The sequence below is a fragment of the Sceloporus occidentalis genome, unplaced genomic scaffold, assembly GCF_023333645.1.
Source record: "Sceloporus occidentalis isolate IW3139 unplaced genomic scaffold, rSceOcc1.0.p SCAF_362, whole genome shotgun sequence".
Taxonomy (NCBI): domain Eukaryota; kingdom Metazoa; phylum Chordata; class Lepidosauria; order Squamata; family Phrynosomatidae; genus Sceloporus; species Sceloporus occidentalis.
This window is the reverse complement of record NW_028317342.1, coordinates 428,628-499,036: the sequence shown is the minus strand read 5'-3', so window position 1 is coordinate 499,036 and position 70,409 is coordinate 428,628. Positions and strand designations below refer to the sequence as shown.

Below are 70,409 nucleotides of genomic sequence, written 5' to 3'. Positions count from 1 at the left end.
CTTCTAATGTGACATTTTAAAGGTGCTGTTCCACTGAAATATATATTTATTACACCACACGCTCTAGAATGTTAAGGCAGGGGTCAAAAATATAGGAGCCCGTTTTTCGTGTCCCCCTCCAAACCTGATGAAATATTTATATATGAAAACATATGTACCCTCTCCCTTCTGTTTTCTAAGACCCCACTATTGTATGTCCCCCTTTAATATAAAATACACACACTGGTCGTCTCCCCCATAAAGAAGAAAATGGTCCAAGGCTAAATTCTTGGTCCTCTCTGTAAATTTGAAGTATCTGGACCAACTTTCCCCATTCCCAGTTCTAACCATTCATGTATCTTTTTTTTATGGCTTTTCTTCCCCTTTTGCCCCCTGACAGACTCTCACAAACATAAGAAAGACAAAGAACATCGTCACAAAGAACACAAGAAAGACAAAGACCGGGAAAAATCCAAGCACAGCAACAGGTGAGGAGACCTTTCTCCACGAGTGGGGTCACTGGATCCATGGCTTCCCAGGCCATAGTTAATAACCTCCTCGGTGCTTCTGGTAACTTCACCTGATCAGGTCCCCATACCTTTATTTTAGGTGGATCTTGCATCTTCTGTTTACCCAGCTATCGGTGACAGACTGATCTCCCTACACTTGTGAAGGACTACCCCAACCCCCCCCCCCCCCCCCCGCTCTGGCCTATAACCTGATTATTAAGAGTAGTTGAAAACTGAAAATGAACAAAGTTTTTAAACTTTCTAGCATGTTTGCCTCATGCTGGTGTCCAGATCTGGCCCTCACACATTGTGTGTCCTCTTTAACTTGGCCTTTGGCTTCTTCTCCCATCAGCGAGCACAAGGACCCCTCTGAAAAGAAGCATAAAGATAAACACAGAGATGGGGAGAAACACCGAGAGCGAGACGGCGAGAAGCACCGCGAAAAAGAAGAGAAGCATCGGGAAAAGGATGGGGAAAAACATAAAGACAAGCACAAAGATAAGGACCGAGAGAAGAAAAAGGAAGAAAAGGTATTGAACTTTGCTTAGTCTTCTCTGGTGGCCCAAATGGAGAAGATAGTTTGGCTCCTATAAAAGCCAGTTATCACGGCTGATACTGTTGCAGGTGGGCTAAGTGTTATTTCTTGTTGCAGAACAAATCCTCTGGTGCCAGCGTAAAAATTAAGAAAGAAAATGGCTTTTCTGGGTAAGCTGCATGATATTGGTTACTAGGGGTGGTCTGCATAGCAGGCTGGGATTGGGTGGGTAACTGTAGCTTCTACTGGTTTGGCCAACCAGTCTAAGGCTCTCTTTCTCTTCAAGCCCACCGCATATTAAGGACGAGCCTGAAGATGATGGGTTCATCATCCCTCCCAAAGAACATACCAAGAAGATGAAAAGACCAAAAGATGAGGAGGAGGAGTAAGTAAAAGGACCTGGAGATGGCGGGAGAACTGTAAGGAAGTGGTTTATCCTTACTGGACAATAAACTCTTCTCACTGTGTTTTTTGTCCTGGTACAAGGTATACACTGACCCTTGAAACAAGTTATTAAAAAATCTGTAGCTACTTCTCAGCTTTAATCTGCAAGAACCCCTCTTTGTAGTCAGGGTCCAGGCGGTCAGCGTGGTGAAAGTTCATGTAGATCAGCTAGTATCTCTTGTAGCCAAATAACTGTTCTTGTTTTTTTGTGATTTCTCCCAGATTTGATTACAAGCCCAAGAAAATCAAAGCAGAAGCTGATGTCAAAAAAGGAAAAAAGCGGAAGCAAGAAGACGAGGTAAGATATGATTAAGGATTCATATTTATATATGGACATATATTTATGTAAGTTATTAAGAGGATTCTGTGATCGGTTGGGAGACGTTTTTCAGGGCTTTTGTAATCGTATCTTCTGTTTTTAAGGTCAAGCCCAAGGCCAAAGGTAAAGGACACGAGGGAGATGGGAAGAAAAGGAAAGTGAAGAAAGAAGAGGAGGAAAAGTGGAAATGGTAATTCTAGAGTAAGATTGCCCTTGTTTCTTCTCATTGAAGATGCTTATTGGCTGACAGCTGTCTTGTGCTTCCTGCAATAGGTGGGAGGAGGAACGGCATGCTGACGGCATCAAATGGAAGTTCCTAGAACACAAAGGCCCGGTGTTTGCCCCACCGTACGAACCTCTCCCAGATAATGTGAAATTTTACTATGATGGTAAGAATGGGCAGCTGCTTGCGCTTTATGGCAAGAACCTCCTCTGATCGTTGTCGCTGCGTGCTCTGCAGGGCAGATTCATCTCTGCTACTTCATTAAATGCTCGTTTGAGTCCATCTCGCGCTTTTCAGCAAGACACCAATTGTTCCAGTCTAAACCAATTAATGGGAATGCCTTACGTTTGATTTCGTTCATTTGATAAATGGTTAGTGAGTATTTTGGATTCTCAAATGATCATGCGTTAGCGTTTAACTATGGTTTGTCAACTTTCAACTCAGGTGAAAAGGTAAAGCTTAGCCCCAAGGCAGAAGAGGTTGCCACATTCTTCGCTAAAATGCTGGATCATGAGTACACTACAAAGGAAATCTTCAGGAAAAACTTCTTTAAGGACTGGAAAAAGGTTTGCATTATTGCGCTATTACACTTATTTTATTTATGCAACTCTGCACATTTTGACTTGCATCTCACTCTAACTTGCTGCTTCTTGTCACCTGCCATTTTCTTAGGAAATGACTGCAGATGAGCGAAATCTGATTGTCAGCTTGAACAAATGTGATTTCAATGACATGAGCCAGCACTTCAAAGCACAGTCTGAAGCCAGGAAACAAATGTCTAAGGAGGAGAAACAGGTACCCTTTAAACCTCCAGAGTGATGTCCTGGACCACAGGTAGCCAACAATCTGTCAGAACAATAAACCCAAAGATTCTTGAAGATACCTTACTAGATGGATGTTGCCTGGAGCAACTTGTCCATTTTAACTTTTCCTAAATTTACATAGATTTTAAAGTCTACAGGATTATGTAGAGTCAGGAGAATTAAAGTAGCTCATTTAAAACCCTTTCACTGCTATCTAGAAAATATATTACCTTCTGGCTTTCTTTAATCCATCAGAAAATTAAGGAGGAGAATGAGCGGCTGCTACACGAGTATGGCTTTTGTGTGATGGACAACCACAAGGAACGCATTGGTAACTTCCGCATTGAGCCTCCGGGTCTGTTCAGGGGTCGAGGAGATCACCCCAAAATGGGCAAACTGAAGAGGAGAATTATGCCTGAGGACATCATCATCAACTGTAGCAAGTATGTCCAACAAGACTAATTGCCCTAGACTTGAAATCTTAGTGTATTGGATTCACTTTTTTTTCTAAATGCCGTAACTTGGGTCAACCAGTAACCACAATCAAAGTGTTGCTGTCTTAAACTTTTAATGTTCCGTAGAGGATAAGTATTCCAGTAGCATGCGGGTGTTCCTGCCAGATGTTTTTTTGCTTAACCTCCATATTTGCTTCCTCTAGAGACTCAAAGATTCCTACTCCTCCTCCTGGTCACAAGTGGAAGGAGGTCCGCCATGACAACAAGGTCACCTGGCTGGTGTCTTGGACCGAAAACATCCAAGGGTCCATAAAATACATAATGCTGAACCCAAGTTCTCGTATCAAGGTAAAGGGAGTCCAGTATCAACTTTCCTTAACAGAAAAGAAACGCAAGCTTTTGCAGATATTAAACATCCATCGTTTATCTTTTACTCTGGCAGGGTGAGAAGGACTGGCAGAAATACGAAACTGCCCGCAGGCTGAAGATGTGTGTCGACAAAATCCGGAATACCTACCGGGAAGACTGGAAGTCCAAAGAGATGAAAGCCAGACAGAGATCAGTGGCCCTCTACTTCATTGATAAGGTGAGGTTGTGGTTTCATGTGTTCAGCGATGAGCTGTGAAAGAGGTTTTGTCACCGTTGACCCTGACCGCTTGCTCTTCCAGCTTGCCCTGAGAGCCGGCAATGAGAAGGAGGAAGGGGAGACTGCGGATACCGTGGGTTGTTGCTCATTGCGCGTCGAACACATAAAGCTTCATCCCGAAATAGACGGCCAGGAGTACGTGGTAGAATTTGATTTCCCCGGTAAAGATTCCATCCGCTATTACAACAAGGTGCCTGTGGAGAAGAGGGTAAGTAAATAGGACTGTAACTGAAGCTTGGGTCTGGGTGAGTTATGTTAATCTGGTTGTCTTAAATTCAAATTAAATAAATGAATTGCAGACCCCAGCACTGGCAGTTAAAGTACATTTGAAAACTAGAATCCATGATATGTATTCTTAAACTGCTTCTTAATGTAATAAACTTCTTTTTGTCCTCTGTCTATGTCCAGGTCTTCAAAAATCTGCAACTCTTTATGGAAAACAAGCAGCCTGAAGATGACTTATTTGACAGACTCAATGTAGGTTTCTCTCCTTTCTATTTATGCCTTGGCTTTGTATAGTGAATCTTATGGGTTGACTACATCTTGCAGCTCTTATGGTATAAGCACAATAGTCGATAGCCTGATATATGTAAATTTATACTACATTATACACTATCTTATTTCTAGACAACCATCTTGAACAAGCATCTCCAGGACCTGATGGAAGGACTCACAGCCAAAGTATTCAGGACATACAACGCCTCAATTACCCTACAGCAGCAACTTAAGGAACTAACCAACGGTAAGGATATTTATCCAGTGGCGGAGGGGGCTCATTTATTTGTGTAATGGAGGTATAACTGCTACCAGTGAACAGGCTTGTGATATATCATACCTTCTAAATAAGATAACTGCCCAGTAGTTGGAGAGGCCTTTAGTAGTTACATGAGTCTGTAGTGAATAGAAAATTCCAAATAGAAACATGGGTTACCCCAACCAACCCACCCATTTGTTGTCCTGTACAATTCCATCTCGCTTCTCTCCATATGCCTTTTAAATAAGGTGGAACTCTGCTCGGTCTACTTGATTTTATTGAATGAACAATCATAGTATCTTTGTAATTATCATAGAAAACAGAGGATATAGGTGTTACGTTCTGCTTTGACTTTTTCTTCGCAGCGGATGACAATGTTGCTGCCAAAATCTTGTCTTACAACCGTGCCAACAGAGCAGTAGCCATTCTGTGTAACCATCAGCGCGCCCCTCCCAAAACCTTTGAGAAGTCTATGATGAACCTCCAAGCAAAGGTGGGTGCAATGGCAGGCGTAGTTTAGCTTTGCCAGTTTTCTCCAACTTGGTCTATGGGGAACGGTGTTGGTGGAAAGGTCATTCTCTTATGCCTTGTTCACCCATCCAGATTGATGCTAAGAAAGATCAGTTAGCAGATGCCAGGAGAGAGTTGAAGAGTGCGAAAGCAGACGCCAAGGTGAAACGGGACGAAAAGTCTAAAAAGTAAGGTCGCTTACGAATACCTTTTCGTTTTTTTTGTTTGTTTTTTGTTTGTTTTTTTTGAATTTTATTGTCCGCTTTGTCACTCCTAAGCAATTATCTGCCTGTTAGGGGCAATCAGATACGTGAATCCCAAGTCAATTGCTTTTGTGCCAGTTTTCTGTTGGAGAGCATAGTTTTTAGTTCTTGGTGCTCTTTTAAATTTTTGCTAAAAATACGGTAATACAGTTAAAACTTTGACCAATACAGAATGGTGGAGAGCAAGAAGAAAGCCATACAAAGGATAGAGGAGCAGCTGATGAAGTTGGAGGTTCAAGCCACAGACAGAGAGGAGAACAAACAGATTGCTCTCGGAACCTCCAAGTTAAACTACCTGGACCCGCGGATTTCTGTAGCTTGGTAAGACTTCCTTGCGTTGCACGTTAAAATCTTTCCTTACCACTTCCATTAACCATGTGCATATGTCTGGGAAATATTATAAATGGTGTATGAGATGGACTTTCCTGTAGCTTTCAAGGCGTTGGCTTGCTTCTTCTATTGGGTTACAGATGGTACAAAGCAAGCAAATAAAACCATTCTTTAGATCTAGTGGGACTCAAGTGATGGTTAAGCCAAGGGTTTATCCTAGGGGCCAGGCAGCAGTGGCTCCTAGATTTACATGAAGCTTCTAACTTTGCCATTTTCATATTGATTACTATGGGTCTACGTTATTTCTTGCTCCTCTTTTTCTAACCAAATTAGTCCAGACCTGGGGTAAACAAATCAAACGTTCGGTAAGTTGGAGGCGGCAACACTTAGCTCCTGGGCCGTGGTGGAATTAAGCCTTGTAGAATAGTCCACCCAGAGGAAAGGAATCAGAGATGGAGAGCACTAATTGTAGGATTTTTGACTTCGTTCCACTTGAAGTCCATGTGACTTGTCTCAAATGTGACATGAAGGTCATAAATCTGTCATGGTTTCTTCCCAACACTGATCTTCTGGGGTTTCTTCTTTTATCCGCAGGTGCAAAAAGTTCGGTATTCCCATTGAGAAGATTTACAACAAAACCCAGCGAGAGAAGTTTGCCTGGGCTATTGACATGACAGAGGAAGACTATGAATTTTAATGCATGCGTGGAAGAATGTGACTTAAGTTTTTAGGATTAATTTTAACTTTATTTTATGCCTGGATGTAGCCTCGGAAAAGACTCAAGAGTGCTGCGAGCCTTACGTTTTACCTAATTTATTATTTTATTTTTTTTAATGGGAAGGGGATATGCAGCAATTAAGGGGAAGAAGATCACTTGTGAAAAATAAGGTTACGTTTAACATGATAGAATGACTTTGGGTGAATCTTTCGAAAAAAAAAAAAAAAAAAGTCCCCTTGCTGCCTTTAGTATTGTCCCATGGACAAGAATATATACATATGTACAAAATGGAAATACCTGAAATAGTGATTGCATTATTTTTTTTTGTTTTGTTTTAAGAGGGGAGGCTTGCACCAGGCACATGAGAAAAAAATGTAAAAAAAAAACTGTATAGGAAGAAAAATAATGAGAAAAAAAAAGGAAAAAGCAAAAAAAAAAAAATAGAAACATTTTTAACATTAAATTTTGCAATAACTTCTATTTTAATAAATAAAATACCTGTCCCCTTTTTATCTGGACATATCCCCTTTCCCAGGTTACTCCTTCTGCTTATCTTTAGACAGTCCTTTATTTCTGGCAGCTTCGGGGAGTTATTTTTAACTCCTTTTAACCCACTGAACGTGAAGTAAACAGACCAATAGCCAAGGTTTGGTTTTAATACTTAAATGTTGTGGCAAGATTAAATGTGAGCTTGCTTTTTGGGTTTCCAGAGGGTGGGAGGGAGCTGAACATTTTTTCTTTGGAAATGTGAAATTTTTTTGTTCTTATATTTAATCCCCTTGATCTATCGGTAGCCTGAAACGGATACTATTTTAAGGTTTTTTGGAATATTGCATTTTTTACTGATTGGGTTTTTTTTCTTGGTTTTGGATGTGGATATGAAGTGCAATGGAGACCAAAATAGGAGCAATATTTATCATTTGTGGACTCCTGTTCTATGTATTTGTTTAATCCCACTTCCCATTCTAGAACATCCATGAAAAAACAAATCTAGAAATACTATGTTCAGGGAAATCTTGAATTTTAGCCCATTTTAAGGTAAATTCTTAATGTTTGCTATGGTCTTGCAGTAGTGGCTGCAAAAAAAATGGTGTTTTTGTAAACACTTGGAACAAACTGCATTGGTCCTGTTATTTTGTACGAAACGATTCCTAACTGGCCTGGAAAAAAAAAAATAGAAGGCTTTTGTGTTTTCAGTATTGAGGAGAAAAAGGACTTTAAAAGAGAATTTTAATGTGAATTTTGTTTGCTTAGAATCCTCATCAGACTGGATTCCCGAATTCTCTATAAAATGGACGCTGATTTGTCTCTTATGTGGACTTATTTTTCTTCTGTTTTATCTTATATTTTTACCATGGATTTGCCATCAATCAAATGTAGGTTATTTAAAAATAAAATCCTACATCTTGCATTGTGTGTCATGTCATTTATTTTGTGTATTTGGATATAACTGACGAAGTAGAAACTCTAATGGCCATAAACCCAGTCTCATTAACAGCCTTATATGATGTGTATCTAAGTCTCTTGTAATCTATACACTGCTGAAGGTGCTGTGTAGATCTATACCTGAGTATTAAGGTATTTATTTCCAAGTTCTAACTATCTGTAGCCAACAGTTTGGCTCTTCTTTCAATGCTTGGAGAGACTTTGCAGCGATTTAAAAAAAAAAAAAAAAAAATACAACTGCTGTGTAGGAACAAAAAGATGCTTTTAAAACCATTGCGTGATGGTTCTGACAGATGAATAAATCTCACACACCTTATTTCATATCTTCCTCTTTAGTAGAGACCTCTTGATGAGCATCTACTATGGTACCTCATCATGTTGTCACAAAATAGCCAAGCTTTCTCTCCCATAGTGATGTTACCTTGTTCGATACACAAATCTCCCACCTCTCTCTTTGGTAAGTAGACCCAGCCCTTGTGTACAGAGTGATAGACCTGCACCGGCCCTACGATATAATTGTCCCTGATGTTTTCAATGTGTACCTTTATTGCCACTTAGGCATCAGCTCTCTTATTTTAAGTTTACAGATTGCATAATAACATTAGTATGTGGCCATGTTGATCCAGCAGGTACCCAAGTGCCAGGGCTGTTATATATAATATATATATATTATATCTCTCCCCGGTCCAGGCTTGGGTAGTGATGTACTTTTGGTAGGGCCTTGAAAGTCGTGTACAAAGGTTGACAAAAATTGTTTTCTTGCAAAGTGATATGTTTGAGATTATATTCAAGAAACCTTTCCCTGTTTATACATTATCAGGGGTTGGTAAAGTGGCTTAAGCCGTGGTCTGCACAGAATAAATGATAAAAGGGAGAGAGAAAGAGTAGTGATAATGAAGAAGAAGCAAGATGAGAAACGGGGGCGATATCAAGGACTCAGAGAAGAGGGGAAGGAGGAGACCTAATCAAAGTTTGTGGTAGTGTTTTTTGTGTTTCACCCACATACGCACATTGTACAACAGGTATGATCTTACAGATCCTGGTATATCTCGCTGCCAAATAACATTTCTTCAGCAACATCTCCCAAATAAAGTGATACCAGCCTTACATAGGTTGTTTGGGGGATAAAAGGCCACATTTGAGAGGTGCATGTTTTTCCATTTTTACATCTGGTCATCCTGCATCCATGTCCTGTGTGGGACAGTTTTAAAGCTGGCCACTTCAATTTGCCAGTACACAAACGTCTCATCAAGATCCTTAAAGGGGACCTCAGTAACTCTGCAAACCACAGGAATCACATTCCTGTCTGTGCCAGGGAAGCAGTGCTTGGAGTGGAAACCCTCATTGTACCTCAGCTTTGATTATGAGAGGGTGTTTGACAGCATGGATCGAGAGGCCTTCCGCAAGTCCCTTTGACACTATGGTGTCCCATCCCAAGTGTCACCTTGATCAAGATTTTGTATTATGGGGAATGCTGCACGGTGATCTATAGGGGCCGGTTTACAGATAGCTTTCAGGTGTGAACCAGAGCTTGTCACCCTTTCTCTTCCTCCTCACGATTGTTTGGGTTTTGAAGACATCCACCACAAAATGCAGAAATGAAATCCAGAAGAAGTTGTGGAGGCAGCTCAATGACCTTGCCCTCCTTTTGCACAGCACAGAGAATCCGCGAGGGCAAGATCCTTAATTTAAACTCCATCTGGAAGCCACACTGCATGGAAGCCCCCTGGAGGAAGTGCAGTCCTTGACTTTCCTGGGCAGCATTATTCACCTGCAGAGAAGGAATGCCAAAGCAAGAGCGGCCTTTTTACAGCTCAAGAACATAGGTCGCACTCTACGCAAGCACCCAACCAACAACACCAAACAGGCATTGAGAAGGAACCCTCAAGGCAAGAGGAAAAGAGGCCTTCTAAGAAACATGACCTCAAGGCTGACACCAAAAAGATGAGCTACACCTGGAACCAGCTAGAAAGAGATGGCCCAGGAAAGAGAACTCTGGAGATCTGTAGTTGGCAACCCATACCCTGGCAGGTATAAGTAATAACTAATAAGTAGAGATGGAGGTATAATGTTCTTATGCATTCTCCATTCCTCTCAATAGTTTTTATGTGCTTTCCTACCACTTCCTCTAATGGGATGCAGATGGGTTTTTTCCCACTTCCACATGAGCCATGTGACCTGAAATTAGGAGACGGCCAATCAGCACAAGAGGCAGCCAATAAATACTGCTAGTCCCAACTAGTTCTGCATACCCGTTTCCTTCCCCGTGTCTCCAAGGAAGACTTAGACTGTAATTCACACATCTGGTTACGACGTATTTGTGAAAATATGTGTAATTATAAATGTATGTAACATGTCTGGAGTAGACTTAAGTATTTGATTAACATCCTCAATCCCTTTATACACAAATTACTTACTTTCTGCTAAAGAAGTTCTCATACTTACTGAGAATATGCCTGGCCAGGCATAACCAGTCCTTACGCTCTCCAACAGTGGGAAGACAAGGAAAATGGCTGGTGGACTGGTGGCCAAGAGCGTTTCACACTTATCTTTAGTGTCACTTGAGTTCATCCACAGGCATCCAGATGGCGTCATTTAGTGGCCTCTGGTTTTAAGGTCCTAGGGCTGCTTTCCACTGGTTGAACATTGAACAGGCTCCTTTAACTAGGCGCGCATGGTAAATCACACACTATACATCTCCCTGGTTAAAAGATGAAAATGGATGTTGATGTATTGCTCCGCGATGAGATTTAGATTAGGGGTTGTAGAGTCACACCAGCTTTTGGGACCTCTTCTTCAGTTGTTATAATTTGGGTTAAAAGAACCACGTGTGATGCCACCATGATAAGAATAGTCTATGACGCAGTCCAGCTACCAAGTGTGCTGGGGGTTTAGGGTACCAGGATCTATAATATTCTCATTAGCAACATGTGCTCCTCCGTGTCCATTTCTCTCTGTGCTATGTCAGTGTGTATTTAAGCTCCGTCTCTCCTTTGTTCTATACTTAACATTGATTTATCTGTAATGTAATAAAAAAATCAATCTAGGACTATCTTTACCTTAACGGATATTACCGTGTAACTATTCTAATGTGTGTATAGCGTCGTCCCACTCTGATCCACCCATAACTTACAGTACATTACATTGATTTATATAGCACCGGCAGATTCAGTAGCGCTGTTACAACGGAGTCAGTAAACTAACTTAAAATCACGCACAATAAAAAATTGGTACCAAAGGAGAAGAGGATCGAAGCATGCAGGCAGAATGAAGAGGGCGATGAGGAGAATATTTGGAGATAAGAGCAGAGATATTAGGGGGTTCGGTGTTCTGCACCCCCTGATCTAAATCTAAATGTTATTCTGGCGCAGTGGGCAGCCGATCAGGAGCGAGGGGGTGAGAACATTTCTCCAGCAGAATTAGAGATGAGAAAGGCAAGAGAGGGAAAGATCAATTAGTGGGGATATCACAAGTGAGGGCATCATTAAAGTATTTCTGATTTTTGGCAATCTTTTGACTTATTCCACCCCACTGCACCTTTGAGCAGACCAAGTCATCTTATCCTATGACCCAGTAACGAGAATTAACCACTAGAGGGCATTACAAGGTAATAACTGAGCTCCCATATGTGGACATCCGGAGGAGTGCGGAAAAACAGGAGAGTGTTTGTTGGTCAGGAACTGAGACAATCCCGGCCATGGCAAAAGCCGACATGATGTCTAAATGGTTTAAGAGCGGCAGCAACAACTCATTTAACTAAACTATGATAGTAGAGGCATTGAGGGGTTTCCTACTGAGAAGGTACTTGATAGACTGAACTCAGACACAGCCCTCGTGGCCTTCAGTCTTCAGAAGTCCGAGATACCTTTTGTAGGCCGACACATTCATTGGGCAAGATGTGGAGCCGCATTTGGCAGGAAACCTTTCCGGTTGCCACAAATTATAGGATACGCATGCCTGGCTTGGCTTATCAACAAAGCAGGGAATCAGCGCCCACCCAGCAAACAATATTTAAAAGTGTGGAGGGGATCTCATCACACTATACATATTGCCTGGACCCAAGGGGTCATTACCATACACCTGCCCCACTTCCTACCACCCCTCTACCGACACAGTGAGCAGACCTTATAGATATAGATATATATCCCTCTAGATCAGCGGTTCTCAACCTGATCGGAAAACACATATTTCACAATATATAATTACATAATTTCATGGTTGGGGGTCACCACAACATGAGGAACTGTATTAAAGGGTCGCAGAATTAGGAAGGTTGAGAACCACTGCTCTAGATTGTAAGCTCTATGGGCGGGGCCCTTCTAACCTGCTGTTTCTGTAAGTGTAATTGTTATGTTATATATTACTTGTTGTGTCCGGTTTACCCATTGTACAGCGCTACTGAATATGATGGTCTATATAAAACAATACATAATTATATATATATATATATACACATAAATAACTCATTACTGATATCTTTGACATATATTTTACTTTGAGTCAGATTTTCATTTCAGGTGTACTTAGGTACAAACATCCTAAATCATGGTGGGCAGGGCATAGACTCGAGGGGGAGGAGCTACTTGTGAAAATCAGTTATGGGTCAAAATATTTCCAAACATTTTGGTATTTTATAGGAAACAGAAAAAGAGATACGTTTGTTGTTGTTGAACATGGGATTAAATGCCATCCGGACGGTTTTAATAACCTTTTCTCTCTTCTCTCTCACCAAAAGGGATCAAGTTAAAATCGACTAAATAAGCCGTAATCATTTGGTGGTTATCTGGTGTGAAGCACGAGGGTCAAATCCCTATGCTTGAGGTTCCAAATTAATTTGCCCCGGGGTGGTTACAAGTGCCACAATAATTGTTAATTGCCACTAATTGCTTGTTTTCCCTCCTGGTGTCTACGGCGGAGGCAGTGATGTCACATTCCCCGCAGACCGTTCCTCGCAGCATCTGATCTGCAGATGTTAGAAATTCTCACTCCGCAGTCACCCAAATCCAAGCTGGGCCAACTCATCGACAGGACGGACTCTTCCGTCATAACTCGGGGGGCTGGATGTGACTTAATGCCACGGAGAGAGGGGTTTAGGGACATACGGGTCCTTGTGTGTCTCTCTCTAGACCGTGGTCTCTAAAACTGAGCTTAAACCTGGATAAGCCAGCATTTTATTCCTAAACTGATTCGAAATATATAGCGAACCCCTGTGTTACCCCATTACCCCAATAATATCACCAAAAAATACAATATATTACTTAAATAAATATATATCTATATCTTATGTCGCATGCTATATGCGGTCTATATAGATTTCAGGGTAAAAGTCACTTTTTTTTTTAGACCCCCTTATTGATGGTTCTACAAATGAAAGATAATTCTGGGAAAACCTGTGATGTCAGAACACCCCATCGCCCAGGACTCTGTATAAAGGAATATTTCCGTACGTCAGAGGTGTGGCTGGAGTTTTCCTATGACTTTTATTTAACGCTGTGACCTCATGATGTTTGTTTATGTAACTAAAGCATTACGAAGAACGGATTTTGTTTGCATACATTTCCGGGTTCATATAAACATTATTGTGCCTCTAAGGGCTGTAGTGTCTGGGTCCCAAACAGGGACTGTCGTTAGTTATCAAGGACAGTCGGCAGGTATATATACACAAACGTCATCACTATGACCCCTGTTATCGCGGAGTACAGAGTCCTTGTGTAGATTGGAAGGCAGCATCTTTACATTTACGCTAACCGCCATGTTTGTGTTGTACAGCGCTGCGGAACACGTTGGTGCCTAATACCTTTAATAATAATAATAAGGGACAGTTCAGGATAGCGCTGACTTGGGCTGCATCCGAACCCCAGACATGTCTTTCTTGGACAGGGTGGGTAGGAAGACTTTGATCATGCCTTTACCCCCCCGCCCCCTAAAAATAAAGATTTACCCCAGCCACAACCGGTTGCTATGGAACATACCTACCAACTCTCCTGAGTTTATTAAGCATTCTCTCTATATGACATCTAATAGCCCTTGTTTATTTGTTTACATGATGTCAGTAACATTGTATCCTTATATCAGCTACAAATATATTAATATTCAGATCTGTAAATAATCCTCATATTCCTGCCTCTTCTTACAGTGGAAGTGATCTCACTGACTAACCCACAGGTGGGTGCTGCACCCACTCTGTGTCTCCAGTGGGGCTCCTTCCACTCCCCCCCTCAGCCCAGCACAGAGAAGGCTGCCAGAGGACAGCCTGTGCCTTTAAGAGGCAGTCCCAGTATAGAGGGGGTGGGGAGCACTGGCTCCAGTTCCTTTCTGCTTTTAATCCCACTGGAATCTCTATGGATTCATGTTAAGCAGGACACTGCAAGGAGCCACTGGGTGGGTATGTATCCGGGGTCTGATGGCCTATTTACCAGCATATACCCCCTCACCCCCCCCCCCTGCCCCCTATCTCCTGCCCTTACAGACCCACTGGTTGTGTTGGGAAGGTAACATGTTACTGGGTTGGCTGGAGGCAGGCAAAGGGTCCACTTCCTCAGTGCAGATTATCTCACTGTGATCTGTGCATGGAGAGGAGGAGGAGGAGGGGAGAGGAGGGGTAGGTGGGGGTGGAGGGAGAAACCTCAGCTCATATCCTCAGTTTGCAACAATAAAGAGGACTGGGAGGGTTTTTTTTAAGAGCCCCCTCCCCTGATCACATCAGCCCCTGCTTTATTCTGTTCCCCCCCCTCTCTCATGCAGGCAGGTCCACTTGCAGGTTTGCATTGTCCTCTCATGGCCTGGAGAAAGGTCACTCCTGAAGAGTGTGGGGTCTGAAAGCTTCACTCCCTGTCTGCTCCAGTGCTGGATCCTTGGAAGGATGATGGAGACAGGGGCTCTTTTGAATGGATTTGCCCCCTGCGGGCAAAGTGAGGCAGAGCTGACCCATCTGTGCAGGAGCCTGGAGGTGGGCACAGTGATGACCCTCTATTACTCCAAGAAGTCCCAGAAACCGGAGAGGAGGACCTTCCAGGTGAAGCTGGAGACCAGACAAGTGACATGGAGCAGAGGGGCAGACAAAGTTGAGGGGGCAGGTAAGTGTTCATGTCTATGCCTTTACCTGGGCCTGTCTTTATGTGTATGTGTGTCGTAGAGATTAGTGCAGGAGCATGAGTATGAGTGTGCATATATGTGCAAATCCCCCAAATTACATACACCGGGTAAAAAAAAAAAAAACCAACTTGTTGGGGCCATACTTGATATTGTTGGTGTTTCCTGGAAGGAGATGGTTGGCGTTACATGTATGTGGAACCTGTACATTGTAACGTTGTTACTTTTTTAAATGGTAACTGTTTACATAAATCTTTACGTTATGTGTTAAACTGTTACTATAGTAATTACCACAACACACACATTTGTGTGTATATACACAATCTCCATCGTACAGTGCTGCAAAGTATCATGCTATATAATTTATATTATATGTATTGTACAGCACTGCAGAATATGATGGCCCTATATAAATAAATATATATACCGGTATATAATACGCACACGGTGCTGTGCATCTTGGGAAGTGCTGGCCTCCTTGGAACAGAGCGTACGACAGGAAAAAATATTGTTCCGGTGATGGTATTGTTTCCCAATAAGAATGTTTCTAGGCACGTAAGTGAAACGTTTGAGGATCCTGGGATAAGCCGCTGTACAGCGCCGCGGAGTATGATGGTGCTATATGAAATTATGAATTAATAATGAATTCAAGCTTGTGTCAGGTTTTCAGGATGCCTGTGAGGCTCAATTGTGTTCCGATTTCTTTTCAGGCACTGATAAAGAGGGGCAATTTTAATTTTTAACACTTTTTATAAAAAAAAAAAAAAATTGTAGACTTTTTTTTTTATTAAACCAGGAGAGGTGTTTAAGTGTACAGCGAGGGGTTGTAAAGTAAAGAGTATATTACGGCTTGCCTGAGTGCATGTGAATATACTCTTGGCCTAAGAGCATAACCCTTAAAACACGCTACACGTATGTGCTGCCTGTTTGTGTGATCGTATGCTGGCCATGGACAACATCCATGTGATAATCCCTGTGATCGTACACCTAAGGTAATATGTCAGATATTCCACGCGCCATTATATGTATCTTATGTGTCTTAAAATTTTAAAAAATAAAATATAAAAAAAATATATTTTTTTTTTTGGGGGGGGGGGGCTCATTGGTTTGCCTGTAGGTCCACAGCCTACTTATAGCAGGTGTGTTATATGTCTTTGGTATTAATCAGACTTGTTTACCCGCTGGAGGCATCTTCCGGTACCCGGCTGTCGGGGTTAGGCAACGGGCGACTGCCAATGGAGTGCTGGATGTTTGATTGAACAAGGCATCAGCGACTCCCAAACACCTTTTATATATAGCGCCAGCAGATTCCGTAGCGCTGTTACACTAGGGGACAGCAGAAATATTTAACAGGCAATATAAAATTACATCAACACGAGGAGGAGGAGAGGGCCTTGTTCTTGTGATCTTACAATCTATTGGGTGGTTGAGGGGGAGATAGGGCAGTAAGAGAGGACTGCTTGGGTGAGTGGATTGTAGCCAATTGGAGGACTCTGTTGATCTTGTAGGTAGGCATTGCGGATGCGGGTGAAAACAAGGGGTTAAAGCAGGAGATGAGGGTTTCAGGGATGGATCAGATGCAATGATATATCTCTGTGTGTAAGAGAGGGCAGCCAAAGCCGAGACGCTTTTTGGGGGGGGTTTACGGGAATTTTTGGGGGCTATTTGTGGAAATGTCCGCTGACACCGCAAAATGTGAAAACATACTGTAACGGTAACACTAACGCCACACATGGAAAAACCTTGAACGTCAAGGGGGAAAAAATGTGCTGAATGGAACCAAGACGTCGACTTTATTTTACTTCCACGGCCTGTAAAGGGTTCTCTTTCGTTGTGTAAATGGGATTAAACTTCTGAAATTAGTAACCATAGCAATTATAAAAAAAAAAAACCTCCCTCAAGAGTTCCGGTTTGGATTTTTCCATGATTTTCGACTGTCTGGGTATTCATTCTCCCTTTCGATAATTGCATGGAATGTTTTACGTCTCTGTGTTTTGTTTAGGTGTCCGTATATATTATATTTATATATATATATGTTATATATTGCTGTGTGTGTATATATATATAATATTATATACTACCATGTGTATATTATAAGATCTATTTTATTTTATTATATATAGATATATATGTGTGTGTGTGTGTATATATATAATGTATGTATGTATGAACTGAATCTATAGACCCCCTGTGTGTCGACGTGTACGCATAGCGGTTCTGGGAATAGCCGTACATTTCCCGCGGTCTATTTCCAGCTTCCAGGTGTATCCTGGATTTTATTGTGCTATTTCCACCGCTCTGTTAACCCTTCAGCTCCCCGGCTGTCTCATTTCCATGCGCGCTGCCTTTCGATGGTGGTGGGTTGGCTTCCAGAGACCCCTGGGCTGGGGGTTACCTCGATGCCCACAGTTGAAGGGCACCCGCTGCCATTGAAGAGAAAAAAAATAGCATTTTTATTTTTTGTAGTTCTAAATAATCTTGGCTTATAGAAAATAAAAGGCGAGGAGGGACCTGCTTACAGTATCTAGTGTAGAATATATATATACGCAGCGTGTGTATATATAATAAAATATATATTATACCCCCTCTGTTCTCATAAGGCTTGCTCTACTTTACCCCTCATGAAAGAATTGCCCTTAGGCTGTTTTTAACATCTGTAGCTCAGCTGAGACAACTGGTTATTATAATTTTTTATTTATTTTTAATACATATTTAATTTATTTATATAAAGTGCACAGTCTGTTCTTTGCGAGAGTATATCTGCACAAAGAGCTATTAATGGGATCTTGTGGTCTGGCTCAACACAGCTCTACAAAATTTTTAATAGACTATCAGTTAAATTATCAAAATCAGTTTTTGTTTTTTTTGGGGGGGAGAGGGGTCTCTTTTTACTTTTTATTTCCCGAGGAGAAAAAAAAAAGCAGACTTGAATTGTCTTCCTTCCAGTTCTACGTGTTGTCATATAGTACAGGTGGGAGTGCGTTTCTACATGGCAGAATGGCTCAGTCTTAATCACCCGCTGGACACTCTTTGACTTCATTGGCATCGCATACCTCCTAACGTTAACCCCTCAGGGAATCGGGACTCAGGAGCAGAGCTAAATCCTGCTGTCCAGCTGAGCCCGAAAAGCGGGGCAGAGGTAGAGCTCGGTGGGGACAGCACGATAGAGTGGCAAAATCGGGACTATCCTGTGCAAAGCGAGGCAGTTGGGAGGCATGGCCTTACCTTCAGTGTGATGTTTTAGTTGGGAAAGTCATCCCAAATCACTGATAACAATGGCGGCCTCCAGGTCTGCAGATAAAGGGAGTTTATTGGAACAAAATGAGATGAAACTAGGATTTTGTCACTGACCGACACTACTGTATACAGATCAGGGGGGGAGCATGTGTATTACTGTATACAGTGCTTGGTGGGGTGTATTCGCGCATGCTTACGGGGGTCTCCTCGGACCCCGGCCCGCAGTGTTCTCCGAGCCGACAGGTGACTGTTACATCAAGTGCAAAGAGATTTGTTTGGCCGGAAATAGCAGAGGGGCAGGTAACGGGGGCAAATGCATAAGTGACCCCCCCACTATAGTATGCGTTAAAGTACATAATGATGGCAGGAGGGCCCCGTTGACTTCATTGTGTATCAGGGGCCACATGCAGAGGTCGTTAGCGGTAGCTGCAGCTTTAAAGCTGAACAAACGCGCATGAAGCATGAGGTCACACACGTGGGGCCGTGATGTCGTTTCCTATCATTGAACACAAAGTGCATTAACCCTCTCTACGCCAGAGTCTCTGCACCACTACATCCACAATATCATTCACATGCGTTAACCCCGTGTACGTGGCAGACTAGGCCATCACATTGAATAGCTTCCAGTGTGTGTGGGTCTGAAAGGGTTACACGTGTTCTTTAAATCACGCAGGGAGGAGCTGAATTAATATGGCGGCTGGGTGGGCCGGGTCTGACGATAAAAGTTATTGCTAAAATTGCCCATCGAGCTTACAATCTATATAATGTACTATTTAACTCTTTCAAGAGCTTACAGGACTTTTCCGCCTGAAAATGAGATCTGAAAAGTTGTTAAAGAGTTAAATAACTCCTAGTACCCCGTCTTCTCATGACGGTGGCCCAGAGAAGAAGACGTGGCTTCTTAATCGTAGTATTTGGGACAACCTCCGGACTTTCTATTGCATTCTTCTTATTATTTATTTATTTTATATTCTTGATGTAGCATCGAGTCCAGGTTTTATTATTTTGCAACGTTGTTCTGTTTAGTAAACACATATATAACCCGTCAGTGTTTATAGGAAATACAGATGTTGTGTAATTGATACAATTATTGTCGAGCTAAATTGGTAGGTTTTATGAAATCTCAGACAATGTCCCCATTGTTATGTTAAAAAAAATAAATGGCAATAACCATGAGTTATCCTTTTAATTCCACCGCGAAGAACTAAAGTCATCTGGTTCATGCCGGGTTGACACGGCGCACAGCGACGGTTTGGCAACGGGGTCAGGGGGGGGCGAAATCTCTGGAGTAAATAAACGATTCAAGACATGGGGGTCCTCGGCCCAGGGTAATCCGGTACCTAGAAATTATTATTCATAGGATTATAGGGCAAATTCTTTATCTGATTCTCCAGATTCCGGACTGCTTGTCTTTATTGGTCACTTTTGTGGGGTCTATGGTGTGTGTATATAATATATAAATTGTTTTGGGGGGGATTATATATGAACCAGACCCCCATTCACTTTGTTATATTTAAAGCACGGATCTGAATATTTACAGTAATATTGCTGGCCAGCAAACCCAGACTCCGTAGCAATTAAATTTCTACAGGGAAAGATTAATTTAATTCACGAGCAGAAACATCTCAGAAATGAAACATTCCAGGAGCTGGTTATGAAACACAATGTGCATTATTAACTAAAATCCAAAAAAAAACCCAGAGGCACTGGATCCTAGACACGCTATCTGTCTCATCGCACATTGTATGCAGAGTTTTGAGTTCTGTTTATACAGATATCAGCTATTGTGTGTGTGTGTATGTGTATATATATATATATATATATATATATATATATATATATATATATATATATATATATCCATTAAGCCTATTTCCTACTAATAAAATGGGAATACAGAATTCTGGATAAGACGGTCTCTCCTCCGCCCCAACCCATCAACGAAGACAATTGTCCAGTTTGCGTTCCAATGCCTGTCATTGTTAAACTGCAAATGTGATTCAAGATGGGGCCTCTATTTATTATATAGCGCCATCATATTCCGTAGCGCTGTACAAAGGGTAGACAGGACATAACAAGCAGTATGTAACATAACGATTTGACTTACAGAAACAACAGGTGACGAGGGCCTTGCCCATAGAGCTTACAATCTAGTGTGAGCATTATAGATGGCTTGCGGGGAAACGTGTGCGATCTCTCGTTTGGAACGGGGTCTCCGGATTGTCCATTGTCTTGTTAAACGGCCAAAGCGAGCAAGTAAACAAAATCTGAAGGGGATCTGGAATCTCTTGCGATGATGGCGTCTGCCATGTATTTCTGTGTGTGTGTGTGTTTGTGTATGTATGTATGTATGTATGTGTATATATAATGAATGGAAGATTTCTCTAACTGTTTTACACTGTAGGTTTCTTATTCTCTGAGCTATTAATTTTAATTCTTGTTTAGATGTAAATACGGCCGTTCCCCTACCTAAAAGTTGTTGGAAATTTCCGGCTGTATGCGGTGTGTATGGTGTTCTGTGTTCTTGCTAGCGAGTTGTACACAAGGCAAAGTGTGTCCCCTTCAGTAACAGGGGCTCTCTTGTGCTTCTCACTACCCCTCCCTTGTCCTTTTTTATGTGTTTTTCCAGCATACGTTCACCTTCCTGCAACAGAGTAACGTCACGCGAGGAGCCGTGTGCTGCCGGCTTCTACCGGATGAGCGTCTATACGATTACATATGTACATACGAGATATTATATATGTGTGTACAAGACAGCATTAAAAAATAAATAAATAAATAATAAATAAGACCCCCCTCCACCTAGAATTAAGAAATAGCATCATTTCCGATAACTAAGGTGAGACACTTATTTAGGTGGCAGGGCCTCACCGAGTCATTTTACGTGAATTACTTTCCTATTGATAACAATGGAAGAGAGTAAGGCATATAAAAGTCAGATTATATTCACTCTGTTTAATTTATAAACACTTATTTTGTTTCTATAAACATTATTGTTACTTTTTATGGCTGCAGAACCCTGTGATCCCCTCATACCCAGCAAACACTCCGAGCTCCTAGAAAACCGCCCTCAGAAAGGGGCAATGAAAATTTTTTTTTTACATTTTTTTCTTTTAACCATGCTATTTTAGCCCCCGATCATGTATTCTGCCGTATTGCGCCGGAGAGCTCGATGCCCTTGGCGGAGCCCCCATGGGAAGCTTGTCTGCTGGTTATCGATCTGTCCAAGTAGATCCTGTTACTTGCAGATGGATCGGTAACTGATACAGGCCCAGATTAAACGCATGATGAGTCCGAGCTTTTCCGTCATCTCTCCTCCTGCCCCCAAAACTTGCGCAAGTTCCTTTCTTCTTGTGCATTATCCCGCATTCTCCGTTCTCTACATTGTATACGTATTATGTTGTTGAGTAGCCAACGCTGTCCCCTACAAGTGGCTTTCGTTTATCTCTAAGCGTTTATTGTGTATGTTATGGGCGAGTGGAATGGTTTCTCTTTTATCAGCCCCTCGTCGTATACAGCGAGCATCCCCTATGTGGTCGGAAGTCCATCTATGGCTCGCTCCCCTGGGTCCGTCTGGCTGGAAATTGATCAGACTGATTGCCCTCTGCGTTGGGTAAGGCTGGGGCAGGATATGAGCGGATAATGGAGCGGCCTCCTGGGTCCCCAAATGACATTTCGAGGATATCGGGAGCCGTTGTCCGTACTCCCCTCTACTCCCCTCTGATACAAATGGTTCTCTTTTTACTCCCTTTATTTAATTTGCTTTTCGCGGAATCCTTTATTGAATAGGCTCGCAAATAGATAATATACTAAACCAGAGTTGATTTGGAGTGTGAATTCTCATGGCTTTAAATTCACTTAGGTTGTAATTTTAATGGCCACTCAGACCCGTTTTTTTCTTTCCAGGGATCAGCGAGGTAAATTAGGTTTGTGCCATTGCCCCTTTCCTGCAATCTGCTAAATGTTGCTTGCAGCTGCCTGCTTACATCTGTCAGTCGGCAAGCACTGCATAACGGTTCCTATAGAACTAGACTGAACGTTGACTCCTTATTTAAACTGAATACAGCACTAGAAAGAATTCCTAGTATCGTTGAAAGATTCTTTTTCCAGAAATCTTTAATTATGTAGTGTTTTGTCTCGTATGTGGGTTTTTTGTTTTTGTTTTTTTGTTGTTTTTTTTTTGCTGGTATCACTTAATTGCCATGTGACACAAAAGCAGGCACTGGTTTGACTTACAGAAACAGATGAGGAGGGCCCTTCATAAATCATCTGCAGTTGCGGGGGGGGGATGTCTCTGTACCTCATTAGCTACAAGCCCAAACCTGCCTGTCCCTGTATATTAGATACAAACCCAGTGCTGTCTGAGCCGGTCCTGATAATCTGCAGTCAGGGGGTCTCTGTACATTACATACAAACCCAGTGCTGTCTGAGCCGGTCCTGATAATCTGAGGTCAGGAACTCGATGTACATTGGATGTCTCTTATATGTTATCCCAAAAGCCTGGAGCGAGGACTTGAGAGCTTTCCAGATCAGAAGACAATTAAAGATCATTCCATTAGGGCAGCTTCGCTGAATTGATTCCCATAAAGAAGACCACACCGCTGCACCTACACAGTGATCATCAAATACTACTAATTAACGGGAAAAAATCTCCCAAAAAGAACGATCAGGTTATTCCTACAGAGGGATTCTTTTTATGGCATAGTTACCATAGCAATCGATGAACTATTCCTGCCGTTTGCTCTAAGGTGCTCTGATATCGGGAGTGAATCGTTAATGAATAGAAACAGGATTCTGTGTTATATTTCAGTAATTCCGGTTTCGTTTCACAGCAGGCATTGCAGAGATTCTATGAAGCCAACTTCATAGAAAAAAAGGTTCCCTGTAGATTTCGGTCTGAAATACTTAAATTTTAGGTGCCGCCAGGAATGTGTAGAAGCCTGCGTTGTGAGGTTTGTCACCCGTTTCCCTCGGCAGTGGGGAATAGTGTCTAAAGAGCGGTTCTGGTGAAAAGAATGGAAACTCCATAGCAAAAAGTGCAACTTCTACCTCGTGGCGCCTAAAGCACTCTGTTATATACAGCCCCGGTGGTTCTGCGCGTAGATCTGATCTCCTAGCGATGACGCACTTATGGTGGCTGTAGAATCTCGTGGAACGTATTGGTTTATGTTAGACGTAGGTCTTGTTTTGTTTGTTTCTGCTGCTAAGATGTTACTCTTGGCACTTCTTTGTCTGTCAACTTGGCCTTCCCTAGATATGGCTTTGGTTTTCAGGGACCAGAGCAGGATGTGGTTGATCTGCAGAGTAAGAACCGCATGCGAGCACCTGCGCCGATACCAACGTTCTGATTTCCTCCTTAGCTGCTTCCTGTGTCAGGCTCATCTTGCCTCATCCCCTACCTGCCGCCTGCTCTTCACCCCCTCTATTCCTATATGTCATCCTGTATGCGTCACTTGTTGGTATCTATATGATACCACCGACAAAAACCCCCCCAAAAGCTCAAATATAGTCAACGGATATATGTACATGGGCTTTTGTAACTCTTGTTTCCTTGTACGTGTTCACCGTAAGTCTCCCGTAATAAGTTGATGCAACTGATAGATGGTCTTGGGAAGATCTCAATACATTACTGAGGACTAAAGTTTGAAGACCGCTAAAAGTCTGCCATGGAAGACTAAAACCTGTGGGACGGCAAGGTGCTCATGTACGCTTTTAGGGACCATATGATTTAACGTGTCTCAGCTCCCCTTTTGGAGACGTGGAGGTTTTGGAGGAACCTTGATAGACAATACTTCCACCTTTATAAAATGATGTTGACTGTTCCATACTACTTGTCCATTAAAATATGGACATTGTTTAATTTAAACGCTATCCAAGAATATCTAAGTAGAGCTTTCGTTTCTGTAGGTTCTAAAGGCTGTGTTTCAACCAAAAACAGTAATAGGTTGGTGGTATCGGCTGTCACATCAAACCATTGGCTTTCAAGTGAAATAGGACTTGGTTGGTTGGTTCCTGGTTAACCAGAAGTTACAAAAACTAAAGTTAACTTGATAAACTCTTGCTACCCCTGATGTATCTAGAAGCTGTTCCAGAAAATATGTCACCTTTTTGTCCTCCTCCTCTCATCCTAGTGGACATCAGGGAAATGAAGGAGATCAGGAGAGGTAAAAACTCAAGGGACTTTGACCGGTACCAAGAGGATGCAACCGTACGGCTGGAGCCAGACCACTGCTTCGTTATTCTATATGGGACCGAATTCCGTCTGAAGACCCTAAGCTTGCAAGGTGGGCCTCTGATACGCTGGCATTATTAACATTTAATATATCCACATCAGTAACCAAGCAATAAAATATTGCTCGATCGATTCTGCAAATTGTTTTATTGTTCTCCAACTGAAGGATAGCTAATAGCCCTGTTCCCTTTGACTTTAAAGCCACTTCAGAGGAAGAAGTAAACATGTGGATTAAGGGGTTGAACTGGCTTCTCCAGGACACCTTGCAGGCTCCAACCCCGCTACAGATCGAAAGGTAAGACTTCCGGTCCAATGCAAGACCTCTTAAATCCCGGGAGCATTAGCTCTTGGTTCCTATAAAAAAAAATAAAAAAATTCTGTGCCGCTGTGTAGCAGATCTATGGTTAGGGCAATCTCGTTGATTATAGGGTGCGGCCAAAATACACACACACACACATCGTTTACAGTCCATCTGGCGAGGAGAGACACGTTGGCTTCAAAATATAGGTTTCCTCTTTTGAAGCCGGCTTCGAGGCTTTATCCCATGTGTTATACTCGTACGTATAATTCTCAGACTTGGATCACCAGTCCTCACCATCACAAGCGCGGTTTGAAGATAGACATGTTTAGCGCAGGTGGATCATTTTCTTTTCTAGGTCTTTTTTTTTTTTTCGACGGTTCAATCCATCCTAACAAAATAACTTCCATCCCGTGACAGAATATTGAAAACGTGCTGTTCTATTTCCCGGTTAGAAGTTATTCTTCAACCTATCGAGAGATCAAAAGTAAAAAAAAAAAAAAAAAAAAAGAAAACTATGTTGACACTTTAGTTATGACTCCTAGTTGAACTTCCAATTTTGGGTTGATTCCACGATAATGAAATCCACTTCATATTCTATGTTTCTTGATCCTTTTTTTTTCTGCAATTGCAGGTGGCTCCGGAAACAGTTCTACTCTTTGGACAGAAACAGGGAGGACAAGTAAGTGTTTGAAAATGTCTTGCCATAGTGATGATTACGTTTCTCTAGCTTCTAGATAACGTTGCAAAAAGATTATAGATGACCTAGAACTTAAAGCTTATATTTGCACAGGTGTAATGTTCCTCTGTAGGTGTTTGACTTTGTATCAAAGAGCAACATCTTATTGTCTTCTACTGGCCTTAAATTGATTGAGGTTGTAACTCAAGTTGATGCCTACCTGGCTAAAAACATGTTCTCCTCTTCTAGGATCTCTGTCAAGGATCTGAAAAACATGCTGTCCCAAGTCAACTACAGGGTTCCCAACATGAAGTTCTTGCGAGACCGGCTGACGGTTAGATACTCTGTTTCTCTTCAATCTCCTCGAATTCCTGTATTGCCCGTTCACTTCTTCGTTTATTTTTCTCCACCCCAACCTGCATGTTGTTCCGTCTCGATTATACCCTTTACAGTCCAAATAACCGTCCGATGTTGGCCTTAAAGCCTTTTATATTGTCACAGAGCCTATTGTTTCCCATCAGCGTTTCCCTGGGGCCAATAATTAAAAATGGCGGCTGTTTAGTGCAGTCATTGTAACATTTATCTTTGAATCCCTTTTTGTGCTTCTTTATCACCTCCCTCTTAATATGTCTCTCCTTATTTTCTCTTTTTAGGAAGTGGAGCAAAGAAACAGAGAAATAAACTATGCTCAGTTTGCACAGCTCTATCGCTACCTCATGTATAGCGCACAGAAGCCGGTACGTATAGAATCCCAGGTGTTTGACCGTTCTGGTGTTTGACTATTCTGGGCCCTCAAGACTGTTCGGTTGTAAAACTACAGACCTTATCACAGTTGATATAGTACTGGCCTGTCAATTGCCCCTACCCCCTCAGAAAATAAAATATATATGCAGTTACCCGATGCCCTCCTGACCAGGGCTGAACTGGGGATGGTTGAGCGGACCTGGCACTTTAATGTGGCGGCTGTCTGACAGCGTCGGTGCAGCCGACAGCTGCATATGTGCGGCCGGCCGCTACTTTTTTCCTACTCGACTGGTGTGCGGCCGGCATATCCAGCTGCTGGAGCCGCAGATCAGGTGAGTATTTGGTGGTGTTGACCAGCTGCCCACAAGTAGTAGCCGAAAATGTTTGCCTATGTTTTAAAAATATTTCACTTGCAAGTATTTACAGAAATCCCAATATATTACTTATATTTGTTTTTTTGTTTGTTTTAGATGGCAATTCCCTTTCTGGAGAGTTTCATCCAAAACAGGTATCGTATTGACTCCTATTTACACAAAGTGCTCCATCTGTAAGACTTTGTAGTGATGACGTGAGATAGGTAGCAGACATTTCTTAATACCATATTTCTTCCAGAGGTGGAGAGCGACCAGACCAGTATCAAGTAACCCTGCTGGATTTCCAGAACTTTCTGTTGACGTATCAGAAGGTAGTTTTTTCTCATCAGTCTGACGTAAGTTGTGTTTCATTTGACGATATCTGCATCTTATTCTCTTCCGTTCTTAACCCTGCAGGAGACGTGGGCTACTGACCTTCTCCAGGTGCAAGATTTCATGTTCCATTACTTACGTGACCCTCTGAGAGAAATTGATGAACCGTACTTCACCCTTGACGAGGTAGTTATCTGTCCGTGTTGCCTGTTCTTAACCTACTTTTGAGTAGTTTTTGTCCCATTTTAATTGTTCCGTCTTTATCTGCAGTTTGTCACTTTCCTGTTCTCCAAGGAGAACACTTTGTGGAATTCAGAGCTGGACACTGTGTGTCCGCTAAACATGGACAACCCCTTGTCCCATTACTGGATCTCCTCTTCCCACAACACGTAAGGATGCTGCTTTCTTCAACTTAGACCTTGAGCTGTCTCCTGCCTTTAACCTCAGTTTATTTTTCTCCAAAACTGTTTGTTTATTTCCCCTTAACACTTTCATATGGTCCATTGCTCAATCGTTCATTTTTCTTATCTTTTGTCCACATACTACATATGTTTCGAACTGTAACCTTATTTCCTTCTGTCCATAGGTATCTAACGGGAGATCAGTTCTCCAGTGAGTCGTCCCTAGAAGCGTATGCCCGATGTCTACGTATGGGTTGTCGCTGTATAGAATGTAAGTCAGATATACTGTATCACCTGTCCTTTGCAATGTGTATTCCTAATTTCATTTCTATAAGCTATGAATGTTTTTATAACATGGATATACCGTAGTTGCTACATAATACCTTAACTGAGTAATTAAATAGATATTTACAGCCCCATCTTTTGGTGGGTATGCTGTCTGATGAAGCCTGATCATTGAATAGCGACTGGTAATGTCTATCTGTTTTCAGTGGATTGCTGGGATGGGCCAGATGGGATGCCGGTGATTTATCATGGACACACACTGACCACCAAAATAAAGTTTTCCGAGGTCCTTCACACCATTAAAGAACATGCCTTTGTCACATCTGAGTAAGTTTTGTGTTTGTTCAAGTCAGGAATATGGATAATAGTTACTTGGTCTTCAATGGCTGAATAATGTCCTAAAGCACAGAGTTGACCTGCATAGTTGGCAAAACCACCATTGTCTTCAACATTTAAGGAGATGCCTTCAGGTGTCAACCTTATACTTCTCAATAGCTCATACATCGTTTTAGAGGATATCACAAAGTTTCTGTGTGCTCAGAAATGTAACGTTTATGGAATATTCTTAGTCTCAAGCGAGAATAGAAAAGACCGATCCTTCCCAAACCCAACACCTCTAAGGGATGTGATATTTGCCTCCATCACATCACATCATATCTCCATTGCACCAAGAAGCATTATATCCTAACACTGTGTCTTTGTCCCTGAAATAGTTACCCTGTCATCCTATCCATTGAAGACCATTGCAGCATTGCCCAACAGAGGAACATGGCTCATCACTTTAAGAAAGTGTTTGGGGAGATGCTCCTAACCAAGCCAGTGGATGCGGCGGCTGATGGCCTCCCATCTCCCAACCAGTTGAAACGGAAAATTCTCATAAAGGTAAGTTGTTTTTTTTTTTTTTTTGGTACCTGGCATTAAAATGCAGAACGCTTCAGAAGTGTTGACATTTATACTGCTTGATGTCCTACATGGTGTGTCTAAGTGAAACATTTCTTGTTGCAGCACAAGAAGTTGGCTGAAGGTAGCACTTATGAGGAGATTCCAGCTTCCACTGTCTATTCTGAGAATGATATAAGCAATTCTATCAAAAATGGAATATTGTACCTGCAAGATCCCATCAACCGCGTACGTTGTAGGCCAGAGTATAAAAAAAAAAAAAAAAAAAAAAAGATAAGGGCCTGAAAAAAAGGAACCTTGTTGTAAATATCAATCCTGGAGGGTTAAAATGGGGTCAATGGGAAAGCAAAGTGGGGACAGGAGTAGGGTTATATTATTAGATTTATGATGATAAAATTAGATCAAAGTAAAAATTAAAGAGGTGTGTTTGTCTTATACTTCATGGCTCGCTTTGTTACATACAGGAATGGTACCCTCACTACTTCGTCCTCACCAGCAGCAAAATCTATTATTCTGAGGAGACAACAACCAGCCAGACAAATGATGAAGAAGAGGAGCAGAAAGAGGTATGTTGCCCAGAGGCAGTCATAAGTCATGAATGTTAATAAAAATACAAAAGTTTACACTCGCTAAAGCCCATGTTTTTAAAGAAAAAAAAAAAAAATGCTGTCTATTGTTGAGTTATCATGTGAGGAAAAGGTTTGTTTATAAATGGATGCTATGGCAGTAGGCTACAACTAGAACCACGTGGACTCTATCTGTGAGAGAATTGAGATTTCATCTTATGTTTTTACTATGGTGGAACATATCATCCGTACGTGCGTTGAGAACGTGGTGTCAACTGGCCGTAGGCCTTGGTCTAGGTGCTTGAGAAGTGAACCTTCCCTGTGTAAACTTTAGTTATATATAATGTCCATAGATCCTTCTATCTAATATGTAACAACAACATTTTTTCCTCAGGCCAGTAACAGTTCAGAGCTGCACTCAACTGAGAAATGGTTCCACGGGAAGCTGGGAGCGGGTCGAGACGGTCGGCACATCGCAGAGCGCCTCCTCACAGATTACTGCATAGAGACAGGGGCGCCGGATGGCTCCTTCCTGGTGCGGGAGAGCGAGACGTTTGTAGGGGATTACACTCTGTCCTTCTGGTGAGGCTGCCATTTTGGAAATGGGGACCTTGTTCATACAGGAGCCTACTGAATCCTAATGTCTCCTGTCACGGTCAGGACTACTTGCCAAGCCGTGACTGTGTGGAGGGCGTGGGCATGAAGGGGTTAATAGCACCAGGCCTCTGGATTTACTAACTTGACCCCTTAACAAGGCATAAGCTATACCAAATTAACCCCCAAATCCTGCCTGTATCCCCCCAGGTAGTCTGCCACCACTCACGATTTTGATACCGGATTCGTGAGAAATCCGAATTAGAACCTTTATCTCTATATATATATCAACCCACCCCGGGCAACTAACATATATATATATATATCCTGTAAAACTTAATAACAATATGGTAACGTGTTATCCTCTCTTAGGGTTTGTGGATATCGATACTAGAGCCCAAAGACAGACTTGGATTATGAATATTTTAATAACAAAAAGACAAAGATCACACAGTGCCACGATTACCAAAAACAAGACATACCAAATAAAAGTAAAACAGCAAACAGTTCTTAAAAACAATAGGACTTAAACACAGGACCCTCACTCACGAGTTTCTCCAATAAGTAGGCCTGTGGGAACTCCTTAAGTCCAGATGGTTTCTTATGATGTTGTTCTGATCACAGAATATCATGGAGTTCTGCTTTGAGGTCGCTGCTTTGTCCCTAAATCAGACTTTTGCAAGCAAACGCCCCTCTGACCACATGACTGATTATATGACACCATCCCCAAGAATCGGGTCCCATCTTTGATGTGCCAATAAGTTATGGTGGGGTAAAGGTGATGGAAACCCCCCACTTAAGATAGGAATGGAATTCCTATAACTCAGGGTCCTTATCTGTTAGGCCATGAATCACCACAGGGGTCCTTTGGGAAGATGACACCTCTAGCCAGAACAGATACAGAGGGCATTCACAAAGAAACACATTAAATTAACCTCAGATTAACTAATTGAATGCTTAAACAAAGAAACTAACCACCTCTGCTGGGTTACCCTTCCATGCATCCACTACGTTATATGAGTTAATCATGACATCTCCCTATCGATGTATGTGCCCGGTGGCTTGGAGAATTGTGCACAAAGTGAGCCCTTTTAGGCATACGTTATTATAACTTTTTTTTATTCATCCACACGTTGGGTATCTTTTCATTAAAATCTCACCAAAGAGCAGTAATGTAGGAAAAGGATATTTAAATAAATGCGCTGCTTGATTTAATTAGTAAACACAATTACACAAGTTTTTGTATATTTAACTATAAAACGCAGAATTTGGAAAGTCAGATATTATAATTTTTATTAATAAAGCCTGATTAATGAATTTTTTTATTCCAGGAGGAATGGAAAAGTCCAGCATTGTAGGATTCACTCCAGACAGGAGGCCGGGAGCCCAAAGTTTTTCCTGACAGATAACCTGGTGTTCGAGAGCCTCTATGCCCTGATCACTCATTACCAACAAATGCCCTTAAGATGCAATGAATTCGAGATGAGACTGACCGAGCCGGTCCCGCAAACCAACGCTCATGAGAGCAAAGAGTAAGCAATGGCCATACGTCTCAATAAACAAATCCCAATAATTCAGAGTCGTCCGGATTATTAAAATACTTTAAAATCTTTTAGGTGGTACCATGCCAACCTCACACGCACACAAGCAGAACATATGCTGATGAGAGTTCCACGGGACGGTGCCTTCCTAGTGCGCAAGAGGAGCGAGCCAAACTCCTACGCCATATCCTTCCGGTGAGACAAACATGCGGCATTGTTTACAGCTTTGATTCTTGTTTTTTGCACCGATTCTGTTTTGTTATTTGAGTCTAATAATAATCTTATTCCCCATCTCTCGTTTTCCCTCTTGTTTTAGGGCAGAGGGGAAGATCAAGCATTGCCGAGTACAACAGGAAGGTCAGAGTGTGGTCCTCGGAAGCTCTGAGTTTGACAGCCTGGTGGATTTAATCAGCTACTATGAAAAGCATCCCCTTTATCGGAAGATGAAACTGAGGTACCCCATCAACGAGGAGACCCTGGAGAAGATTGGTACAGCTGTGAGTGCAAGAAATGTGTTACTGTAATAGTGCTATGGAATCTGCCGGTGCGCTCTAAATACAATGTAATAGTCAATAACAAAAAAATAGATGTAATTTATACAATGACCTTGATTTCTAGGAGCCGGATTATGGAGCTCTGTATGAAGGACGGAATCCTGGGTTCTACGTGGAAGCTAACCCAATGCCTACGTTCAAGGTAGTAATGTGTGTCTTATGTAAAGCCCCCCTGACATTTTTATACTTCATTGTATGATAAACCCCCCAAATATTAAATGCTACATTGCAGAAGAATTATTCCAATATCGACTGTGCCTCCATATCCCCTTTGTATTATTATTTTTCCTCCCTGGACAGTTTTCTACTGATGGACCAAGGAACTTTGTGTTTGATAGGACATGTCACTGTGTGTCGGTTTCCCTTTTACGTTGATCCTCTGTCTTTTCCCTTTTTAAATGCCTAATTTTCTGCTCCCGGCTCTTTCTCCTTCTGTCTCCCCCCCAGTGCTCTGTCAGGGCATTGTTTGATTATAAAGCCCAGCGCGAAGATGAACTCAGTTTTACCAAGAACGCCATCATCCAGAACGTGGAGAAGCAAGAGGGTGGATGGTAAGCACAAGGCAGGCATGGCTGTCGTCTATGTCTCTGTTGCTAAGTGACAGCCGTCGGGTTCCCAGGGGGTCAGAAAATCTCTCGAGGGCAATACCAATACATCGCTTCCTTGTGCCTAGGATCAAAGAGCATAGGGGACCCTTTCGCAAAGTAGATACCATTTTTGCTCCGATAAAAGCGGATTGAGATCTTAGAATTAGGCATGGAACGATTCTTTTTCATTCATTTGTCCATTAACAAAATTGGCCAACTCTGATTGGCTGATATTTATTTAAGCCAAGAATTTAGAATTGACGTACGTTTTGCCTTTGATTGTATTTTGGTGGTGTACTACCATAAAAAAGTGATAAGTTGTTAAACGTATCTAGTCTTAAACAAAAATGAGTTCTCTGGTCTTAAACAAAATTTGCTTACATCAGCACGTTTTTGTCCTATAGGTGGCGAGGAGATTATGGGGGAAAAAAACAGATGTGGTTCCCTGCCAACTACGTAGAGGAGATTTTCAGTCCTGCCGAACCAGAGCCAGAACGCCAGGTAGTAGTGCTAATCATTTCATTTTTGCATTCTAAGGCTCCGTTACCTTCACTGCCTCCGTGTCTACCTTATGTAGCAGAACCCACACTTCTTCCATTAGTTGTGAAACAATTCTTCAAGGAGCTGAACTGATGTGTTAGACCATAGTGTCCTAAACATAAATATTTTCCTATTAATGCAACCCATGACCCGGGCATGTTTTATTTCATCCGACTTTCTAATCTTCCCAGCCTCTGGATGAGAACAGTCCGCTTGGAGACCTTTTGGGAGGAGTTCTCGATGTGCCAAATTGCCAGATCGGTAAGTGAACATGTAGCGGAGATGGCGTTTGGGTATCAAAATGTTTGTGTCGTGTACGGCAACTTGTAAAACATGCGTAGCAATAGTGACTTGTCGCTGTTCCATCCAGCCATCCGACATGAGGGCATGAATAACCGCCCTTACGTCTTCTCCATTAACGTCCCGTCGGTGACTCGATGTCCGCTGGATGTGGCAGCCGACTCGTTGGAAGACATGCACGATTGGGTGAGGAAGATCCGAGAGGTGGCACAGACAGCAGATGCCCGGGTATGTAGACAACTATGCTTACCCACCACTTGTATAATGTCTCATTTTGGGCCTCTATTCCCTCTTGGCTCGTTGTATGCTTGTTTGGATATCACTTGCCGCTCCAAATGGATTATTTCCTTCCGTTTGAATCTTTCTCTGTGTATCTTTGCTCTGCCTCTTGTCTGTTTATATTCACTCGTCTTATTCTCCAGCTCACAGAAGGCAAGATCATGGAGCGTAGGAAGAAGATTGCTTTGGAACTGTCAGAACTTGTCATATACTGCCGACCGGTGCCCTTTGATGAAGAGAGTGAGTGACTTTGTGTCCTAGAGTCAGGAAAGATGGCACAGTAGGTGGAAAGTGTGACAGTTTAGTGATAATTTGTTCTTTTACCCAGAGATCGGCACCGAGAGGGCTTGTTACCGTGACATGTCATCCTTTCCTGAGACAAAAGCTGAGAAGTACGTCAACAAGCTGAAAGGGAAGAAGTTCTTGCATTACAATAGACGGCAGCTCTCCCGCATCTATCCTAAAGGCCAGCGTCTTGATTCCTCGAATTACGACCCAATGCCTATGTGGATATGCGGCAGCCAACTAGTGGCCCTCAACTTCCAAACACCAGGTAAGCTTCGCCCAACTGCGAGGTCATATTTCCCCCAACCCCTCGGTGGGCAAAACAGCTCAGAGGAGGAAAGAACAGGCGATTGTGATGCCCTACAAGTTACATCTGTCTCTGAAACAGCTGTAGGAAGACTTCTTTTTGGAGGTTCCAGGTTAGATCTGTAGTTCTAGGTCATGTTAAAAAGCTCACCAAAAGCTCTGTTACCTAGTGACATAGACGGGCTTTGCAGAGACTAGGTCTCGTTTCTCCTCGTCTCACTTGTATCTGTCTTCTGTCTCAGACAAGCCCATGCAGATGAACCAGGCTCTATTCCATTCAGGAGGACGCTGTGGATACGTCCTGCAGCCAAGCAGCATGAGAGATGAAATGTTCGATCCCTTCGACAAATTCTCCTTGCGATCGCTGGAGCCGGTAAACGTCTGTGTCGAGGTGAGGAACCGTTTTTATTTCTTCCTACTCTTTGCGTCTCATTTTCTCAGCATTTAAACCTCACCTGTATCCATACGTATTGAAAACAATATTTTGGAATAATAGTGTTTTTTCCATGAAAAGTGGAAGCGTGTCTATGTTGCTGTATTTCATCCTTTGTGTGGGTAAATGTGGATTATAATCCAGAAACGGCTGAAGGGTTTGTCACCTTGATGATCCCCACCGTTGTAGCATCGCCAATCACGTTCCGGGACCAGTAACGGGTTTTTAGAGAGGGGTTATCCTGGACGGGTTTGCCGGACATGTTTCTGATTGGTCTGTGTTTTTTTGGCAGATCCTGGGAGCCAGACACCTGCCAAAAAATGGGAGAGGAATCGTGTGTCCGTTTGTTGAGGTGGAGGTCTGCGGGGCAGAGTATGATAACGTCAAGCATAAGACCGAATTTGTGGGTGAGTTGAGTGGCGGTAATTTCTGAAATATCAAGTCCTTTACTGGTGTTTAGTGATGATCGGCTAGGGTTGTATGTGAATACCTGAAGTGATAATGTGTAGAAGGCACCTTAATTACTTTGCCATCTCCTGGTAGGGGCCGTCACATGGAGTATAACAGCCGAGCTGGTGTAGTGAATGAGGGAGGTGATTTCTGTTGAGTTAACGGCTCTTCTTGCTTTATTTCTCAGTGGATAATGGCTTGAACCCCGTCTGGGCGCAGAAGGCTTTCAGGTTTCACGTTGCAAATCCGGAGTTCGCCTTCCTGCGGTTTGTTGTATACGAGGAGGACATGTTTAGTGATCAGAACTTCCTGGCACAAGCCTCCTTTGTGGTGCGGGGACTCAAAACCGGTAAGGCTTGAGGAGGGACTGAGCTTTGCGGTGAATATCTTTTGCGTGAAGTGTGTGTTTCTCTGGTCTGCATGATGGAAAATGTGCGTTCCTCCGCAGGCTACAGAGCTGTTCCCCTGAAGAATAACTACAGTGAAGATCTGGAGCTGGCGTCGTTGCTCCTTTGGATTGGTATCCAACCCAGCAAGGTAAGAAGAGCTAGGTGGAGGGTTGTGAGGGTTTGAGGAAGGACTTGGCATTAAGCCGGCATGGAAAAACTACAAACATGGCTGCTCGGCAGGGTGTGTCTGCATGCGCGTATACACCCGCCATCCCCTCCGCCTTGTCCCATAAGGATTTGCGCACAATTCTGCATGCTCTGGGATAGAACAGGAGGCAGCCTGGGTGCGTGCCCATGAGCCTGCCGCAGCCAGGCGGCCATGTTGGAAAACAGGGCAGCATTCAGGTAAGTATAAAAAAAAATTATATAATTTATAAAGGACAATAATGAATGACTAATGGATGAATTCTATTGAGTTACATATATGTATTGATTTTATGTTTCCTAAAAAAATATATATACATATTTAATTATATTTCTTTATTCCAGCTGGAGAACGGGGAGGTTAACGGAGCTTCTGCTCCCAGAGAACGGATCAGTGACCCGTTTGCCGGACGGAGCTGGGACGGACCTTCGGAATCAAGATTCCCGTCACATCAGTTGGACGACTTGCGCGCCTCGCAGGAGCAGTTACCTGAACACTTTGATAGGGAGAGGAGGTAACGGCGCGGTGTACTGTAAATACATTAATATTCTTTTAACCCTTTCAATGTCTGGCAATTATTTTTTTTTTTACTTTGGTGGACACCACAGGACCAGCTCATTTTCATAATTTTATATCCTCTATAGCAACCTTAGTCTGCGTCCTGCCAGGGTATGATGTCATAACCCAGCGCTTGGCACTGTAGACGGCAGCCGGGGGGTTAGGCGGCCGGGGGTGGCTGGGGGCGCTGCCGGCTAAGATATGTCTCTGGGAAAGAGGTTTTTATTATGGTTGCTGTCATGATATGTAAGGGTTTCAAATACTTGAATAACGTAGATTTATTAGATATAAAAAATGTATTTTTTTTTTCTTCTCAGGGTCCTCCGGAAAACGCGCCTGAGCGGAGATAATCGTTTGTAAAGGAACGCCGGGTTACGGGTTCGGCTCATTTTTGCACCAGAGGAATCCTTATTCTCCTTGGTGTTCTCTCTGTAAACCGTGCCTGAACCCAGAGTAGGTGCGATTTACTTAGGACTTTGCACGTTCAGTGTGGCACATGGAGAACTGTTATTTTCACCCCTAAAGGGAATGATTTCCCTGCAGCACAAACATTTCTCTATTAAATGCCTTGTATATCAGTGGGGCAGATAGCAAAGACTGGGATCTTATTAACCCCCCTTCAGCTTGGCCTGAACTACCCCGTGCTACAGTTTTAGTCATTTACCTTCTGTGAAACTGTGAATGCAGGGAGGCGAAACAATCTATGTTTTTAATATGCCAGGGTCACCAACAACGCTTTCATTGCCCTGCGACACTTTAAGGGTGTTCTAAGGATATTTTTATATACACACATACAACTTTATTTACCTTGCAGCGTCATTCCATTTCATTCTGCTGGATATTAGGAATATTTTCTTTTTTTTTTCTTCTTCATTGCACTGGGTTAAGGAGCAAATTAAAATGGTGTCTTGGGGGTAAGATGTTCAACTTTCAGCCTGATGTGGTGCTGTTGGTGTGCGTCTCTTAAAGGTTAAGATGGCTGCTGGGATGACATGAAGCATTTAGTACCAGAATCATTGCCCTTGGTTGAAAACCGATGAGGATTGTGTATAAGGGGCAATAGTTTTTTAAACTGCCCAATGGATCAATCAGCTGGAGCAATCTGCCGGTTCCTATGGGAACTGCACCACTTAGGATTACGAATGAAAATCAATTCTAATTGTCATGTGACCACACACCAAACCGGTTAAAGTGGCCGTGTCGTTGGAACTTCGCCGGGTGCAGTTTCCAGTCTTGATGATAATCGGTATCGCTGTTCCTTCGTAGCATCACTTGCAATGGGTTTTTCTCTTTAACACTTTATGCAAATCAAGGCTTTTTATTTTACGCGTATGTACAGCGTTCGGATTATATGGTCCAGTTAGTGAATGTTTTGGCTTCAGTAAATTAAAAAACAAAAAATACTGGCTGATTATTTCGCTTTAATTCCCTGTGTAGGCGATTGCCCCGCTTGAATTGCACAGTCTGATATATCCCAACGCTGGCCTTGTTATAACTTAACTCTTCTTACCGGTTCGCCGGTGGCGAGAGCTTCCGTTGCCTTATTATGATAGTGATAATCTGTATTGCACTTTGCTGTTGGAAGTGCTGGCCTCCCTGAACTTCGGTTCTTACTTTTGTGTTAGCCGTACAGCACTTCCGTTTTATAAGATTTATTTTATACTCGATACGTTCTAAAGGGGTAATGGCTGTCTTCGAAGGGACACAAGCTGAAACGGAAAGTTTTTAACTGTGCGAGAGACCATATTAATAAACCAGACTGTGAAAAGTAACACATTTTTAACATGATTCTTAAATATTTAAGGCTCCCGCTGTAATCTAAGTCCATTTTGACTATCCTTGTGTACAACTGTTTTGTTGATGAGAAGGTACCAGCAATAAGGTAAACCTGATGGGCCTTGTAGTCTGGGATCTTGAAGCCTGCAACGTGTATTCCCTGCCAGCAAAAACCTAGTGTAATATACGGCACAATTACATGACGTTACAAAACCGAGGCAAACGGACATATCAAACTCTGGCTTTAGTTGGTAGACATTTATTTGTCATAAAATGTGTTAAAGAAGCATGCCTGTCACATTTTCATATTCAGTGCCTATTGGAGTCCGTTTTGCCTGGATGCCGATGCATTTTACGGCATACTTACCAATGCGGGCATTCATTAGTTATTGGAGTTAGAAATCAAGGCGGTCTTGTTTAACTCCTCCCCCAGCTGCCTCTAATGAAAGCAGGAAGCATTCTTAAGTACACTGCACATGCTCAGTAGCATTCCCATTCTAGTCAATAGGCGCTGAGCTGTCAATCACATGGATGCTATTTGAACTGGTTTCAGAAAGCATACAAGCATTACCAAAAAAACCGAAACATTCTAGGCTGAAGTGTTTATATTAATAGTTGGAGCATTCCCTTTCTTTTTCCCCCAAATCACCAGTTAAGATTTTTAACCCTGTTTTGTTAAATTTGTTACACTATTGCTTACAGCTGGCATATTGGCACATTAACCCATAACTTGACTGGGAACTCTAGAAATCAAATGATTGGTTTCCAAATGATGATTGGCTGACGTAAGTTAAGCCTTCTCTGTGAACATGTGTTCCTGCGCATGCGCTGAAGGATACTGCAAGGACACGATTCCAAAAGACGAGAGCTTAAATCTGTTCTGGCTCACAGCACGCGGCCGAGTCCCACCTGCCGCCATGTACATCATCATCCTCGTCCGGAGGTATATCGGGAACAATGGATATTTACATACATGCCCGTAGCCCAATAAGCTCCAATCAATGTTGGTTACAGTTGATGTTCGAATATCTTAAACCTCCTGTAATGTTGAAGTAAGGGGAACGCATTGTGCTGGTAATCGTGTGCTTTAATGATTTAATGTAAAGCTTTTACTTTATAGTTCTACCTGCAAACGCCTGAGAAATCCAACACGATCTCCTCCCTAATTTATTTGGTCTTTTTTATTTTTGTGTTTTGTAGACAAGCATACAAGGTTACATTTCACCCAAAGTAAGAATATCCATTGCAGCTGATAATGGAAACTATTTTCTTATGTTCTGTTTAACTTTCATTCCAGTTGTGTACATTTTATAAACTTTCATTTGTGGCATATTTGACACCCAATAAACCTGAAAAATTAAGATTTTTTGCACTTTGCTTTTGGCTTCTTGTCTTAAGGACATATATATATATACACACACACACGTATACATACCTCTTTATAGTCCAGAGCATTTGGATGTTTGACTTCACTCTCCGGCACAAGGATGTGTGATATCGAGCGAATGTAGCCCTGCATTGTCAACGTTTGGGACCCGCTGATCAGGCGGTCCCAAAGGTGGACAACTGTAAAGATGCAGCATTGCTCAACACATTTTGAAGCAGCTATATCTCATTTTGCTTTTTGGTGTAATAAGATACTTGATGGGAGCATATGCTGGTCAGCGAATGCATACGGAAGATGCAGACAACACCCCCCCCTACATTGTCAATCATGAGATGTCGAGTCTCTTATTAAAAATAAGTCAAACTACGGCAGGTAAATGGTACCAAAAAGATCAAAAGAAAAAACAAGTAAAGGAAACAGTTTGATTTGGTTTTTTTTAATTATTGATAGCTGGTTAGATCCAAACATGTTTGTTTGCTAGAAAGTTCTGTAGTAAACTATTTCTGAATACTAAACGGTTATCTTGTAGTTGTCATATAAATAAGCTTCTGTACCAGCACACTGAACGGGACGTTTCATCCAAAGAATTGGATCAGTAAGCAGGAGCGGAGCCTGGGACAGGGTTGGGGTGGAGAGTCCGATTTGCCACAGAATTTGAGCGGAGGACGCTGGGTCTTGGAAATCCCTTTGATTCCTATACGTTATGGCATCAATCGTGGTCTCTTTCCTCATCAAGGCCCTAAAGGAGACATTGCAATACCAAAGGAAACCCAGTGGGGGCGTGCTGTCCTCTTAATGAACAGTGTCCATTTGCTAATGTTCAATCGGCTTCTAAAAGGAAAATGCAAATGTTAATGCTTCTGTAGACAAAACTCTCTCTTCCATAGCTGGGTTAAGGTAACGAGGCAAAGCCACCCATTGCGTATACATCAGTGTATCATGACCATGGGAGAGAACATCCCCCTTAAAACAGGAGACTCCAGTGTCTCTGGGAGACCCCTGACCAATGAATACATATGAAAATACATTGTATACGATGTTAAAACAATCCACTGCATGGCAAATAGCTGGGGTGGGTTCTGCAGAATCCCCCCCCCCCCCCCAGCATCTTCAAGGGGGGCACTACACAAATTTAAGGGGACCTGTCAGTGATCATCTGTGCATATGATGGCTATAGAGTCCCCGTAAACGCTAGCATGTTCCATACACGCTAGTTCGTTTGAAGGATTGTTCATATAAAACACGCAGCGATCTCCTTATTACAGTTCCGCAGACGGAGGGAGACTTCCAAATGTCAAACGCGCCACTAGAAATGTGTGGGGCAGGCGCTCTAGATTTATGTAAATGGGGAGGTCTACTGAGTTTTACAGGTCAGATGTATTGAAACAATTGGGAAAGATCTTAGGAGATCTGAAAACATTTACAATGTAACAACTCAAGGTTTAGTTATAAGGTTCTTAGGTAAATCTGCTACTTTAGGACCGTAAAGGTTGGCTTGTAAGTGAATAACATACAATGCAGTTACTGTACTATCTTACCAAGCGGGATCCTGGATTGCTGGACTGTGTGCGTAGGGTCTGTAGTGGTTTTCTGGGCTTCTGGCTCCCGATGTACACTGCTTTTGGACACAAAGTCAGAGTTTCCTATCCGAGGGTCCGGCCTCTCAGTGCCTTCATCGGACGGATGATCACGGGTTGCCTCCGACACGGCCTGGTTTGCCGTCTCCTGCTTTTCTGCAAACCAGACCCTCACCTCATCAGGAGTCATTCCGGTCGTCTCGCAAAGACTCGCAAGGTCGTGATCAGAAACCTGGTGGTGCTGTTCATAATACTGCATAAGGGGATGGGGGGTGACAGTCTTAATACCCACAATGCCTTTGTAGCGTTCATACCACTTTAACTGTCCGTTCTTGAAAGAATACCTGCTGTCGCCAAACCAACGCACAATATCGGCCCGCGGCAGTCCCGTCTGCTCAGCTAAGTCATCGTACTCCTTGCTCGAAGGGGACTGAGTCTTAACAAAGGTTTGCTTCAGGAGATCCCTTTGCTGAGCAGTTTTTTTAATATGCGATCTGTTTTTTAAGGGGGTTGACGGTCTACTACTCCCATCACTGCCTACGCCATTATCATCAACTGGCGTCTCTACGTTTTCATTTGACTCCGTAACACGAAGATCCTTCAGGTTGATTTTGATCGGGTTTACCTTTCTTTCACTTGTTTGAGGATTATTATGTGCTGAGGGCTCGGGGACGTCCGATACCTTTATATAGTAACTCATGTTCTCCTCGTCCTCCTCCTCTTCCATATCCAGTTTCTTATGCTCTACGGCGAGCTTCTTGCGCTTGTCAGAGAACCAGCTGTCTATTTCACGTCTGGTCATTTTGGTCTCGCTCCTTAAACGATTCACTTCGTCTTCAGACGGAAAGTTACTTTGGAAGAAACTCCTTTCCAGAGCTTTGATTTGTTCCGGAGCTCTCTCTTTATATTTAGTAAGCGTAAAGTCAGGTGTCTGATTCCAAGACTGTCTCCTTGACGTATGCGACGGTGCGTGACTACCTAGAGCGAAATCAAGATCGGAATCCTTCATCAGCGAATACATTTCGGACGGACTGTCAATCATTCCATCGCTGCTGTCTGCGGCGTAGGACGACTTGTTGCGCCAGTGGTACCTCTTGTCGCTAAACCACTTCCTAACGTCCCTCGTGGTGAGTCCTGTTATTTTCGTCAATCTGTTGACCTCGGACGGCGTTGGAAACTGATTCCTGTAGAAGCTGTTCTTGAGGGCACCGAGTTGCTGTCTGGATTTTTTGCTCCTTGAAAAACTGAAGTCGTACAAACTTTGGGAAGGCAAACTGGGGGAGGTGGACGTGGTGGCTTCGGAAGCACCGGCATCCTTAGCAGCTGGCGAGGTTACTCTGGCCTGAGTTGTAGTGTGCTGGGTGGGAAGAGACGTCACGGTCAATGACACTGAAGAAGGAGATCCTCGAATCCCGTTAGTAATGATAGGTTGTGTGACAAGCAGACCACCGGTGCCTTGCGGCTGACCAACTATCTGACCGGGTAGAGCTGCCTGGATAAGGTGCTGAACGCCGTTGGCGTTTGCTACCAGCGGAGCGTTCAGAACGGTTATGGTTGGCTGAGGCATGGGTTGGGGGATAGACTGGATAACGGTGTTGAACATCTTTTTCCTCGAATCTTCTATTTCCTCGGGCGACCAGCTAATCCCTTGTTTCAGTCTCTGTGCCGTGAACCATATTTTTATTTGCTCCTCTGGGTACTTTGTCACCACCGTTAAATAGCACAGCTCGGCCTTCGTAGGGTAGGGGAACTTGTTGAAGGAGTTCTTCAGGAAGCTGTTGGAGTCCATGGATATATTATATGTTGGAATGCTGCTAAGAGGAATCATTACCTTTGGGAGAGACTTCGAGTTGGGAAGCTGGCTACTCTGGGAAGCACCTTGGGGCTTCTGGACAGTCGACTGTTTTGTCAAAACGGGTGCAATTATGGTTGGGATCTTAGGCTGCACCACTGGCTGTGAAGGGTTAATCGACACCAACTGGGTCACTCCAGCAGGGAGGACAGGAACCGTTCCCAAGATCGAGCCGTTTACAATCGGAGAGGCGTTTGCGATGCCCATTGAGGGTTTGCTCGCCGATACAGAGTGGTTTTTGGCTGCGAGATGATTTTTCTTCTCCACCTTCTCTGCTCCGGCGACAATTTTTTTCGCTTCCGCCTTGTTTTTCATGGTTTTCATTATAGGGGTTTTGGTGAACGTAATCTCCGAATAATCATCCGCCGACTGATTGAGTTCGCTGTCCGTCACGTCCCCGTCGTGTTTCCGATCGCTTACGCTCTGCTCTACCACCGTGTAGCTCTCGTGCTTGGCCACGGTCCACGTGAGCCCGGCGTCCCGCGGGTGACACTCCGTATTGTGAGCCTCCAGCTCCGTAGACTCGTTCACCAGGAAGCTGCACGCGATACAGACGTACGAGGGGTCGTCTCTGAAATCCAGGTGCTTCGTGTTCATGTGCTCCACAAACCTGCTCGTGTCTTGAGACCCGAAATTGCAGTATTTACAAAAGAATCTCTCCCCGTTGACGTTTTGATGTCCATTGGAACTCACTTCATTATGGCTGCTAATCAAAGCAGGCGCCTCCTGGGTTTCTTCTTCATCTGCTTCCTCTTTCAGTTCTTCAGCAATGTCTGCATCGCTTTCTAATGCTAGAGCCTTAGGAGGAATCATACAAGGCGTGGTGGCCTTCCTTTTGCTTGCCATGATTTCGCTTTATCTTGCTCACCGATTTCACACAGAAAGCGGAGCTTCGCGCAACCTAAAAACCCAGATTCCTGCTGGGCTGCGGAGCGTAAACGCATTCAATTACAGCATGATGTTCCAGTGAGCGCCAGCGTGGTCTCCTTCACATCTAGCGGAAAAACAAATAACCACCGTTAGATTTTTCTATCCCCTTCTAGCACGAAAGAGCGTTTAAAGGGAAAGCGGAAGCGTGTGGGTGCGTAATTACCTTGGTGTGTCTGGGGGAGAGTTTTTCCATCGCTGGTCATTCCGGAGCGATCTGATCTGCTGATACATATTAAAAATCAGATATTAGTAAGGAGAAGCAGACTGGGGGGTCTTTAAAGAGGGTCTCAGGCGATACCTACACACAGTGCAACTAAAATAGTCCCTAACAGGACTTTTAATCAACTAAGTTTATAGAAGCTGAGATCTTCAGTAGAAGTGGTGGAAAACTAGGACATCTACCCCGTTTCCATCGGTGGGGCTTATTATGCGATGAGCATTCTGGAAAGAGATCAAACCTTGAATTTATTTCCTGTACCAATTCGAGGATATATGACAAAATTTTGAAAGGCGCACGGAAATTATTCCCTCGCCCCTAAAATACAGGAAATAAAATTAAAAATGATATATAATCATTAGAAAGATAAAACATATCACAGCGATAAACAGAGAATGCCAGAAATACCTAAATAAAGTAAAGCTTCCAAACAGCAGGGCGACAGTCGATATTTCAATAATTACTACAAAGCCAACCAGCAACGCATCAGCATTATGATCGGCGAGTATAAAGTAATTAACCGTTTAGAATCCCGCTTCATTCGCAGGTGGTCGTGTGCCTTTAACACAGCGTACCTAGAGCGACACAAGGGGTTAAATCCCGGTGACTGGTACGGAAATGGGTGCGTTGCCAGGCCGAGCAATCTTTAGCCCGGCAGAGTGGTCACTAAAGCTAAAATAAGTCTAAAGTTCGTTTTCGGTTTAACCCTTAGGTGCGCAGAGCCAGCTGCGGATCATACAGAGCTGTAAGCCCCATCTTTTACTCACAGGCTTCCCCTGCCGGCCCCTGGCGTGACCCGCGGCTACCTACGCAAAGGGCCGAGCTGGCCCCTTATAGAATAATGCGAGCAGGGAAACAACGGGTTAAAAAACAACATACGTATTTCTGCTTTATTACAGCAGATCCGTCCCCGAATATTTCATGATTCAGTTTAAACAAGCTGAATAAAACCATGTATGAAAAAGGTGGACATAACTGGAGCGGCGGGCTTACTTCTAGTTGTCAGGGTAGGCATGATTATTCCTCCCCTTATTTGTGGTATTCCCTCAGCCCTTTTGGTGGCAGCCGATTATTCTGAAAGCCTTTGTCGTAGTGGGGGAGGAAAAAGGAAGTAACACCCGGACAGGAAGTTATTAGAGGTGTTAAAGCTTTGCCACAGATCTCAACCACGGCTTTACCAGCGCCATTTATTTCTCTATACGTTCAATTGCATGCGGTGCAATAAGGAACTGCTCGGTAACCACCCCCCCCCCCCCGGCTTAACGGAGACCTTTTAGACTCGCGCATGCTTTTCAGGCACCGCAGGGTCCTCACCGCTTGCGTTTCCATAAACGTTTCGCCCGTGGACAGCGTAGCCGTGACAACCCGCTTCCCCTCTGTCTATGTCAGCGATATTCCTCATCCCTATAGTGCTGGGGAACCCTAAAGCAAGGACTCCATTAGGGACCGGGAGATAAACGCACGCTGGACCGCGACACGAATAACGGGATTTACTAAAATCAGATACATTATTTGGGGTATTTTGCGTTAAAAGGGTTACCCGATACCCCCACGAAAATGTACAGGGGGCCGCACATTTATCATATACGTTAAAGCGCATGCGCTGGCTGGAGGGTCCGTCTAGCTAGAATCCAACAAATGCAACAATTTAGAGATTTTAGTTACTTTTTTTTTTTGCTTATTTATACATAAAAATAAAGCTTAATATACATATTTATCGTTTACTTCGTGAGGCTGATAAATAAATAAATAAATGTCTATCCCTGGCTGATCCCAGATTTAACACAACAAGGAGTCCGGCTCCGAGGCGGCCCCCCCACGAGGTCAACGAGTGGAAAAACACGACTTCCACTTATTGGGCTGAGAAGAAAAATAAAAATGAAAAAATAAAATAGAGGGGAAAATGCCCCGGAATCTGCACGATAGCCGCTCAGTGTGCGCCTTCACCCCCAACAAGGAATAAATGAATATATTACGCTAGAAACCGGCCAGCGCCGGCGGCTACAAATGACCCGGTGTTTGTTTATGATGCAACCGCCGTCACATGATGTAAAAGCTATTGGTTCAGCAGCAGGACACTCGGGTCTGGTAGTTACCCCGCGCCGGGACACAGCGCTAGAAACGCGGAGCGTGGGATCCTCCAGACTAAGCGTGGCACGGAACCCCAAACACCATCACACCTACTCCCATCACTACTTTCTAACCTTAAACGCCGCGATCACCCAACCCATCAATGAACCCCACGCTCCTCGCGGCACTCGGCCAAGAGATCAGGCACCATTTAGTCGGCTGCCAACGAGAGGACCCCATACAGGGACAGGGTCTTATCTCCTATACCATGGGGGTCTCCCAAATATCTATGACCTCTACAGCCAGAAGAACCTGCTGCTTGGAAAGTTCCGCATCCTATTAAATATTAACAGAGGTTTATTGCATTCAAAAGTAAATGTGGCCCCTGAGTCGGGCTCACAGGATCCATCTGAGTGGTTGTGTGATACGGGGGTTAGCGTGTCCCTCGATGCGGGTTACTGATCACACGCTACGTGACCCTGCATGGACACCACCAAACAACCACCGGGTCCCTCTAGTCCCCAACACGAACGCGCAGGAATTATTTTATTCAAAATAAATAAAAGAGGTCTCCACACGTTTAGAAGCCTCGGTGGGCAAAGCGTCATCGTCACGAGAAACCACAAGCCAGCCGTGTGACTTCCTTACAGAGAGGGGTTTATTCCGCAGCGCTGAGACCGGCCCGGCTCAAAGGAGCTTACAATCTAGAGGATATAGAATTGGACCATACCAAATGATAGCTTTATAGGGGTTAATACACCCAAAGGAGACCTGGTAGCCCTGAAAGCTTGCAATCTATTACACTTTAGGGTATGATCCTCAACTCCTCAGCCTCCCTCTGACACAGATCTGGGCTGAGCCCTGCACCGTGTATCTGCAATAACCGGCAATCAGCGTTTACGTGGCTGATGGGGACCCAACCTTAACTGCCCCCTCCAGACACCAAACTAACAATCCTTCGCAGGGTTAATCTGAAAACACAGCAGAAACCTTTCAAAGTCTTTTGAATGTCTATGGCAACAGCCTATCAGTGCCTGGTTTCATGCCCCCCCCCCCCCCCCCCAAGACAATTAGAGGAAGGATTCTGGGAAGGGTTTGGGGTTCCAGCAGCGGGAACAATGTTTCTAACGGGGCATTTAGTTACTGCAGTAATAAATTCGGCATCGATAACCGGCAGAGGTCTTAAGGACCTTCAGAATGGAAATATAAACACCGCCGGTCAAAAGTTTGGGGTCACTTAGAAATTGTTTTTGGAAGAAATGCACGTTCTGTCCATTAAAATAACATGAAATGGATCAGAAATCCAGCGCAGACGGGGTTAATGTTATAAATGACTATTATAGCTGGAAACGGCTGATTTTTAATGGAATCTCTTCATAGGCGTACAGAGGCCCTTTATCACTCCCATCACTCCTGTGTCCCAATGGCCCTTTATCACTCCTGTGTTCCAATGGCCCTTTATCACTCCCATCACTCCTGTGTTCCAATGGCCCTTTATCACTCCCATCACTCCTGTGTTCCAATGGCCCTTTATCACTCCCATCACTCCTGTGTTCCAATGGCCCTTTATCACTCCCATCACTCCTGTGTTCCAATGGCCCTTTATCACTCCCATCACTCCTGTGTTCCAATGGCCCTTTATCACTCCCATCACTCCTGTGTTCCAATGGCCCTTTATCACTCCCATCACTCCTGTGTCCCTCCCGTCACTGATATCGTTAGAAACTTTTTTTTGTAATTATGTTACAGCCAGAAACGTCCTTATTTTCCATGAAAACAGCCAAGTGACCCCAAACGTTAGACCGCTGGTGATTATCGACGTGAAATATTTTTGTTATTAGAGGCTGAGATTTTAAAAGGTTTACAAAAACACACAGAAGGCGTTTCCCATCAGGGACCCCAAACCCGCACAGAAGGGGAGGAAAAAGTCAGCGCGGGGGATCGGATTACTGCAGGAGAGAGAGCAGCGAGAAGTGAAGCGTGGAAAATCGGAGCCACAATCAGCCAGACGCCCAGAAGAGCGCGAAGCGGAACAGATTGGAACTGGCGGCACCGGCCGTCTCCGCACCCGAGAGGGGAGCGTGTGCTAACGAGCGCGCACACGCGTGTACCAGTCTACGGGCCGAATGACGGCGGATAAGAACCATAGTCTTTATACCACCGAGACTCTACCAAACCCAGAGAGAATTCTACAGGGGAGGAAAAAAAAAGAGCGCTAAATGTACGCACCCTTTGTTCTATTAAACGGATGCGACGGCACAGCCCCCGACTCCTACAACCCTTCGAAGCGGCGCTAAAACGGTTAAAAAAAAAAAACTGTCCATGTGACGCGTTTGGCATAAGGCATGGAAAGTTGCAGAGCACCGCCGCGCAGGCAGATCCCAGCCCCCACCCAGCGACTCGCACAGCGGCACCGAGGAATCCGACGGCAGATCGGCCCCATTCGGCCCGTCTAGCCCGCCCGTTTTTCCTGCTGTGAAGACCCTAATCAGTCGTTGGTCTCGTTTTAGATTCAGGAGCCGTATGCCTATCCCACGCATGTTTAAATTCCCTCACTGTATTAGTCTCTACCACTTCTGCTGGAAAGCTGTTCCACTTATCTACCAACCTTCTCTGTAAAATAACGAAAAGCCTTAACATATAAAACGTATAACCATTGTTTTCTGGATTGTTATTATTTTCATCATCACGTAAACAGAACAGCTCGGAAAGCGCTAGAACCATAATGTAGACCCTTAAACGGGAAACCCCCCCCCCCCATCTGTCCCAATCCCGAGTGTTTTTGGATAATGAGGTTTTCAGGCAGCTGCATATCAGCTATTTGTTCTCGCTCTGTTATCTGAGCCCAACGTATCTGCGGGAAACCGTGTCTGGCTGCGTCATTAAGACCGAGCCGTTCTATTGGCTAACGAATGTCTATAGAGGAACGGACTTCATTAGCATTGCCATAAAGCATCAGCTCAGTGTGGGAAGTCGCTCAAAATATTGTACGACAACAATGGCGGCCTCCAGGTCTGCAGACAAAGGGGCAAAATAAAGATTTGCTTTAATCCAGACCGACATTAGCGTACATCGCGCCAACTGTAGGGGGGCCACCGCCGTACACCGCGCCAAGGGGGGGGCCACCGCCGTACACCGCGCCGCCCAGGGGGGGCAGCTATTACACCCAATAACATCTTAGCGTTTGTCATTAACACGGAAAGTGTAAATAACATATAAATAAACACGGCCCGTCAGACAACACGCAGACAACTGTGCAAACGGCAGCGACGGCCGCAGGACAGACGATCCTGCCGGAGATCAAAACACAATATTAACCCCAGGCACGGTTCCGTGGTAACCAATTAATAACGTTAATCACATTAATAGCGAAATAGATTAACTGCTACCAGCGCTCGTTACATTTCCCCGCACGAACATTCACAATCTGCAAAGCCTCAGCGACCTCCCGCACGTTCGCTCCGGTACTTGGTCTATCGGTACAGAGTCTCCGCCATTACCGCAAACGGAAACAGTCCGTACATCAACGCCCTCCTGCTGCCGCTCAGACACTCAATCAGCCATACTCTGACGACGACTCCCATCAGGCTCAGCCAGCAAATGTCACCGCATGATTCAGAGTCCTGGATATAAGTTTCCACTAATGCTACCTCATCGGTGTGTATGGGGTTAATAGAAGCAATTTTAACAGTATGCTGCACAGCATGATGGGAGTTGCTGGAAGGCAAGGTTTGCCTACCTAAGGTAAAGGGGGGCTCCCTCCCATAGAAAGGGGTGAACAGCACCCACCCAAACAGATTGCGCAGCATGATGGGAGTTGCAGCATGATGGGAGTTGCAGCATAACAGCCACAGGACAAAGTTTAGCAAGTGGGGGTCTCTCCGTAACAGGGGAGTTATCTACATCCACTGAGTTTATCAGGAACACCCCCAGGGTAATAAACCGTAACCCCAAGCTGGGTGTGCGTCTGTCCCCGGGCACAGCACGGCGGCTCTCTCACTCCAATGAACTCCAATGTAAGTATCCCCCCCAGCATACGCACTGGCACCTCCGCCAACCACCCGCCTTTACGCATCACTTTGCCCGCACTCACCGCTTCCCAGGGGTACCATTCGCCCTGCACCCCAGATCTCGCCAATCTCAGGCCCCGGGAGGAGGCGGAGCTGCAGGCACTCGACTATGAGAATGAAGCACGCAGATTGGCTGCCTATGAACCATGTGACCTTTCCTTAACTGGGCAGGGTAAACTCAAACCGGCGCCAACCGCTGCTTGGGAAACAAGAACATGTGACCTTTAATGGGCGGAATAAAAAAATAGACACGCCTTATCGAAAGTCGCATGCGTATAACTCTCAGCTACGCAGTCCCTTTTTTCTTCAATATGCTTTATTTACACATACATCAAACAGAAGCAACAGCTGGCCTGATGGATGATATTATTATTATAGCACCACCATATTGTGCAGCCCTGTCGGGTCTATCAGATTATGATACTTGAACATAGATACCATCGCCAATGGCAACGGAGTATACTTGCCAACATTGTTTTGTACTCTCGGGGAAGAAAGTGCAAAGAATGTCATTGTCACATCACACCGCTCACATGATGACATGGCATTGTTATGCGGCACCTATGTTACAGAATTCACAACACTCTACCCCAATATGTCCTGTCCCTTCACAATGGACAAGTCCCCAAGAGAACATATGAAGTCCTCTTTGTTCTGCCCACTATGTGCATGCTCAATTACTGTTGGGCCACAAACCTGACATTGTGCACAAGCACTGTATGGCAGTAATGTAGTGGGCACTGCTGCCTTCTCCTCCGTGGTCAGTATCCCAAGTACGATATCCATACCTGGGAACTTGTGGGCTCCGGCTACTTGGAGCCTACCCTTGCGGGACGAGGCCAATATTGCCCACTGACATTACAGGAAACACCCCCATTTAAATGAGGAATGGGACATGTCAAGACCCCGCAAACTGAAGTGGCGCATCCTAGGTATGACAATATCGAGTCATATCTTGGTGCAGTGCCTATTAATGAAGTCTACAGAGGCTCTTCTGAGCCAGCACAACCTCCATAGCGTAAACAGGCCGTTTGGTGATCTGTCTTGCAACCGTTCCTTTGTGCAGTGGGACACCCAGGGCCGGATCACCCGAGAGGGGTTTTGTACCGGGGGCATTGCCGCTCCCCTGGACAAGACAGCTAGGATTTCTGCTAACTGTATTCCAAAGTGATACATGATGCATCCAACAGTTAACATATCCCTAAACACTAGTAGGATCCATGATCCATGAAGCAGGGTTTCTCCATGACTGAGATTGAGGGAATTCACTATTTGTAGTTTGGCGTAATCTACTACACAAGCTTCCTTGCTGTGAAAATTAGAAGGGCTCGGTCTTAGTCACACATCTCGACATTCTGACTAATCAAAGTCTATGGAGGAACAGACTAATGAGCATTGCCGTAAAGCATCAGCTTAGTGTGGTAGAGCAGGGAAAGTCACCTAAAATATCATATGATTCTCAACAATGGCGGCCTAAGGGTATGAAGATTGATGGGAGTTTTTGGGGACAAAATTTATTTTTTTTTCATAGGACTTCCTCTCTATCCAATTTTAATGAAAAATACACAGATTTCTACTACTTTATTCTGACAGGGTCATGTCTGCAGGACAAAGATATCCAACACTCAAATACGTCACAACCGAACAGGAACCAATTCCGCCAGAAGCCTGAAACCAGAATGATGTGACGTGTATTATACGAGCGTCGCTTCAGGCGCGTCATTTCCGGGGCACGGCTTAGCAGGGACCCGTCATCTCTGAAACCTTCTGATCCCTGGAATCCTTTCACACTGCGACCCTCGAACCCGGCCCCTTTTTAAGGGGGTCTTAGGAGTTGTCTTTCCTCGGTGTTTTGCCCCAGTCCCCGGAGAATGAGCACCGCCAAACGGAAAGACGAGCACCCCGTGTCCAACGGAGGAGTAAAGGTTAAGCAGTCTGTGTGGAGCAAAGCCCTGCGTGGGGATGCGGCGTGGGAAGACAAGGTAACAGCACTCCATGCAGGGCGCAGGGGATTGTGGGAGTTTACACATAGCACCTTTGGAAAGCAGCACTATATATATATATATAGTAATTTCTATATAATTATATTTTAGTAATTGCTATAATTTATATATTATATTTTATTTATATAATAATTTATAGTGTGTGTGTATATATATATATATATATATATATATATATATATATATATATATATATAGTAACTTCTATATAATTATATTTTAGTAATTGCTATAATTTATATATTTTTATATTTTATTTATATAATAATTTATAGTGTGTGTGTATATATATATATTTGCACGATTGTGTTTATTTAGTGGAATTGAATTGCGCAATTTAACAAATTGTCTGTTCTTTCCCAATTTTATTGAACTTTTTGCGATAATCTGCTATCCCCAGGCCTGTTCCTCCGCAGGAGAATAAATTGGGCTAAAGTACAAAACCAACACAAATTATACTAATATAGGATATATATTTTAATATCTAATCCATTTTCCTCTGGTTTGGAATATCCTTCATTTAAGGTGAACCTTGGATCATTCATGGAGGTTATACGGAACAACGTATCCATATAGAGAAATCTATAAGTAAACTGCCAATGTGCTACATTCTATATAATGCTGTAAATATATTGGTGCCGGTGCCTATTTTCAGGCTATTTATTATCGGTTTCCATGGTGTCCGCCTATAAAGTCCCCTCCGGTGGACGCTGATGTTTGAGTAGAGGTTCCGCTGTTCTTGTTTTAGCGTCGGCCGATTCTCGCACAGATGGAGCCTCGCCGGAGCTTCTTAACGGATTATTCTGGTCCGGAATGCTGACTCCGCGTGTTTAGTCAGCCTGGTAAAAGCTGCAAAAGGCGTAGACCAGAATGTTTGGCTCCCCACTGATTTGTCCAATGTATAAATACATAAAAAAAAAAAAAAAAAAGACATGTGTGTGTAATATATAATGATGGGGGGGCACCGGCCCGGGACCTGCAAATAGCGATTGATTTCATTAGGGGTCCATTCATTGTAAAATATGTGCTGCGTGGTGAGTAATGAGTTCTCTGGTCTCGGCTCTTTATGATTCGAGCGACCAGTCCCTGCCGTTACACCCCACGCTGCACGCATCCTTTCTCCCCTTTTCTTCTCTCATCTGGCTGTATTTTTTTTTTTTCTTTGCTTTTGTGCAAATCCCGTTCTTACGGCCATTTGTCTCAACGTTCACAGGATGAATTTCTGGATGTGATCTACTGGATCCGCCAGATCTTGGCCATCATTTTGGGAGTGATATGGGGTATTGTACCACTGAAGGGTTTCGTGGGAATAGCAATGTAAGTATTCTCAAAGCCGACATATTTACTTTTATATGATGCAAATCAAAATAAAGGCTACCTGTATAAGATGCGTCCAGAACAAGAAGTCACCATAAAAATCTGCATACATATTCTGTGGGTTATTATTTTGTTTATAGATGGCAGCAGATCCTTACGGCTATTATAATATACAAGATCATTAAAAGTAACCATATACATGAATAAACGTAAGACATCCTCGTGCCAACAGAGAAGGAGGGGATGTGAGCTCACAATCTATTGGGTTCTAAATGTAATAGAACGTTGCATAGTTAAGGGACTAGAAAGGTGTTGGCCGCAGGCCCTTAATCTATTAAATATTATTAAATCATTGTGTTTTAGTCTATATATTTTATGGGTTTTCGCAGATCCCTGTGCATCGCTTCATCATTCCATGCAGCTAATACAATATCACTATCTCTAGTGGGAAGTGGTGCGTTGAACAGAAGTAAATTATGTATATGGTTCTTTATATATTGTGCTTGTCCACTGCGGAATATTTGATCCTTTTATTACTAAGGTCACAGTAGTCCATTTAATATGGAGATGATTTTTTCTTTTCAGTGGGGGGAAAGATATTTACTGTTTTAACCCTTCTGTCTTGCAGATTTTGCGCGCTGAACGCCGGCCTTCTGTACCTGTATTTTAGCAGCTTCCAGCAGGTCGACGAAGAGGAATATGGTGGGACGTGGGAGCTTACAAAAGAAGGGTTTATGACATCGTTTGCGCTATTCCTGGTAGGTTTTATTATGCTTTTCTGTTAGGGCAACGGGCTTCTTTATAAAATACTGATCATGTAGCTGTTTTCATAAAAGGAGAATTTATATACTGTTACGAGAATAACACAGAGAATACGGGAGAATAAAGGATAGTAGAGAGAAACATTTTTCTTCTCCCCTCCTGGTCACTCAAAGCGTCTTATTCCGCGTCCACTAGATGGCGCTGCGGTGGTAATTTTTACATCAACTCGCACACTTGATTGTAGTTTTTCTCCTTGCCTTAAAGAAATGAAACCTCTGAGAAGTTCCCTCTACGCCGTATTGGGCTGCCACTCACCGCATGAAGAGAGTATCCTTGTCTATACAACACCTGCGGTGCAAAAAACCCTGTCTTTATTAAATATGTGCATCGTATATCACTGAATTGAATTTAGTTGCTAAATTGGGGGTTTTTTTGTTTTTGTTTTTTTAACCGATTCAATTGTTCAAAGGTTTTCTAATTCAGTTAACCCAATTGACACGTTGTGTGTATATATAGCTGCTCTCTTTGTATAATCATTTTATATTACGGCATTTTTTTTCTATAATCGGTAAGAATGTTTGTTTTTCTCCTTTCTTGCAGGTGGTCTGGGTCATTTTCTATACAGCAATTCATTTTGATTGACAGTGAGTTTTATTCCTCCTTCGCCAAACCTTGTCCAACAAATTTTTCTTCAAGGAACCATGCCATTTATTTTTTTATTTTTTTTTTAATTACAAGCAAATCAAGGCATATAACAGACATTATTGAGGAGATTCTGCTCTTTTTTTAACTTTTTTTTTTTTTTTAAATAAAACAAGATAAGTTGAATATATAAAGCTAGCAATAGCCACCTGTACTTGTGAAGTGGACCATTAACCTTGATGATGTCAGCCTGTTAACTTCCGCTGTCAGAGATACCAGATACAGAGAATCTGGGAGGTCTGCTGATCGCATCCTTCTCGTCCGATAGAACACACGGAAAGTCCTCTTGGTGTCTTCCTTTATTTTGTTTCAGTGTCTCTTCAGCCAGACCGTTATTGCCGCTCCTCCAGCATTTCAATTGGAGTCCTCCAGATATCCTAAAGGTGGAGTTGCAAGGTCTGGTTTTTGTCTTGGCAGCCATTTTTGATGGTTTTTATATACGGGGAGTTCAGTTCACTAAAACAATGCAAATTAAATTATTGGCGTCTACAGTAAGAGGGGGGGGACAGTGTTTCTTGCTCTGTCCAAATCTTCCGGAAACTTTTTGCTACATGGGAGATCTAAGATTTTAAGCCGGACCCTATTCTTTGAACAGGTGTAAATAAAAGGCTTTAACAGTCACTTTCCTTACTTGATGCTCCATAGTATTGAAAACTAATTGGTATTTAAGCTGGTGTGAATGTGTTTTACAATTAAAATTTTGATTTGTTGATCTCCGGTTACTCGTTGATTTTACTTTTTAGTTTGAAAGTGTTGCAGTAGGACATCGGATGAAACATGATGTCGTGGGGGAAGTCTAACCTGTGATCGTGCTCCACCATGTGCCTTTATTTGCCACGCTTATGCTATCCATTGGAGGGGTCTGGACTTCATTTTGCTGGATCTAAAAAAAAAAAGACCAAATTGGGTTTATTCACTAAATGTTGGTAGAAGTTAGCCCATGCGTCGTGCTTCGTTACACAGCAAGGCCAGCTTTTCTTGCAGGAGGAACTTGCCGGAGGTCATCTGTGTTAATGTACTTAAATCTAACAGTCTAATAATTAACCACAAATGAATGAGGTTTTACGATGTTCTGGCACAATTCCTTGCGTAATCACGTTACATTCACAGAGACAGCGGTGTTTGTGGTGTTGGACTACTTCTTAAGGAGACACATGGTCTGAAAGCTGTATGCACTATAAAGCTAAATGGGGAGTCATAGGGTAGGGGGGTAAAGTAGGAATACATAGGCACATCTATGATCCGACACACAAGGATGAGAAGAAAAAGGGCTTGTGTACAGAAGCCCGGTACCTCTGCAGAATAAGAGGGAAGTGAGTGATTTGGTGGAGCGACAAGGCAGTGATGGTGGGTGCTTGCCCTGTTTAGGAGCAGACAACGCAGTATGCAAGTAAAATATTTATATGGAATCCAAAGTAACACATAACCAGGCAGGGTGAAGCCACAGAATGGTAAGATTCTGTATTGCATGGAATTCATTTATTAGATGACCGTAGACCTTGTAGATTGATGCTGCACGCTTATGCTGGGTGGTGGTCTCTCAATAACAATGGGGGGGGGGGGGATCCTTCCCTTGGGGATGTTTTTTTATTTCAGCCAGTGGGTACGGGGGGCTATCTGCGTGCATGAGGTCTGTGTATCTATGCGTTGATTTTCTAACCGCGTCATCAGTTGGCAGGCTAATTTTAACGTAGCCGTCTCGATGGCAGGCTATGACACTTAAGGCCAGTGCTAGCCGGTATCCATAAAAAAAAAATCAGAGATCCATTGATCTCCAAGTGTTGGATGGTTGATCCTAAAATCCAGGGTCATAACATGAAATGATGTTGCAACCAGTGTTGTCTTCTGTCCCCGAAAGGCAGAGGGCTCCATGGGTCCAAGCGCTTCAGTTCGGGTTAGCGGAGAATCTGGGCATTTTCCTGAGATCAAACCAAGAAGTATGGCTAGAGACCACCGAATGAGTGCAGGTAACGGACATCGGATTTGAAAGTCACACAAAAAAATCACTCACCTAAGGACCTCGCATGGTATTCCATTCCTACCAGCTATGATATATTAGTATTTAAGCTATACCAGCCCTCTTCTGCTCCAAAAATGAATATTTTTTATCTATGTTATAAGATTCGCGTCACAGAGCTTGGTATGAGATACTGAAGATAATTATCTCTGCCGTATATTTTCTATCTTAATCACTATGTTATATAAAGATTGCGTACATTATTTGTGGGTAAGTACGGCTTGTATTATATGTGCACCATAAACCCTCATTTTAAGGAAAGAACACATTAGGGAAAAAAAAAAAAAAAAGATTTATTTTGATTCATTGTTGAAACCATTAACATTACTTTTTGCAAGAATCTTAAAAACTAGCCAAGTCTACACAAAGAAAAAGTGTTTTTTTTCTATTGTTACAGGTTTTAGAAATAAACATTGTTTTTTTATATATTTAATGCCAGAGGTTAAGGTGTTTTTCAATCCATTTTTCACACACCATATTATCTTCGTGGGTCTTTATGGGTGAGCCCTCTAATTACTCCAGGGTGAGGTCTGATCCCTTGGACGTAATGTCCTGATATGGTTTTCACCGAAAATGTGATTAACGCAAAGTGTTACTTAACCGTGAGAAAGAGCCCATGGATAGCTTGATATTATTTTCCTGATTAAAATAGGAGTGGCAGCTAGAAAGTTATTCAGTACCCAGAATACCTGTTCAACCAGTATGGTGGCAAATTATAGAGATCTGCTAAAAGTATTAAAAAATACAGATTTTTATCAGGCTGCTCCATCTCGTTAGTATACAGCTTAGAATTAGAAAGCATTGAAAACAGTACTTGTGTGGTACCTAAAGTATATAGCGGTAGGAAGGACTACCTCGTACTGTGGTGGGTTCCACAGTTGGATCCCCGTGAAGGACTATCAGCCGGTTTCCTGCAGCTGCTCTGCTCTTCTTATTTGATAATTTATATAATAATTTATGATTCATTTTCCACCAGTATAAAAGATGGAAAATTATTTAATTGTTCTTTTTGAGGGAACGTACGTCAACTTAAATCTAAAAGGTTTGCACCAGGCTATACAATCAGGGATGACAAATTCAAAGGTGTCCATATGAGAATAGAGTTTCTAAAGGTAAAGTAAGAAGGTTGAGCTGAGGACGGGTGTCATATACATAATATTTCATACAGAAAAAAAAAACAGATCCTTTTGCTTCTCAAAGCTATATAAATGTGAGCTCCAACAGATATGGCAATGAGATAATAAAAGAGAACTTATGTGAGATATCTCTTGTTGGAGATACCGATGGCCAACTTCTTCCATTACTTCCTAATGGCCTTGCTGATGATGATCATTAGAATCAAGCACGATTGTTCATAGTGTATATCGCTCCGATGCGCCTCAGCCGTTCCTTGCTCCATGCTCTGGGTTCTGGTAGATGCACATGTAGATGTCCAAGAAGAATCTTTTACATAGGGAATCCATCCTACTGAAGTCTACGTGGCGGAACTGCTCTTCAGACATCGACAGGTAGTCTCCCAGTTGAGGGCAAGATCGGACTACTGGGACATTTGTCCCGATCTCACTTCCTATGAAGAAACATAAGTTAGGAGTTACTTTGTGAACCTCAAAAAGTTTTTTTGGTGAGCTCGGTGAACTTTGTATAATTGAGATGAGGTACCTATTTTTCCTGCCATGCTGTCGAAAAACACCCAGGAGTTTTTCGCTGGTCCGTACTTAACAAATGAAATGAAATGACTGGTATTGATGCAGAGAACGGCCAGCAGCTCCAGTTTTTGCTGTTGGAGTGAACAATCATTCTGTATCTCCAATCTCCTTGGGCTGTGGTTATTTAATTGCTTCTGAGAATGGACCTTTGGACACAAGAGAGAGAAAAGCTTGGAAGTCAACCGTGAGCCCTGCTTACCATATTTTATGGATCATCACAACACAACAGTGCTGGTGGGGATAAAAGATCAAACTGCCTAGCAAGGCAACAAAAACTTTCTCAAAGTAGGTCACGTACATGTATGTTTTATTCACATCATCCAGCAACATTCTTTTTCTCCAACAGGTTCCAACCATTCCTGTTGACATAGAACAGGACTAAGAACCCAATGACTTCCCACTTGTTATGGACCTACACCACCAGACCTCAAAGTATGTCCTTTAGCTAACTCTAACTCACTTGAGCTTTGGATACCAGATAATAAATTGCCACAAAGCCATAGTTCAGGGGTGGTCTCCTAAAACAAAAGGTACCAACGGAATACGCACTGGCATGTCTTTTCACCAGGCATTACATTTTACTGGTTAGCACTGGTATTGGATATGTTTATGGCTGGTGGAAACTGGTGCACCGTTTCTATCAGATATTCCCTTCAACTGCTCTCCTGTCTCAAAAAGAAGCTCGGTCAGCGACATGGTGTGACATGGCTGGATTAGGTAAAAGGTGACCCAGGTGAGCAGTATATATAAACCAAGTAGGACATATCAATCCGAGTAAATCTAAACATTTATCATTGTGTACTTTATCCTTAATACTATACTATAATCTCAGCAGAGCTTTAAGAAAACGTTCTGCGGACAGGGACCGCCATTCTCTGAAAAGCATCTTGCTTGGCAAAGTGTAAGCTCTGCAGGGAATTTTTATTTCTGTGTATCATAATAATACGCTCTGCAGGGCAGTTGAGTGTAAGCTCTGCAGGGCAGGGGACATCACATTAGAACGAGCATCTAATATTAAGATGAAAACTTCTTTTATATTTTCTTCCTATTAGACTGTAGACCTTGCACAGGATACTAGGGCAGATATACTTTCTTACAGGAAAGATTTTATTTCCCTTATGACATTTAATTGACCAGAGTTTCTCTGTGGGTTTTCTTTGCCTTCCTCTGGATCAATTCATTCTTAAATATAATGTAAGAATACCGGTAATGTTTAATTATATTTCTGCGTTCTGCTGCTTAGTAATGCTTTCCGTGCAGTTCTTCAACTTTTCCTGCGCAGAAAACATCACACCCATCAATTTTAATGGCGCCGTGGTCGCTACATGGCAGCTCCCACACCGAACAAAAAATAACAGATTTTTATATTCTTTATTATTTTTAGATTATTATTATTATTATTATTATGTTTATTATTTTTTTTTTTATATTAATAGTTAAATGAAAACACAAAAAAATAATAAAAGTGTATACAGGTGTTAGAATTGGGAACAGGAATTATCTAGAATGTAATCGGACTCTGCTTACCTGTTTTTCACATTGTTGGCAAAACTGGCGAACATGCCCATCTGTGGTAAGAGGATCTGCAAGGCACTGAGTACATTCATATTCCGCAACCTCCAGGCAAACACAGCAAACTCTGCTTCCTATCGGCAAACATTTATTAGATTAAAGGTTGTGTTCCACCTATACTGCCTAATTTAGCAACTAATCGATGTCACAAATAAATATTAATATCTTTAAAATTTTTATAACTAAATGCAGCACTGGAAACTGGAAACCTTATTGCCAACTGTCCAAAAGTTTCTTTATTTGTGTGAACTTATGCGTTATGTATAACTTTTGCTGGGAACACTTAATTGTCAGGTGACACAAAAGCAGGCACTGATTGGTCGTTGCCATAGAACCTGAAAAGACTTACAAAAAGTTGCTGTTCTATATGTTATGTTGACCTTCAGGGCAAAGAATAAAATGACAGATCTGCCGAGATTTATTTGCTTAAAACTTAGCGCAGTTAATGCTTTAAAACAACACGATGCTCACGTTAACAGAGGTTTGCCGTAATGAAGTAGGTGTTGGTTATTCTTGTAGATTAAAGAAATCATTTATTCAGTTCACGCTTTTCTAAATACAAAGTAAAATCTGTAAGATCCGTATTTATAATATGCAATATTCTTATACTGAGGTTAGCTTTATGTCTGCAATTACTTGTATAGAGCATGTTGGTGATGTCCAGTTCCAAAGACGGAATGATGAAAGGGAACATCTTAAACTTCTTCCCAAATCTTGGCATCTGGAGGATGAGGCAGGAAGGGACCTATAAGGAATTGGGACGGGATCGGTGAGGCTCCATGACATGACAACATGACACAAAGAACTCCTCAAGGAAAAAGTTAGACAACAAGTAGCCCTTTAGGAGATGTTGAGTTACAACTTCCATAATTCCCAAGCATTCTTTGACCAACCAAATGGTTTCAGAGAATTATCGGGGGGGTTCTGTTGACTACCCTTGTTCTAGACTATATACACAAGTATAAGTAAGGTGACTTTTTGCTACTACATATGAGCGAGGGCTGATTTTTCTTTGGACGGTGGCCTCACCTTATCAAACTTCAGGTCATCATAGAATCGGAAGGATCTCTCCATCAAGGTCTGAACTGAGGGCACTTTCAAGGCCCCATCCTTCTCTACAATAATCTGATAGATGTTGCTTTCCTGGGTCTTATTATTACATCTACAACATAAAGAGAGAGAGATAGATTAACATCATATGTATTCTTATTAATGAGAATGATCTATATCATTACGTTCATGTACTTCTAACAATATCGCCCAGGGTTCTTATTGACTTCATTTCCCTGTTTAGATACTTCTTCTCGTTGTATGTTCCATGTCCAGTATCTTAAATAACAAATCACCAGCTACTCTCTACTCTAAAAGTATAGATATTATCTACCGTAAAAAAAGCCTGTGATATCGACCAGTATTTTGGCCTTTTTATCTTTAATCTGGGAACGGGTTTAGCTAAGCATTTTTTTAATTATTTCAACTTACCTAATTTTGAGTAGAGGTTCCACAGCTAGAACTTCATGCAATAAGGCACTTAAAAACTCTTCAGGGTCTATAACAGAAAATCCTACATTAATTTCATGTTTAAAAAAAAAACCTGTACATTTTTTTTCTCGTTTAGCTTAATTCTGATGTCAACACAAGGGGTTAATTTAATTTGGAAGCTTATTAATGTAGACATGCAGAAGCGCTTACAAAACCTATTTTAGCTATTTTAATAATAATATTTTTTTTTCTGTAGGGTTATGGAATTCCAAGGGGTGAGGTGTTGTTGCCGGCATTGTTGATAAAATTTTTTGGAAAAGGTAATATTAAGGACAAACCTTTCTCCTCTGTTACAAATGTATCGCAGCGAAGCAACTTTCGGAGCTTCATGACGTTCTCGGCTTGGACAAATCCATTTCTGTAAAGGGCAACAGGAGACATTGGGATGTAGAATTAGGAACCGGACAAGGGTGACCCATTGAGTCACTCTCCTTATTGGTAAATCGTTAGGGACGATAATCCAATTAAATATCATGTGCCACTAAACATATTAATAACTACAGGGAATGCTATATAGATGTCAGATAAATGTTTTATTTGCGTGGATGAGTTCTTCCCAACAGATAAAGATGTGGAAGTTAATCTATTCCAAGAACTTAGAATATTTTATAACTCTTTGTAAGACTGGGGGGTATATTGCACCAGACGTCCAATGAACTCTCAGAAGTGTCCTCCATAGGTCTCCGGTAGGTGTTAAACTATAACTTAGTTGGTATTTTGGCTGTATTGAAAACCCAACACAGGTGAGTTCATCAACAGCTGGAGAGCTACCACTAGGTCAACGAGTAGAAAAGGTCTCTTGTAACTGGACCGTAGCTTTAATTTTTCCCTAAACAGGTAGTATCCCAGTATAAGTGATGGAAAAAACGGTCTCTTTCCATCTGAGGTTGACTGAGAAGTCCAAGCTGAAGTTTCCGATACCATGTCCATCGTCTTTGGTGTACACGTACCTTCTCAGTGGATTCACAATGTCTTGTCTCAGAACCCGCTGCACTTTGGCATCACAAACCTCTGGAGAATGTAAGATGTGATCCAGAACCGAGGAAAAGGCAAACAGGCTGCACAAAGGAAACATTTGTTATATTGTTTGTAAAACCTCAAAACGTCCCTGATTTTTATAATCAAAAAACAAACGTATATCATGTTGTCGGAACTTAACTAGACGCTTTTATAGATCAGAATCTTCAAATGCATCCATATTTAATGGTGCTCCGTATAATCAGGAATGGAGTAAACTCAGGCCATTGTAGTAAAAGAAAAGGATTTTTTTTGGGGTGGTACATTGAGTTTTCACAAACTTGCCTAAAAAGTGTGGTATCCAAGTAGCATGAATTGTGATGTCCTTGTATTCCTTTCCTCAAACCAATCATCTTCTCGTGAACATCACACTCACTCATTGGAGGAAGGTCCACATCATCAAGAACACTTTGAATATCTAGAGGGAAACAGAAGACATATAAGTAAAAAGACAACTAGTAAACGTAAAACACCAAACGGATATCAGATCTAAAATTTCCCAAGTGGTTTAAAATCTATAGTCCTGTCTGCCAACATCTTTGACAATCCTTTCTCCACTTCCATTCCACTCATGAAAAGGTGAGCCACTAAAACCATACCTTGGTCTACCAAGACCACCAGACCACCAGAATATCTCCTGACGGGTTATGATCTTCATAAAGACGTTTGTAAGAGTTTTTGCGATGGGCTGTTAAGGAGTTGACAGCCTAAAGGTCATCCTATTTATAAGGTTTTATAACCATGGCCCCCACCTAAACTCATCATCTTCTTCTGTATCGTAGGCCACCACCTAGGAACACCTCTGTTGGCCTCTTCTCCCTACTTATACCTACGTTTCTTATTTCCGAGAATGTATCCATAAATAAGAACCCTGTGTTTCCATAAAAATAGAATATGTAATCACAAACGGATTGAACTAATCCCTTTGTTCCTTACTTGTATTAAGTATTTCGCAATCTGAAGTGTTGTAAACAAGCAAGTCAATGTTAATTATCCCTCCGACACATGTAATTTAACTTCCATGCAAAACTAAACATTAGGCTAGATGGGATCACAATGGAATGACATGACGGAGTCTCAAAAGACGATGGGATTGTCTCGGTTGACGCGAATTCCATTGCAGAATTGCATCACGATTGCCAGTGATCCTGTTATTAGAAGAGCTTGGGCTGTGACAGTGCGATGTTTAACCTGTAATGACCCTGCTGGGAGAAGATACACATCATAGATTTCCTGACGTCTCTGGGTATCGCCTCCTGTTATTCCAACTAATTCTTCTTGAATTTTTAAACGCAGAACCCATGGCTCATAGCTTACCTTTCTCGTCCGAGCCGGGCCCCAGTTCCCTGTAACATGGGTGGTGTTGTACGCTAGAGCTCACTGCCAAGATCTCTCCTGCATTGACCTTTAAAAGGTGGGTACCATCGCTGCTGCACTCCCCGTCCTATGAATGATCAACAGCAGACTGTTATCGATGGCATCAAAGATCTGCTACTCAACCATCGCGTCATGGACACATTGATAGAAGCTGTATATAACACATAATATAATCATGGAACGCAAAACTTTGGTTAAATTTAGACAATTATTTCAAACAATAAAAGTAATTTAAAGACATAACCAACATATAGCCGGCAAGCGAGTCAATGGCATGGGCAGAACGCTTTAGAATCGAGAAGGTAGTTACATTGAAGTATTTTTGTGCAAATCTCTTTAAAGGTGCTGTTCCACCTACCCTACTTAATTTAACACTTTTATAAATAATGTAGCATTAGACACGCTATGTGGAATGGCCAAGCCCTTCCCAGAAAGAATGATTTAATCATGTAAAAGGTTGCCTCATACCTAATTTCCCAGGGAATGTCTAATTGTCATGTGAAACAAATGCAGGTACCAATAGGTTGTTGCCATGGAAACTTAAAAGGGTTCTTAAATGTTCCCGTGCTGGTCAATGGACTGGTTAAAAATATATCCCAACTTCTACCCCCAGCGAATCGGGACACCCAGGGCTGGAGTTTTGGAGATAGACATACCTGGGAACTTTCCGGAGATTGGCGGCTGAAGCACCACTTCTCCTGTTCTCCGGGTCAAGACCCGAATCCTCTGGGTCGCGGGAACGGTGTCTTGACCCGCCCCGCTGACCACCCATTTTCCCTGGAATTAGGGGTGTTTCCAGCAGACGTCAGCAGGACCGCCCACCGACGTCAGCGTGCAGTCCTGGCCGCGTCCCGCAAGGGAGGGCTCCGGGTAGCCGGAGGCCAAAAGTTTCCAGGTATGGAGATAGAGTGTCACTCAAACTGGCAGTGCTACTGTGCGTGTGCACAATCCTGTGCAAGTGCAGTATACATTCTCCGGGGTCCCAGACACCCACTCTATCTGCCGAGCTCTACTTCTGTCCCGAAAGGCAGGATAGGGATAGAGCTCAGCGACATGCAAAACCAGGACTGTGCAAAGTGGGCCAGTTGGGAGGAATATATAATTCCATTATCCTGCTTCTTCAAAAAACGATATATTTGCATAAAAATGTAACATACGGTCAGAGTTAAGGCATCGTAAGATCACATTTTTAGAGTAACGCTCAACGATGTCAGCGGGACCTTAATCTACAAACCGGTCCCAAAGTGGCACAGAGCTGGAAAGTGGTGAACGGGCGAGATGCCGCTGGAGAAAGGCAAAGAAGACAATGTACAAGATGGCTGTGCCATTGTTACCAACTTAAAGCACAATTCTTCTTTACGTACCATAACCCTACCGGCCTGTCTTATTTTTTTAGTTATTATTCTTAGCTCATCTCATACTACGGTGCTGGATAAATCAATACCGCCCACCATGTTTTTCTCTTATTTTCCCCAAAAGCCACCATTTTATTCCCGATTACACTAAAGATTTGACTACCCAATGATTTCAGAATTCTACACACCTCCGTCCACTCCTAAATCTTAGGATACTGGTAGAGCAGGCTAAAACCTGGAACTGTTTAAGGGATCTGGGGCAAATGACAGGTATGTCAATTCTCCTTATGACGGATATAGCTCCGTGAACAGGTAAACAGATATATAACATAATGATCAGTTTATGCGCTTCTTAAAGTAAATCTATCATTAAAAAAATGTTGTAATCCTATTTACCTTAAAGACTTGAGCAGTATAGAACTTTCCATTTCATGCTGGTGCCAACTTACATAAAAACTACGTGTTGGCTACTTATATGCTTGAAACCAAGTGCTCTTTTAAGTGAATTTTACCGATTTTGCTTACAATGCGCATAATAGATGGTGTTACGATGTGCCTTGGGTTTGATGGTACAGATGGAGTTAACCTCAGAGTGATGAAGGCCACTTTAAATTGGCACCAAGCGTTAAAATTATATTTTACATCTTTAGTGACATTTATTATCCCGAGAAAGCACCGTGCACGTTTGCAGTTATGGGCTGCTTTCTTTGACCAGCCAGCACTGTCTACGTGTAGGTGGCTGTACAGTCTACAGTTTGGAACATCTGAAACTTGCAAAAACAATGAAAAAAGTAGAGACGGAAGCCTACAATAAGTGTATGGCATTCAGGATAACTTTGTGTATGGAGTATGTTATCATGTAGGGTGGGTTTGTGGTGGGCTAGAGTCTGGGTGTGTGGTAATAGTTGTGGAGAACGTCTGATGGAACCAGCATGGGTTCTTGTATGAGCTAAAATGTCTCCAGAGGAAAAAGTGGGTCGCTTATAAAAGTGCTGAACTGATCCTAGAGATTCCAGATTATATAAAATTACAAAGATATGCAGATAGATAAGCAATGATTGCAGAAGTGTCTACTGGACATGATGTGGTGCTGGTGTGAAACGCATTGCATCGGTTGCCTCTACAATTTCCAAACCGTACACCAACCCCACCTGGAAAATAAAATGATACATAACCCTGTGCTGTATGTTTTTCGGCTTTCAGCGGTGTATTTTGAAATATATTATACTATAGGTTTCAGAAATGACCACTGTTGGATCCTTCACTACCAGAATTGGCCAACCACATTGAAAGCTTTGCAAATTGTGAGGAACATGTTTGCGTTCCAGAAGGATTCAGGATGGAACTTTAACAATGCAATGTTTATTATTGGACATTGTACGTAAGTGTACATAATGTCATTTTTCTGCATTTCTACTCACCAGCAATTCGACCTCAATCAGTAGCTTGTTGAGTTCAGACAATCCAGATTTCTCAGAAAGCTCCCATATGACAGCCACCACACCAACAGAAGCATAGCCTTGACACCGTACCCTGACCACATCACTGATCTGCAAGCCACACACGGCCAGAAACAGCTTCTCGTTGGTGAGGAGATTAAGTCGACGCTGTGGTATGGCGATGCCATACAGAAAGGCAGAGTCTCTCTTTCCAATGGCACGTACGATGTTCTTCCTCAGTGCTACCTCTGGACGGTGTGGTAGATCCAAGATGCGTCCGCGGGTCTGCTCGCTGTCCAGGAAGACTCCCATGGAACCCGAGATTACTTTGTGTCTTCCAGCTGTAAAGTCTTTGAGAACTATAAATGGTCTCCTAGATTTCGGCGTGGAACCCATCATGACAATTTGACACCTAAAAGTAGACATGAGTTATTATTATTACACAAAACAACAGAAGCATAACACAACTGAGCACAAGTCTAGCTCTAGTGAGGATGGGCCATGCTCATTACATTTAGGCTGGCTTGTAAGTGGGGTTAGTCTGATGTCCTTCTAGAGATTTTTTCTGTGTGATGGCAAAAGAGAGACAGAGTTGAGAAGCCCTGGTCACAGAATTACTGTAGGGCAAGCTTCTTGCCAGTTACTCCAAGTTGAGCCTCTCTTGTATCTGCATTTTGTGGAATACCGAAGGGGCTCACCCTCTGATCCAAAGGGTAGTCCACATGCGGACATCCATGCCCAAGGAGCCTAGAGAAGACAGTTCTTCTGCCTTTCTCCCCGCCAACCCAGCTGCACCATCAAGAGTTATGAATACCAGGACAACGGGCAACATTTGCTGCCAGACATTAGTCATTGTAAAAAGACAATAGGGGGGCAAAATATATACTAAATGTTAAATCATCATAAAATAAATATTTAAGTAGTCCGCCCTAACGGCCTAGTTTAGAACCACCAAAAGTTCAACAATTTAACATGTAAATGTATCATAATTTCAGATACTCACAATGTTTGCCCTGTCCATCTCTCCCCATGATTACATTAGTCTATATTTATTCATATAGCCCATGAGTCTCCCATATACCCGCTTACTATTAGTTGCCCCTTGGCTCTTTTCCTCTTGGAGCCGTACCTGCTGAGGCTGCTCCCCGGGTGTCACAGTGTGTATGTGTGTGTCATTGTCCTTTATATTCTGGAGGAATGACACACAGTAACCTGTCAGGTCCGCCCTTTGGAAACCAAGTTGACGTTGATTATCAATCCGGCTACCACCCACAGGTGGTACTAGCCACGAGGCTTCCTAAAAGGATCTCTATCATAATAAACGTGCGTTTTCTATACCTACCATTTCATTTCACACCAGTTCAGGTAACAGTTGGCTTTTTAACCCCCCCCCCCCAACATTTGAAATGGCCAAAGAGGGACACTTGTAGGACACAGGACTTTTTATGACATTGTGACCTCTTCATAGCTATTCCTTCAGAAGAATACATTTTATTTGCACAATTTCCATGCTTTGTGTTGTTTCTACACACATTATCGTTACTTTTTCTGGTTGTAGAATCTTTTGATCCCCAGAAGACATTCTGATCTCCCAGAAAAGAGGGGCATCAGGGGAGGAAAAACGGGAATGGGATCCCAAAGAGGGGTCTCCTAAACAGGTCTGCCGTACACTTAAAATGCACAATATTTAATATATAAAAGAATATTAAATAATTTGATGTTACATACTGCAAGTATACTTTCTTTTAGGTGGGACGGTCACTCTTTGGTACCAAAACCACTCTGTCCTTTTTCCTCCCCGATCGTTCCTTTCCGTGAATGTGCTTTGGTTAGTTTTCAGTGAGTTTTGGGGGTTTTTTTTCTGCGAAATGTGCTTGGGATGCCGCCATTTGGCTAGGGCTTGACCGCCAGGCTGAAGGTTGCCGGCCCTGCCATGCGTGAAGACATCTGCCTCGGACAGAGGGTTGTTTTGATCGTCTCTTCTACTCTTTTATAGTTTTTGGGTTTTTTCCAAACATGACTCTTGCATGCTACGCTTCGCAGCGTTATCGTATAATTAGCGCTGGATTCACAGCCCGTTGGAATAAATAGTTAGTGAAGGGTGAGGTCCCAAGCAATCCGTAAACACCATTCCACTTCCCTTTTTAATAATAATTAGAGTGAAAACGTAGCCGCTTATAACGATTTCGGCAAAGTATACATTTTTTAACACACGCGGCACCAGAACTTTAGTTTATAATAGCTGGGGTGCTAAAGATTGGACCACGACTACCCCGGTCCACAGTTGCTATGGTTTCCAGCCAGTAATGGCTGACTGTGTATCATGGGGGTTAGTGTGTTGTGTCGACCACCACAGCCCCAGTGTATAACTACAATTCCCATGAAGCTCAGCCAGCAATATGGCTGCTGAATATTATTGTAGATCACCAGAAGTTAGGGTTTGTACAGAAGACTTATTGTCGCCCCCCCCTAAGCCCAATCTATAGTTACAAGCTGCTTTTCCTATTATTGCTGGCTCAACATCATGGGAGTTGCTGTCAAGAAAAGCTTTTTTGCAGTTTTTTCTGCCGCTACCTCTAAAAAGCCTACTGTTTCCCCCTCCCCAGCTGCTCCAGTGAGTCTCTTTGAATTTTTGGGGGGCAATAGCCCCATCTTGCCCCCCCCCCCCGGACGCCCATGCAAATATAACTACTGCGTTCAGTCATTTTCTGCTTAGGTAATTCGAAGAATAAGGTATTTTACGTCCACAATTTATGAAGACCTTCTGTTTTTTAAATCCACTAGATTGTAAGCTCCTGTGGGCAGGGCCCTCCTCACCTGTTGTTTCTCAAATTATTACGTTATATACTGCTTGTTTTGTCCTGTCCACCCATTGTACAGCGCTACGGAATATGATGGCGCTATATAAAACGATAATTAATAATAATAACATTGGTATTATGCTTGATGAGGCCCGTTCGGCCCATCCACTTTGTGAGTTTAGTTCACGTTCCGGTTTCCCGTCGGATCCGGTCTGAGCTCATCCTCCTGCCGTGACTTTGCGCCCCGTATATTTGAGACACATATTTACGGCCGCGCACGGACGTCACGTCCCAGAGGAATTCAGCCCCTTGCATCACCTGCAAATAATTACTCTGCAACGAAGCCAGGCGATCAGCGTATAATTAACATGGGCTGGAGAACAGGACACATATTTGTGGTGTGTGCAACATGTATGTGCGTACAAACACACACACACACATATACACTCTCTATGGGGAATGCATATAAGCCATATCGGTCCAAGAATAGTCGACGGTGATAACTTTTTTGGAACCGACTTAAAAAAAAGAGATAGTCCCATGAGTTGCTCGGACCTCGGTGGTCTCTTCTTCGTTCATCCGAAGAACATTGTATGTAGTCGGACCACCAGCATACAAGAACATTTCAATCTCTGTATTCTCTCTGGATGTGGCGCAAACATTTTTGGGGTCCCCGCAGCTGCTTATCGCCCTCACCCCATGTGATTAGGGCTGGACAGGAGACAATGTTAAGGTCTGGTTATCTACGGGGGTTGAGGGTCACTTAACCCTAAAGTCCCTAAAGCTATACCCCCGACTCCTTGGCGTCTAACCGCTTGGAATCATATATATAAAAGAACCACCAA

At 42.9% G+C, this 70,409-nt stretch overlaps 4 protein-coding genes and 1 pseudogene across 5 annotated transcripts in view; 3 read left to right on the top strand and 2 right to left on the bottom strand.

Moving 5' to 3' along the window:
• Positions 1 to 6,467, top strand: part of LOC149273642 (DNA topoisomerase 1-like) — a 12,724-nt gene extending 6,257 nt beyond the window's left edge. The window contains exons 3-21 of the mRNA XM_089506071.1: positions 380 to 467; positions 841 to 1,018; positions 1,141 to 1,193; positions 1,310 to 1,408; positions 1,690 to 1,765; positions 1,891 to 1,976; positions 2,060 to 2,175; positions 2,454 to 2,575; positions 2,682 to 2,804; positions 3,068 to 3,255; positions 3,471 to 3,615; positions 3,710 to 3,853; positions 3,936 to 4,121; positions 4,322 to 4,390; positions 4,541 to 4,655; positions 5,033 to 5,160; positions 5,271 to 5,365; positions 5,612 to 5,761; positions 6,365 to 6,467. Coding sequence (XP_089362197.1) covers positions 380 to 467; positions 841 to 1,018; positions 1,141 to 1,193; positions 1,310 to 1,408; positions 1,690 to 1,765; positions 1,891 to 1,976; positions 2,060 to 2,175; positions 2,454 to 2,575; positions 2,682 to 2,804; positions 3,068 to 3,255; positions 3,471 to 3,615; positions 3,710 to 3,853; positions 3,936 to 4,121; positions 4,322 to 4,390; positions 4,541 to 4,655; positions 5,033 to 5,160; positions 5,271 to 5,365; positions 5,612 to 5,761; positions 6,365 to 6,467 — 2,264 coding nt within the window. The remainder of the gene's footprint in view (positions 1 to 379; positions 468 to 840; positions 1,019 to 1,140; positions 1,194 to 1,309; positions 1,409 to 1,689; positions 1,766 to 1,890; positions 1,977 to 2,059; positions 2,176 to 2,453; positions 2,576 to 2,681; positions 2,805 to 3,067; positions 3,256 to 3,470; positions 3,616 to 3,709; positions 3,854 to 3,935; positions 4,122 to 4,321; positions 4,391 to 4,540; positions 4,656 to 5,032; positions 5,161 to 5,270; positions 5,366 to 5,611; positions 5,762 to 6,364) is intronic.
• An 8,332-nt stretch (positions 6,468 to 14,799) lies between these two features.
• On the top strand, positions 14,800 to 36,435 carry LOC149273641 (1-phosphatidylinositol 4,5-bisphosphate phosphodiesterase gamma-1-like). Of its 2 annotated transcripts, none has more exons than XM_089506074.1 (32): positions 14,800 to 15,010; positions 24,395 to 24,547; positions 24,697 to 24,790; positions 25,428 to 25,475; positions 25,722 to 25,806; positions 26,126 to 26,209; positions 26,687 to 26,708; positions 26,831 to 26,901; positions 26,987 to 27,088; positions 27,173 to 27,291; positions 27,489 to 27,574; positions 27,795 to 27,915; positions 28,302 to 28,470; positions 28,594 to 28,716; positions 28,953 to 29,054; positions 29,449 to 29,636; positions 30,980 to 31,180; positions 31,265 to 31,384; positions 31,506 to 31,686; positions 31,808 to 31,885; positions 32,191 to 32,294; positions 32,735 to 32,834; positions 33,062 to 33,131; positions 33,241 to 33,398; positions 33,593 to 33,689; positions 33,778 to 34,002; positions 34,283 to 34,431; positions 34,766 to 34,880; positions 35,111 to 35,272; positions 35,372 to 35,460; positions 35,862 to 36,031; positions 36,393 to 36,435. In XM_089506074.1, the coding sequence occupies exons 1-32, from the start codon at positions 14,800 to 14,802 to the stop codon at positions 36,433 to 36,435; spliced, it is 3,840 nt and encodes a 1,279-aa protein (XP_089362200.1). The 2 variants fall into 2 exon arrangements, with proteins under 2 accessions (XP_089362200.1, XP_089362199.1); XM_089506073.1 differs by having other exon boundaries at positions 26,687 to 26,724; positions 26,829 to 26,901; positions 32,735 to 32,831.
• Positions 36,436 to 40,759: 4,324 nt separating this feature from the next.
• On the bottom strand, positions 40,760 to 43,513 carry LOC149273640 (zinc fingers and homeoboxes protein 3 pseudogene; annotated as a pseudogene).
• Positions 43,514 to 51,825: 8,312 nt separating this feature from the next.
• On the top strand, positions 51,826 to 54,678 carry LOC149273639 (GEL complex subunit OPTI-like). Its single transcript, XM_089506083.1, has 4 exons — positions 51,826 to 51,936; positions 53,171 to 53,274; positions 53,903 to 54,032; positions 54,637 to 54,678. The coding sequence occupies exons 1-4, from the start codon at positions 51,826 to 51,828 to the stop codon at positions 54,676 to 54,678; spliced, it is 387 nt and encodes a 128-aa protein (XP_089362209.1).
• Positions 54,679 to 58,134: 3,456 nt separating this feature from the next.
• Positions 58,135 to 67,075, bottom strand: LOC149273638 (ubiquitin carboxyl-terminal hydrolase CYLD-like). The gene is made up of 9 exons (XM_089506070.1): positions 66,746 to 67,075; positions 63,910 to 64,036; positions 62,878 to 63,010; positions 62,526 to 62,633; positions 61,854 to 61,933; positions 61,516 to 61,582; positions 61,063 to 61,195; positions 60,670 to 60,778; positions 58,135 to 58,322 (listed from the first exon to the last, which is right to left on the bottom strand). Exons 1-9 carry the CDS (start codon positions 67,073 to 67,075, stop codon positions 58,135 to 58,137), a joined length of 1,275 nt encoding a protein of 424 aa, XP_089362196.1.
• Positions 67,076 to 70,409: the final 3,334 nt, after the last annotated feature.

Excerpts from the sequence above, each read along its gene's own strand:
- LOC149273639 (XM_089506083.1), top strand. The coding sequence starts at position 51,826 with ATGAGCACCGCCAAACGGAAAGACGAGCACCCCGTGTCCAACGGAGGA. Across the intron at positions 51,937-53,170 it reads ATGCGGCGTGGGAAGACAAG|GATGAATTTCTGGATGTGAT; the intron begins GTAACAGCACTC and ends CAACGTTCACAG. Across the intron at positions 53,275-53,902 it reads GGTTTCGTGGGAATAGCAAT|ATTTTGCGCGCTGAACGCCG; the intron begins GTAAGTATTCTC and ends TCTGTCTTGCAG.
- LOC149273641 (XM_089506073.1), top strand. The coding sequence starts at position 14,800 with ATGGAGACAGGGGCTCTTTTGAATGGATTTGCCCCCTGCGGGCAAAGT. Across the intron at positions 26,725-26,828 it reads GAGAGTTTCATCCAAAACAG|AGGTGGAGAGCGACCAGACC; the intron begins GTATCGTATTGA and ends TATTTCTTCCAG. Across the intron at positions 28,717-28,952 it reads TGCAAGATCCCATCAACCGC|GAATGGTACCCTCACTACTT; the intron begins GTACGTTGTAGG and ends TGTTACATACAG.
- LOC149273638 (XM_089506070.1), bottom strand. The coding sequence starts at position 67,075 with ATGGGAGTCTTCCTGGACAGCGAGCAGACCCGCGGACGCATCTTGGAT. Across the intron at positions 61,934-62,525 it reads ATTGTGAATCCACTGAGAAG|AAATGGATTTGTCCAAGCCG; the intron begins GTACGTGTACAC and ends TGCCCTTTACAG. Across the intron at positions 61,196-61,515 it reads GAACCTCTACTCAAAATTAG|ATGTAATAATAAGACCCAGG; the intron begins GTAAGTTGAAAT and ends TTTATGTTGTAG.